At 44.2% G+C, this 72,089-nt stretch overlaps 4 protein-coding genes across 5 annotated transcripts in view; 2 read left to right on the plus strand and 2 right to left on the minus strand.

Annotated features, from left to right (window-relative positions):
* Positions 1 to 10,805: 10,805 nt before the first annotated feature.
* On the plus strand, positions 10,806 to 12,499 carry aanat2 (arylalkylamine N-acetyltransferase 2; the record flags this gene model as incomplete). Its single annotated transcript, XM_083649541.1, has 3 exons — positions 10,806 to 10,971; positions 11,842 to 11,996; positions 12,194 to 12,499. 3 exons carry the CDS (start codon positions 10,806 to 10,808, stop codon positions 12,497 to 12,499), a joined length of 627 nt encoding a protein of 208 aa, XP_083505667.1.
* Positions 12,500 to 13,948: 1,449 nt separating this feature from the next.
* rhbdf1a (rhomboid 5 homolog 1a) lies at positions 13,949 to 53,306 on the minus strand. 2 transcript variants are annotated; one of them, XM_083649509.1, is made up of 18 exons: positions 52,922 to 53,306; positions 29,214 to 29,358; positions 28,317 to 28,456; positions 24,952 to 25,165; positions 23,709 to 23,915; positions 22,022 to 22,144; positions 21,757 to 21,920; positions 21,285 to 21,536; positions 21,089 to 21,200; positions 20,907 to 20,981; positions 20,581 to 20,742; positions 19,988 to 20,088; positions 19,827 to 19,890; positions 19,337 to 19,431; positions 16,924 to 16,999; positions 16,181 to 16,281; positions 14,655 to 14,808; positions 13,949 to 14,497 (listed from the first exon to the last, which is right to left on the minus strand). In XM_083649509.1, exons 2-18 carry the CDS (start codon positions 29,328 to 29,330, stop codon positions 14,078 to 14,080), a joined length of 2,577 nt encoding a protein of 858 aa, XP_083505635.1. In that variant the 5' UTR covers positions 29,331 to 29,358; positions 52,922 to 53,306; the 3' UTR covers positions 13,949 to 14,077. The 2 variants fall into 2 exon arrangements, with proteins under 2 accessions (XP_083505635.1, XP_083505636.1); XM_083649510.1 differs by lacking the exon at positions 52,922 to 53,306 and adding an exon at positions 43,775 to 43,792.
* A 15,798-nt stretch (positions 53,307 to 69,104) lies between these two features.
* mpg (N-methylpurine DNA glycosylase) lies at positions 69,105 to 71,234 on the plus strand. Its single transcript, XM_083649540.1, has 3 exons — positions 69,105 to 69,648; positions 69,752 to 69,956; positions 70,299 to 71,234. The coding sequence occupies exons 1-3, from the start codon at positions 69,427 to 69,429 to the stop codon at positions 70,745 to 70,747; spliced, it is 876 nt and encodes a 291-aa protein (XP_083505666.1). The 5' UTR covers positions 69,105 to 69,426; the 3' UTR covers positions 70,748 to 71,234.
* Positions 71,235 to 71,593: 359 nt separating this feature from the next.
* Positions 71,594 to 72,089, minus strand: part of nprl3 (NPR3-like, GATOR1 complex subunit) — a 24,241-nt gene continuing 23,745 nt past the window's right edge. The window contains exon 13 of the mRNA XM_083649514.1: positions 71,594 to 71,957. Within this exon, the coding sequence (XP_083505640.1) occupies positions 71,792 to 71,957 (166 nt within the window). The 3' untranslated portion in view covers positions 71,594 to 71,791. The remainder of the gene's footprint in view (positions 71,958 to 72,089) is intronic.

Here is a 72,089-nt window from a genome sequence, read left to right on the forward strand (position 1 = left end):
GAAAATATGAGTGATTTTGATAGCGAGGACTATATGCCATTCACCTTGGTGACAAGAGGATACAATTATGAACCAGAGAGAGTAATATACAGAAGAGGAACTTTTGCAGAGAGAGAGTGAACAGGCAGAAAGAAAGATACGAGGAACTGCCTAAATGCCGGTGTCCTGTCCTGCAGACCTTTTCACCATTCCCAAGATAAATTGGGGAAAACGTCCCAGACCAGAGAGGCCAGGTGACTTGTTGTCTCTAAAGTAAGTCAGTGTTTTGTCTCTCTTCTAAGCCTTCCTGTTTTGTAAACCGCGGCTCTGTGCTCTGTGCAGGCTTTTAGCGGAGGAATACGGTAGTTGTACGGTTGGGAGAAAAAGCAGTGCCGAATGCGACGGCTGTTTGGCGGAAAAGTAAAGCGCTGAAAATTGTCAAAATAGAGCGTGCATGTACACAGATATCGTTTTGTTTAGGTGGGCGTTGTTTTAGGTGGCTAAATTACGTTTTAGTTCTTGACCCCGTGTAGTAGAGAGACAGAGCTGTGGAGGCTGTTGCTTGGAGTGCTGGATCTCGATAAACGGTGCGCTCAGCGCCCAGATCACTGTACCTATTTCAGTTAGTGTATGCAACTAGCTGATAGGACCCCACTTCAAACAAACCGAACTATCCCTTTAAACTAAATGCAACAGAAATTATTTTTGTTGTATTCAGGTCATGAAACCTTCCAATTTAACATACTAAGTAAGTCCTGGAAAATCCAAGTAGTGGAACATTGTCAAAGTTGGCATTATTACCTCCACCAAGGAGGTTATGTTCGGTGCCGTTTGTCCGTTTGTCTGTTATTACGGCAAAACTACTGGGCCGATTTCATGAAACTTGGTGGAAGGGTGTAGCATGGGCCAAGGAAGAAACCCATTACATTTTAGAGCGGACCCGGGTCGGGTCAATGGAGGGGGCGGGGCTAAGGAATAGGCATTGTGACATCATCAGAGAGTCCCACTGATGATGTCACTACGCTGATTGGCTGGAGGGTTTGTCTGTCAAAGCAAGTACTCCCGCCACTGAAATGACTGTGGACTGCTTGGAGACCTGATATGTAGAGCAAAACAGAATGTAAGATGAATCAGGATGGTTTTACCCAGACTAATAGCATTGGACATCAGTGAACAACTTCAGTTTTCCCTTCCCCATGTTAAAGAGGACACGAAACTTTTGATCATATGACTCTAGTTAATTTGCATTTCACCTCAGACAAGACAGGACACTGCTTTCAAGTCTGAAATGTACCTATTTGCTAGAAAGATGAACAACATTTCAGCTTTTTGCCAACTAGGCGCTGCTATGATGTCACTAGGTTGACTGTACAAATGAACTCGAGTCATATGATCAAATGTCTCATGTCCCCTTTAGGCGGTAGTGGTAGTAAGAGAAGTGAAACCTTAAGAAACCCTCCCACATTCCCTGCTCTGCTATCCCCAACAACAGATCTTACACTGAAGAATGGAAGCTTTGAACAACCCCACCACCTTAGAGTACAACTACTACAACACCACAACGTATGACTATGACTACGACCTTGACTACAACAAAGGCATAGCAGCCGCTCGAAGTGTGACGACATGGATCGTCACCGCCATCGGCCTTCCTTTGACCTTGCTGGCCTTCTGTGCTCTGTATTCCCTGGTGTGTGTTATGATTGATATATTTGTCTTTGTGAGCTCTATCGATATCAAGGTGATACAATTTCTGTATTTGTATCATTTTTATTCTGTCAAGTTCTGCCTAATGTTTCATCCAAGCCTTGATTCATGTATTTCATTTACCAGTGGAACACCTGTCCCTGTGTTAGTTTTATTTGATACAATTTTAAAACAACGGCTGAACATAATTTCAGTCCCCATATAAGATATTCAAAATTGCAGATTTAAAAACACAAGAAAGCCTGATGGCTTATTTTGATTGTGATCCTCTTTCACAGTGCAAGATGCAGATAGAATATACCAGTGTCAACAAGAATGAGATTTTGAGAACAAAAATGTGACTGACCATTTAGTCAGGCCTCACTCACAGAGTTAGCATGCAGCCTCTCCTCTCACTCCCCAGAGGGTTTTCATAGTGCACTTCCCTGGCTGATTGCAACTCGGCCCAGATGTGAGGTGGGCCGACTCAGCTGAGCTCAGGTGAGCTCCAGCAGTAGCTAATGAATGGAGCTCTCCGTGGTGCTGAACCTGTGTTGACTCATTTGGGCCACTAATTAGCAATTTTCGCCTATTTAGTTGGCCCTTAGTTGGCATTGCACTTAAAATGGCATAGCTGTGGCCGAACACAATTCTGCTCACTCATTCACTCACAGACAGACAGACAGACTCATAGACAGATTATGACATGATGGGCCCCTGGGTCTGGACACATAAAAGCACCCTCCCCCTGAACTTGAACAGTAAAAACACAGGGATCTTGTGCTTCAACTTGTCATTTTATTGCTGTTATTGTAAGAGAAGAAACACAACATCTTATATTTTACTCACTGATAATTCATTCTTTTAATTCATTTATTCAAATACATTTATTTTTGCTTTTTCTGGCTATTTTTTTAATATACCAATGTTTCTGTAGGTGCGAGGTGGTCAAGCTGCTCCGATCTACGTCATCAACCTACTCATCTCTGATCTCATCCAGATGTGCTGCATGGTCATCCTGGAGACAACAGACTTCAACATCTTGCACATCTACTACTTTGGGTTGATGGCCAGTGTTGGCTTCATGGTGTGTGTAGCCCTGGAAAGGTAAACCATTTGTGTGTGCCACTTAAAGAAAAAACACATGAGGTTCACATGTGTCCACATGTTTCACCATGTGTCCACATGTGGACACATATTAAATTTCACATGTGAAAACGTGGAACACCATGGAAACCCATGGGAAGCATGTGGTTTTGGAACATTTTCACATGTGGAAAACATGTTATCACATGTTCTAACATGTGATAACATGTTTTGTCAAATGTTGTATAGCAACATGTTTTCCACATGTGGAAAACAACATTTACATAGGTTTCACATGTAATCACATAGGTTTCACATGTAATCACATGGGAATTTACATGGGTTTCACACATTTCACATATGAAAACGTTCCAAAATCACACGCTTCCCATGGGCAAAGCACGTTTCACATGTGTTCCACATGTTTTCACATGTGAAATTTAACATGTTTTCACATGTGAGCACATGAAGTTCATGTGTTTTTTCTCTATGGGTGTGTAGGTGTGTGTTTGTGTTTTTGGTTCTGATGCATCTATGTATCTATGTACAGTATCTATGTATCTATCTTTATTGCAGGTATTTGGTCATCACCTATCCACTGTGGTACCGCTTCAGACGAAACATCAAGGTCCCTCTGGTGGTCTCCTTCATGGTCTGGGTCTTCTCTATAGGCCACTTAATACTCATGTATTTTATTGACACCTCGTTCCCATTAACCCTCTTCGCCATCTCCCTCCTCCTCCCCTTCCCCTTGCTCATCTTCTTCCTGGTTGGGACCCTCAAAGCTCTGTGTGTTTGCATGTCTGTCCCACCTGAGGAAAAACGGCGGGTCGTGGGAGCCTTGGTTCTGGTGCTGCTAAACTACACGCTGCTGTTCCTGCCCACCATCATTACATTCCTGGTGGAAGAAAGTTCGACTGAGCTGGCTCTCTTATTTGTCCAGTTCAGTCCTCTGGTGGACTTGGTTCTGTATGTTTTCATGAGGAGAGGAGCTGTAGACAAGCTACTGGCCCGCCTGTGACAGGATGACCAGCGATCAAGAGAAGGGACAGAGCAACACAGACAATGACACCAGGGTCAGCTCCATGTAGGAGGAGAGGAAGAGAGAGAAGGGGGAGCGGTGGAATAGAGGGAAAAGATGAGGTGAAGAGAAGAGAGAGAGCCTTCTACCATCTATTCTACAGTCATGTATAGCTGAGAATAGAGTTAAAGGGAACAATTTTCATCACACATAATATCCACAGATTGGCTCAAAGACGTGCCAATATCCTAAAGCTAGGCCCACTCTTCTGCATTTACTAATTGTTAATTATTGCTCAATTGTTTTATATATATATATATATATCAATGTAAACCACATTTAATTGGTTGTAATTCTGTGTCTATAAATAAAGTGCATTGTCATAATGTCAATAGTCATATTATTATTATGTTATGTTTATTTGGGTCCAGATACATTTATTCTTGTTCACAGGAATGGTTGCATGTGGTTTTTTATCATCTGAAAACGGTTAAACACGTTGAGAAGCATGTACTGTAGGTGTTTGGCTTGGTTCTTTTTTTAGCACATGGTGGTTTCGTGGTACATTTGCAGAGTTGCAATATAGCACAGAAGTGACAGTTCACTTCTTCTGCCCCTGGTTCAAAAGTTTTAAAATGTGTATGGTATCTGGCAATATAAAACATCGGATCAGCTTGAAATGTTCCTTGGCATTGATTAAAACTATGAACACAACAGGGCTAAAGAGTCTAGAAGCCTTTGAAGCATGAAAGTCTGAGACCCCCTCTAGAATGTGCATAATGTCAGAGGGGGCTGGATCCTCTGTGAAGAAGAGGTGAAAGCTGTTCCAGAAGCAAAGGACAATTCCCCCAAACAAAAAATTATTTGTCTCTCGCCATTGACTACTTTTCCGAAGTAGGGTCCCATGTGGGTCCACTGGAAGGGCAGGGACTTAGGCTAGATAGACATTTATAAATATAGCCTACTTGTACCCTATTCTACTTACCACCACCATCTTGTTTTATGTTATTTACAGACTAATGGCTGTATTGTATTATGGACTACTATTACAGTACTATCTATTTATTTTAATTTTAACATCTGACTCTTTTGGGTGTTTTCTGGTCATTTAAAAGATTGACTACAAGTAAGTATAACATGATTTATACCATCTGAAAGTACACATGTATAAACATTTACTGTATGATATTGTCTGAGCACACAGAAAGAAATTAATTCAAGAACACAATGGAAATACAGTTATGTTTGGTGTTGAAGGCTCCGCTCTTTACAGAAGATGCTCCTCCCTGAACTGACCCAGCAGCATGCTACACCGAGCAGGGAGGGCCGCAAAAATCCTACATGGGGATACAAGATTCCAGGTAAATTTAAGCCATAGTGAGTAACAGAGCAAGACATGGAAACATGTTCACTTTTTGAGCCATGCAGACTCTAGAGCAGTGTTTCTCAAACAGGCAGCATAGGTGGAGCAGATTGAGTGAGAGAGGAGGCCATATTTAAACGGCCCGCGTTGTTGTGAGAATGGCAGTGATTGGCGAATGGTTATGGTTAAACGATGATCCAATCGGCGGTGGTCAGCTGGTTACAGCTGGGGGTAGCCCATGACTTCCATGTCTTGAATGAACTAACACAGGCTTCATTTATACACACCAAAGCCTCCTAGTGGTAGAATTTTGGAATTTCCATCATGATCAGAAAGGGAATTTAATGGCAATTCAGTTACATTTTACCTTCGAGCTTGCCTGTAAAAACATAATACACTGTGTCCGTGCACGCGTGTGCATGTGTGTGTGTGTGTGTGTGTGTGTGTGTGTGTGTTAGTGAGAGTATGTATGTGTGTGTGTGTGTGTGTGTTTGTGCCGTAAATGAGATTAGTGTCTATGGCACTTTGAGAGAGTAAGGTCAGTGGGTGAGCTTATAGCTACATAAAGCCAGACAGTTTAATCTACTATACAGCTCTGCAGTGGCTTTCCATCCACAAAGGCTCACAATTCCTGTCTGACCGTCAGCCATGATGATGGCTAAATTCTGTTATTCTCTTATAGACTGTTTGCATACTGAACTCCCCCTGCATCAGCTGAAACACTAGGCCACAAAGCCTCTGCGCCTGCCTTGTCATTTGTCTCTGTCAGGATACCATCGCCTGGACCGATGAGGGGAGGTGCAGGTTACAAAAGGTCATTTGTGAACAGCCATGTTTGAGTGGGGATGTTGTCTTATTCATAATTGGCCAGCTGTGCAGATGATGTAGCTATTAGGCTCCAAATAAAGGAGATTTCTCATCTGTCACTCTAGTGAAGTCTGAAGGGACGCAACAGGCTGAAACAATAATCCTTAAATAAAACAATTGTATTTGGGTTTGATCTCTGCGGGCTGAACGATATTAAGGTTAAGTCTCAAGCTGGACAACTGCAGTGTCAAGCCTGCCTGGCTGCTGCAGAGACATGAAAGATTTATAAAAGATGTGAAAAGAGAAAAGACATGAACAATTCAGAAAAGATGCATTAAAGGATTGGTTTGATATCAAGGAATTGATTGACTTTCATTACAAGTTTCATTTTCAAGTTGACACTTGAAAAGGAAACTGAAGCATTGAAGTATGCTCTTAGTGCTTACCTAGCGCTTGGCTAGGTTTTTCATATTTTGGTGTGGTAGCCTATACTAGTCTTAACACATTAGCTATATAAAGTGCAGTAATTACACGAAAAATACAGTTTTTAATATTCTGAAATGTTTTGCCTCAGCACAGACCAAGTGCAACTGGAATTTTCACAGCTGACTATAAGAAAGTTAAACTTAATAGGGACTTGTACAGTCTTATACTATAAAAAAAAAAGTGTTTCCTTTTGGGTGAAAAACGATATACATCAATGGAGATATAAACTAGCCTATTTAGAATGAAATAAAATCACTGAATTCTAGTCTGTTGATTGTGGAGAAATTCAGCATCAACAGGTTTACCTTTACCTCAGGCCATTCAAAGCAAGTGCTTTCCCATTTAATTAGTGTGTGCTAAACCTCTTTGAGGCATGAATTCATCCCCACAACAATCCACACAAATCTCCCCCTCCCTCAGTAGAGTTAGCCCACATGCGCTTGGTCTCCCGAAACACGCCTAGCCTATCTCCACATGCAGTCAGTCACACCACCCCTCACTCACCCCACACATCCTGACAGCACAGGGCATGTGCCGATATGCATACATGTGCTGTGTGGAAATCCTCCCTCATCACGTTTGTTGCATCACAACATCACGTTTGTTGCATCACAACAGCACGTTTCTCTGTGGTAGATAAGACAGTGACGGTAATGAATCAGCCTGGATTATTCTCATCAAATCTGGCATGAATCCTCGTCATCACAGACATGTTTACCACACAATGAATACCTGAAAATACCTGGGAAACATTTGATAAGACTTATAGAGGAGGTAGCCTACATATAGCCTACAGAACTGCAAACAAATCCCATCTTGAAGTCATTTAGTTTATTATTGAGTCCTAAAATCCTAATTTCAGTGAGATGAGTCCACTTGTTTGCAATGCAGTTTCACTTGTTTCAGGAATTTTCGAGAAATGAGTGTCAATATCTTAAAATAAGTCAGAATAAGGCATCACTGCACTACTATCAAGAAAATGATACAACTCTTTAAACAAGTTGATTTGCAAGCGAATAAATGATTTCCCTCATCAATTTCTCCCCTCCCTCCCCTCAGCATTTGTCTCAGTGTCTGGAGAGTGTCCACTCACCCTGGACGAGGTGCTGAACTTCCTGGGCCAGTGTCCTGAGTTGTCCCTGGGTTGGTTTGAGGAGGGACAGCTGGTAGCCTTCATCATCGGCTCCGGCTGGGGCAAGGAGAGGCTCGCACAGGTGAGAAAACCCACTCTCCTTCTAGGAAAACATGCATTTATTGATCTGACAGAATATGCAAATCTTATTCCAGACAGATCTTATACATTTTGACAAACTCCTATAGTAAGCATGTGAATCTCATCTAATCTTTGGTGACGGTATGGTACGTATCATACAGACATCACTAATGATTCTTTTTTAACGCTCCCATCCAGGAGGCCATAACTCAGCACGTCCCAGACAGCCACGCGGTGCACATCCCACACCTCAGTCACCCCACACATCCTGACAGCACAGGGCATGTGCCGATATGCATACATGTGCTGTGTGGAAATCCTCCCTCATCACGTTTGAACAACAGCACGTTTCTCTGTGGTAGATAAGACAGTGACAGTAATGAATCAGCCTGGATTATTCTCATCAAATCTGGCATGAATCCTCGTCATCACAGACATGTTTACCACACAATGAATACACCTGTAAATGTACCTGAAAATACCTGGGAAACATTTGATAAGACTTATAGAGGAGGTAGCCTACATATAGCCTACAGAACTGCAAACAAATCCCATCTTGAAGTCATTTAGTTTATTATTGAGTCCTAAAATCCTAATTTCAGTGAGATGAGTCCACTTGTTTGCAATGCAGTTTCACTTGTTTCAGGAATTTTCGAGAAATGAGTGTCAATATCTTAAGGCTGGCTTTACACGGTGAAACTTGCACGCAACTTTAGTTGCATGAAACTTAGGTGAAACCAAGTTGCAAATGAATTGCATGGTATAAATCCTTCTGCAACTCACTTGAAACTTCTGTGAAACTCAGCCGCAACAGTTGCAAAGCGCTCAACTTTGTGGAACTAGTTTCATGCAACAGCCAATCAAAATGCTGAGAACCAGTCAGCTGATCACATAGGCTCTGGCTGTCTGAATCAGTGCGCAGTCTCAGAAGACATCTATATGTCAATATCCATTTATAGTCATAGCGCCCCCTACTGGCAACACAGAAAGTGGTTTGTAACTTGGCCGTACATGCTCACACGTGCACCAAACTTCACATGTTTGATGAGCATCCCAGCCTGAAGACATCTAGATGACCATTTAGAGTTATAGGCAGAGCGCCCCCTACTGGCAACACAGAAAGTGGTTTGTAACTTGGCCCTACATGCTCACACGTGCACCAAACTTCACATGTTTGATGAGCATCCCAGCCTGAAGACATCTAGATGACCAATTGGAGTTATAGGCAGAGCGCCCCCTACTGGCCACACAGGAAGTTGGAGTAACTTTATTGTAGATTGTCCAATCTGCTCCAAACGTGGCATGCATAAGTGTCCATGCCTGTAGACATCTATATGTCAATATCCATTTATAGTCATAGCGCCCCCTACTGGCAACACAGAAAGTGGTTTGTAACTCGCCCCTACATGCTCACACGCGCACCAAACTTCACATGTTTGATGACCATCCCAGCCGGAACACATCTACATGACAATTTGGAGTGATAGGCAGATCGCCCCCTACTGGCCAGACAGAAAGCGGTTTGTAACTCGGCCGTACATGGTCACACCCGCAACGAACTTCAGATGTTTGATGAGCATCCCAGAGCATTGAATGTATTCTGATCCATGCGGAGCCAGGATCTACATGGGTTAAAAATAATAATATTAACATGTTGTGAAGTATAGTGATCACATAACTGTTCAATGCTATGCTATATATGTTTTAATGATAATCAGTTATCTATATATGAAGCTACAATTTCATACTGTTGTCACAAGGTGGCAACAACGAGCTATTTATTTATTTATTTTCCTTGAATCAATCAATAAATTTGAGAAAAATAATAACAATGCACTCACCGGAGGCTCATTGGATCAAGCTCCTTGAAAAGAGTGTGAAACGATCCACTGGTATGTCTTTTAAGTAGCCAGTCCTTCACCCACATACGTTTAACTTTTTTTTCATGTTGTGTTTTTTCCTCCTCCTCCTCCAACATATCCATGAGTATTAATGCACTAATAGCTCTCTTCCTATTCTCGGGGCCCGGGACAGCCATATTTTATCTAACAAAGTAGCTAGCTAGCTAGCCAACCAGCCAGCCAGTGCCAGAAGAAAAACCGATACAACACCTCCGAGTCCGAATTGATATTTTCCAGCGAGAAAACGATATGAAATACGATACAAAGATGCAGAATGACAATTCTCACTTGAAAAAAGAAGAAAACCATACAATAGATGAAAAATGACCAATCTAGCTAGCTAGTTTTGCTGGAAGAAACTGCCAAGTTGCACGAGACTTGATTATTTTTTAATTGCTTTGTGTAACTGTGAAGTTGCATGGAAATTGGGTTGCATGCAACTTGCAACCTGCAACTAGTTGCGTGCAAGTTTCACCGTGTAAAGCCAGCCTTAAAATAAGTCAGAATAAGGCATCACTGCACTACTATCAAGAAAATGATACAACTCTTTAAACAAGTTGATTTGCATCAGAAACATGTGAAATAATTTAACCCTAGAAGCAGATTTCTTCTCTTATTTTAAGAAATGTAGGATTTCTAGGACTCAATATTAGACTGACTTGTTAAAATGGAGATTTTGCGCCATTGTGAACCGAAGATACAGAAGAACAATCGAAAGTAGAGTGTCTAATTCAACTATGATGAAATATTGCGACTATTGAGCTGACTATGCCTCTGAATTGGGCCCTTTAACAAACATGCAACATAGACAACACATGAGAAAGACACTGGAAACAAGAGTTGTGGTCATTCGATGGCAGGGGATTTGGAGAATTTGGAGACGTGCGCAGACAGCAATCCTACTTTGGGATGACCACTTTATGAGATCAGAGGGAGGGAGAGAGAGGAGAGGAAGGGTAAGAGCCTGTATGAGCCGAGGAGGAGGAGAGGAGCAGATAAGACACGAGGGTCAGCATCTCGACCACGGACGTCAGTTAGAGTGCGGGAGCAGCAGAGAACACGGCAACCTCAGTTTTGAAGTAGCCTACAGGCTTTGTATTGGCAGCCTCAACTCAAGACTGTAAACTGCATCACTGAGAGCATCGATATAAAATTTAGATTGCCGACAGGCTGGACAGGAAGAAGACAGGTTGATAAAAAGGGAGGACTGGTTAGATACGGTAGAAAGAGCCTCATCATCTAGTCATCCAGTATTCAGGCACCATGACGCACCAGGTCAGCAGCTCCCCGTTCCTCAAGCCCTTCTTCCTGAAGACGCCGGTCAGAGTGGTCAGCCCGCGGCAGCAGAGGCGACACACGCTCCCCGCCAGCGAGTTCAGAAACCTCACCCCGCAGGACGCCATCAGCGTGTTCGAGATCGAGAGGGAAGGTATGGAAACGTTCTGCTGTTCACAAATAGAGTAGGCCTATGTCTTAGACACGTTGCATTTTTTCTAACTTCAAATACAACTTGTAACAAGGGCGATATTTTCGAATACCTTGATATCGATAATGTGGCGATATTTTGGGAGTGAGCATTCATGTGTGCATAAGATATATGACAATTTTTTAAATTAGGAATGATCATTAGTAATCAGGAATGTGTAATCATTAATACGTAATGTGGATATGATGAGCAGGTGAAGCCAACCATCAGTCAGAACAGGCTAATTAGTTCAGAAAATTTTACATGTATTACTTTACTGTAACACAGCCTTTAAGACCAGGAAGAAGTAACATTTAAGTTATTTCACAATATTACAATAACCAAACCCCAGACAATATCTTGTGTCATTATCAATATTATATGGTATACCTTTTGCTCATGATACATGTGTTTAAATTATGATCAGGATTCAACATGTATTAGAAAGAGCAATATTCCATTGAGAATGGGGGGGTCATCACATTTCAAACACTGAAACATTAGGATACTCAATACCATCGTCTAAGTGCTGGTGTTAGCAGCCTTTTGACAAACTAGCAGAGCACACTTAAGATGATTAAGGGGCCCTATCTAATGCCTGGTGCGTTGGTAGTTTCTCCCTTTTTTTATTTTATTTACCACTGGGTCGTTGAAACATGTACTTTGATGTACTGACCCAGTGATAATTAAAAGAGAAAAAATTATATTTTGAGTGCTAGAAACTAGCAATGACCTTGGCCTTGCACCAGGCGTAAGATAGGGCCCCAAGTGTCTGCAACGAGAACAAGCGAATAAATGATTTCCCTCATCAATTTCTTCCCTCCCTCCCCTCAGCATTTGTCTCAGTGTCTGGAGAGTGTCCACTCACCCTGGACGAGGTGCTGAACTTCCTGGGCCAGTGTCCTGAGTTGTCCCTGGGTTGGTTTGAGGAGGGACAGCTGGTAGCCTTCATCATCGGCTCCGGCTGGGGCAAGGAGAGGCTCGCACAGGTGAGAAAACCCACTCTCCTTCTAGGAAAACATGCATTTATTGATCTGACAGAATATGCAAATCTTATTCCAGACAGATCTTATACATTTTGACAAACCCCTATAGTAAGCATGTGAATCTCATCTAATCTTTGGTGAGGGTATGGTACGTATCATACAGACATCACTAATGATTCTTTTTTAACGCTCCCATCCAGGAGGCCATGACTCAGCACGTCCCAGACAGCCACGCGGTGCACATCCACGTGCTCTCTGTGCACCGCCACTGTCGGCAGCAGGGCAAGGGCTCCATCCTGCTGTGGCGCTACCTCCAGTACCTGCGCTGCGTGCCGGGCCTCCGCCGCGCTCTGCTCATCTGCGAGGAGTTCCTGGTGTCCTTCTACCGCAAGGCCGGCTTCAAGGCCAAAGGCCCGTCGGCCATCTCCGTGTCCAACATGTGCTTCCAGGAGATGGAGTACACGATCGGCGGACAGGCGTACGCACGGCGGAACAGCAACTGCTAGTAGTGGCTAAGCTCTAAAGCCCCGCCCTCCTCCCACTTTACTCACATCTATGTAACGCAGACTCAGGGCACAAATGGTGACCAGACCACAGCTGACAGATGGAAATGCAGAGAGGCTTCGGCAGCAGCTGTAGTCAGGTCTTACTGGACTTCCTCATGTTAGTACCTCACAGCATCCCTTGACCCACTGCAGCAAGGAATGCGGTACAGTATGTACAGTAGGGGAGCAAGAAAAGCAACTGTTTTGAGATGGTAAGCAGGTAGTAAAGCAGGTGTAATCAATAGCATTAACAATGGTTCCATTCCATTTAGGTGTTCCAGTGCTAGGGGCCGTCGTGAATGTTTTTGATTCCACCTGCTCTGCTTCCTGCGTTACCACCTCAAAACGGTTGCAGTGAAATCAGCCTATGGCTTCCCATTGCAGTTGACAGTCTGACATGTATCAGCCATTGAATCAATATTCCTGAATCAATAGGCTTAGTGAGTTGAGTATTGTTAATTCCATTTATTTGTCTAAAATCAACCATGTTGTTTGATTATTTATATTATTAATGCATTAAAACTACAGTTGTGATGTAAATACTATTCTATTTTTGTAAAGCGATACATCCAGAGGTGTGATGAATTCATAGGCTTTGGCTCATTATTTTGTATGTGATTTGTAAATTTGTATCATTATCATGAAATTGAGTCATTAAAGAACCTGCTGATCATGTAGCCACTAACTGTTTGAATTGTCAATGCAATTGAAAATGTGTCTACAGCAGTAAGTGACAGGGAGAAGTATTTGATGTAAAGTGGATCAATTTTCTATGGGCCAAAGTCAAGTAAAATAGCTTAAGTTGAATAAACTTTATAAAATATTTTCATTCTACAGGCATTTTATGGTAATTTAGAGAAATTCAGACAAATTTCCATACTAATTTGTAGATTTGTTTTACTGTTGTATTCAGTTACATGTGAGTAGACAGGTAGCTAAAACACTACCGTGTTCAAAACAATAATCACTTCTTGAGAAGCAATTAACAAATAAAAGAAAACATTCGAGTGCTCAGCATAATGTAACAAAAATATGGCAGTAGTTGGTACATTTATCAACAAGGCACCAAAGGTATCAATATTTGATTTTTGTCCCTGGTTCTTTACAAGGTTGCCTGAATAATAATAAAACCTACTTCTGAACTGTGAATGTAAAAAAGAAAAAAGAAAAGAAATATTCCTTCTCTCTGTACCAGTGCTGGCTTCTCTAATCACTGCCCCACACACACGGGCAGCTGGGAGCTTTGTTGAGGTTTACAAGTGCCATATCCTTGTTTCACTGGCCAGTGAAGGAGTGTGACTGCCGGTGAAAAGGAAGGTGATTACAGGAAGTCCTTATGATCAGTGGCATATCTACTTATACTGACAGAGTAAAAAACACAAGCATGTCGTCAGAGTTCACAGAGAAGGGAGCGACACTCCCCTAGCCACACAGGGGGCAGAGTGGAGACGCAGACTGGCTGACATCATCTGCCAAATTGCCAATCCACATCTCTTGACCTGACGCCCTCCTGCTCGGCCGCGCTCAGACTCCGCGCTCTCAGTGGAGGTGAGCGTTGAGGTCGTACTTCTCGCAGAATTTGTCCGTGAAGGGGATGCACGTGAGCAGCTCGCACCATTCGCACTTGATGGGGTAGACGTAGAAGAGCACCGCCAGGCCCGCGAAGAGCCCCACAAACACCAGCAGGAAGACGATGATCTGGCAGCGTTTGCGGTACATGTCCATGCGGCCGAAGCTGATGTAGGGTAAGAAGGCGAAGGACAGGAAGAATCCGGAGATGAAGCCGCAGATGTGGGCGAAGTTGTCGATCCAGGGCAGCAGGCCGAAGGCGAAGAGGAACAGCACCACGCACAGCAGCTTGATGAAGGCCCTCCAGGGCTGAGCCAGGATCTGCCAGCTCTGGAACAGCTCCACAAACAGGCAGGCCAGGATGCCGAACTGAGAGCCAGCCGGACCCACCTGAGGCATGTGCGGAGAGAGAAACCAGTAAACCAGAGCAAACGCATGACATGTTCACAAATTACATCATCATGCAGGTGAATCTCGCACGCTGCTTCTACAGTATCTAATATGTAAGAGGCGATGTGACATCTCAGAGTGTTCGACTCGTGATCACCTCCGCTCTGTAGGGCAGGAAGATGGCTGAAGCGAGGTTGCCGGTGATGCCACTGATGATGTAAATGATTGAGATGCGCAGCCAGCCTGCCAGCTTCTCCAGGTCCCTCAGGATGGTCATCTGGAAAGCCACCGACACCAGGCAGTGAAGGATTCTGGGATGAAAGACACAAGACAAAATGCTGATATGCGTGCAATCTGCTATGAATGATAAAGGACAGCTGTGTGAGTGAGTGTGTGTGTGTGTGTGTGTGTGTATGTGTGTGTGTGTGCACGCGTGCGCACACACGCGTGTGTGCACGTGTGTGTATGTGTGTGTGTGCGTGTGCATATGTGTGTGAATGATCACGTGTCGGGAAGATAATCCACCTGTCTAGAAGAGGGAAACACCTCAACACCAAAGCTTGTCTCTATCTCCTTGAAGGCTAATGAGCGTGTGCAGCGAGGCACTTTCTTTAATTACCCAGGAGATAGATAAGAGACTGCATGAAGGTGAAGCACTGCTCGTCTTAACAGTGAGCTTAGCTCTTTGTGCTTAGAGACTGACAGGTCTGAACTACACCGAAGACGGCTTCTGATACACAGAACACCACTGTGAGCGAGGAGCCACTTCATCAGCAACTGTGTCAAATATATTGTGACATGAAACACTGCAGCCACTGCTACTATATCCACTATAGTAGCACTAGTAGTATAGTAATATCAACTATCTTATTCAGCCCATCTTATATTAGATGGTTTTGGAAATGCTTTGGCAACATAATATAACCAATTACCTTTGATAGCAAATCATACAGGATAATCTGGGAACACCAATGTATCTTTTAATCACCCTGCAGTCTACCGCTGGGTTCTGACCCAGTCTCTGAAAAACAGTCGATTCAAGATTCAAGATATTTATTGTCACTCTGTTGTACAATTACGCACATGTGACATTCTTATGCTAGGGGGCTCCATTACAGGACATAGTGCCAGTACAGGCAAACTGTTGTAATGGTTGAGACACATTAGACAACCTCTCCTTGTTTTCCTCCAGTAGGGTGATCTGTTTTACATTTTATTCTGCTTCATGGTACCCTGTTTTTTACTTATATGTGTATACTATTGGGTGGTAAATATTTTTCACATAGTTTAATTTTTTTTCTTTTTTCACCTTACACACATTTGCCAGCTGAAAAAAAACACTATGTAGAATAAAGTGTCCATAAAATTTCAATCAAATGCAACCTAGTACAATGAACTGCGTTTCATCTCCTACAAATCCCTGAGTTCTGTCTATTTGTTTCTGTTGCTGGGCACACGTCCGAATAAACAATGCTACTTTTCAAGCTCTTTTTTGCAGAGCATCAGTCTAACAATGAAGAGACCGACTATGTGAGGTCAGACACCCACGACTAATCCAGCATGCAGGAAGAGTGAGAGCCAGAGTCTGTAAAACTGATCTGAGGTCAGCCGCGACTCACCCAGCATGCGGGAAGAGTGGGAGCCAGAGTCTGTAAAACTGATCTGAGGTCAGCCGCGACTCACCCAGCATGCAGGAAGAGTGAGAGCCAGAGTCTGTAAAACTGATCTGGGATCTCCGGGTTGAGGAAAGGCAGCAGGCCACACACGTCATCCATGCAGTGCACCTGGCAGGAGACAGGACACAGCAGATTATATCATCCTGAAAATTACATTAATTACCACTAAGATACACACAGGAAAGCAAAATGTGAATACTGCGCTTACTACAGATGTACAGTAGCCATCATAAAACATAAACAGCATGCAGAAGATGACAGATACTAGTACACTGCTGATCCACATACTACTATAACACAAATGTTCTCCTTCAATCTTTTTTCGAGACGAAATTAGCTTTATTGCAGGAAAAAAAGGACAATAGATGTGTGACAGATGACAATGATGAGACTAATACAACTACCACTACTGTATATGCATGTAATAGGCCTACTGAGAAAATAAACATGACTAGTGAATACAGAACACATTCAATTGGCTAGGTGGGCTTGGTTAGCTATCTTATACTTTCTGTTTGAGAGAAATTGTGTGTGTATTTGTGCATGTATTATTGTGCTGCTTGCTAACTTAGACAAATTATCTTTCAGGCTAATAAAGGTCTGTTTTCTATTCTATTCTATTGAATGAGTGTGATCTGCTGAGCTGATTAGACGTATCGGTTACCGCAGACTTCTGTCATAATGATGTGCTGAACCTCTTCTAATGGCTTGATAAAGATGAAACGCATCAATGAGGAGAGAGTTGCTTACTTGAGAGCAGAGAGTCGCCTCCTCGTGAAAGTAGCCGTTCATGAAGTCACAATATTCCCGGGATGTGATCTCACACCTTGAAGAATGGGGCAACCACAGTAAATTAAGAGTCCTTCATCATGTGTGTGACGAGTATACATGTTCCTAGTAGGTTCATAAGATCTCCTCATTAAGAGTCCTTCATCATGTGTGTGACGAGTATACATGTTCCTAGTAGGTTCATAAGATCTCCTCATTAAGAGGCCTTCATCATGTGTGTGACAAGTATACATGTTCCTAGTAGGTTCATAAGATCTCCTCATTAAGAGTCCTTCATCATGTGTGTGATGAGTATACATGTTCCTAGTAGGTTCATAAGATCTCCTCATTAAGAGGCCTTCATCATGTGTGTGATGAGTATACATGTTCCTAGTAGGTTCATAAGATCTCCTCATTAAGAGTCCTTCATCATGTGTGTGATGAGTATACATGTTTCTAGTAGGTTCATAAGATCTCCTCATTAAGAGGCCTTCATCATGTGTGTGACAAGTATACATGTTCCTAGTAGGTTCATAAGATCTCCTCATTAAGAGTCCTTCATCATGTGTGTGACGAGTATACATGTTCCTAGTAGGTTCATAAGATCTCCTCATTAAGAGTCCTTCATCATGTGTGTGATGAGTATACATGTTCCTAGTAGGTTCATAATATCTCCTCATTAAGAGTCCTTCATCATGTGTGTGATGAGTATACATGTTCCTAGTAGGTTCATAAGATCTCCTCATTAAGAGTCCTTCATCATGTGTGTGATGAGTATACATGTTCCTAGTAGGTTCATAATATCTCCTCATTAAGAGTCCTTCATCATGTGTGTGACGAGTATACATGTTCCTAGTAGGTTCATAATATCTCCTCATTAAGAGGCCTTCATCATGTGTGTGACAAGTATACATGTTCCTAGTAGGTTCATAAGATCTCCTCATTAAGAGTCCTTCATCATGTGTGTGATGAGTATACATGTTCCTAGTAGGTTCATAATATCTCCTCATTAAGAGTCCTTCATCATGTGTGTGATGAGTATACATGTTCCTAGTAGGTTCATAAGATCTCCTCATTAAGAGTCCTTCATCATGTGTGTGATGAGTATACATGTTCCTAGTAGGTTCATAATATCTCCTCATTAAGAGTCCTTCATCATGTGTGTGATGAGTATACATGTTTCTAGTAGGTTCATAAGATCTCCTCATTAAGAGGCCTTCATCATGTGTGTGACTAGTATACATGTTCCTAGTAGGTTCATAAGATCTCCTCATTAAGAGTCCTTCATCATGTGTGTGATGAGTATACATGTTCCTAGTAGGTTCCTAAGATCTCCTCATTAAGAGTCCTTCATCATGTGTGTGATGAGTATACATGTTCCTAGTAGGTTCCTAAGATCTCCTCATTAAGAGTCCTTCATCATGTGTGTGACAAGTATACATGTTCCTATAGGTTCATAAGATCTCCTCATTAAGAGGCCTTCATCATGTGTGTGACAACTATACATGTTCCTAGTAGGTTCATAAGATCTCCTCATTAAGAGTCCTTCATCATGTGTGTGACTAGTATACATGTTCCTAGTAGGTTCATAAGATATCCTCATTAAGAGTCCTTCATCATGTGTGTGACAACTATACACGTTCCTAGTAGGTTCATAAGATCTCCTCATTAAGAGTCCTTCATCATGTGTGTGACGAGTATACATGTTCCTAGTAGGTTCATAAGATCTCCTCATTAAGAGTCCTTCATCATGTGTGTGATGAGTATACATGTTCCTAGTAGGTTCATAAGATCTCCTCATTAAGAGTCCTTCATCATGTGTGTGACTAGTATACATGTTCCTAGTAGGTTCATAAGATCTCCTCATTAAGAGTCCTTCATCATGTGTGTGATGAGTATACATGTTCCTAGTAGGTTCATAAGATCTCCTCATTAAGAGTCCTTCATCATGTGTGTGACGAGTATACATGTTCCTAGTAGGTTCATAATATCTCCTCATTAAGAGTCCTTCATCATGTGTGTGACGAGTATACATGTTCCTAGTAGGTTCATAAGATCTCCTCATTAAGAGTCCTTCATCATGTGTGTGACGAGTATACATGTTCCTAGTAGGTTCATAAGATCTCCTCATTAAGAGTCCTTCATCATGTGTGTGACAAGTATACATGTTCCTAGTAGGTTCATAATATCTCCTCATTAAGAGTCCTTCATCATGTGTGTGACGAGTATACATGTTCCTAGTAGGTTCATAAGATCTCCTCATTAAGAGTCCTTCATCATGTGTGTGACTAGTATACATGTTCCTAGTAGGTTCATAAGATCTCCTCATTAAGAGTCCTTCATCATGTGTGTGATGAGTATACATGTTCCTAGTAGGTTCATAAGATCTCCTCACCTCCCTTTGGTTCCAATGCAGCAGGGCCGGCCTGTGATGGTGCAGTCTATGTGAGGCAGGTTGGTATGGTTCCCTGTGTTGTACCTGGTGCAAATCTACAAGCCAGAGCAGAGGAACCACAGTCAGGAAGTGGACATGTGACATCTCCCTGCTGCGAGTGATGCAGGCGCCACTTGAACCAGTCAGCAACAAGATGGATCATCCCTCCAAGTTTCATCAAAATCGGATCAATGTTGTCTGAGGTATTGCATTCAAGTTTTTCAAGAATGCTGAACTTGAATTATAAGGCCCCCCATCAGTATCTAAAAAAATCTGTATATTTTTTTCAAACTGTGGAACATGTTGCAAAGAGGCATCGTCCCTCCAAAATGTCAAAATCACCTAGGATTTCATCATGTTTTTGTATACAGTCAATGTGTTTGACGGACAGAAGGACAGACACAGCCCCAGTAGCTGCTGAGCCTCTGATGTCAAAAATAGCAAAACTCACCGGCCACTTGGTGATGTCATCGGGCCATTCATGAGGCGATACCGAGGCAGGCTCTAGACATATCCTTTAGTGAGAGAAACCAAACAATAAATATACGTTGACTCATACTTCAGTGAGGCTGTGAATGGAGTTTTGATTGTGTGTTTAACAGTGTAGCTCACCTCGGGTCCTGATGGCACACAGAGCCATAGTTTCTGTTTTTACCTCCCAGCTGAGGAGCACTCGGATGCTCCGGCCATTTTACCCACACAGCTAGCGTACTCTAGGATACAAAGTGGAGAGTGGATGGGTGTGAGTGTGGATAAAACTCCCCATTTTAAGTTGCTAATCTTATGTTGCTTTCCTTGATGTTATTAATGTATTACATTAACACACTAATGTATATTTACTACATATCTTGTATACTGTACAGAACAGATGTATATTTGTTTTATGTTTTATATTTTGTGTAACCTAACAGCTGTATTCTATAGTCTCTATTCTGTACCCTGTTTTTATATTTGCCTTATAACATCTAGGGACAAACATTGCAAACTAGCTTAGGCTATAAATGTCAGGATATATAACAAAGACAGTTTCCTGTGAATGCTCTATGTTTATGTATCTGTCCCTATAGAAATAAACTTTTCAATCAATCAATCAATCAATCAAATCCACAGAGAAGGAATTTGAATTGCCCACTGTTTAGACGGGTGGCTGGATTAATCATGACAAATGGAGGAAGACAGGTAGAGAGCGAGGTTCGATTACAAACCGAGCACTCCTCCGAGGAGGTTTGGAGACAGCCGGAGCGATCGTTGCGCACACAGCAGGCAGAGTTGCGTTCGATAGCTCTCTTGTCCCTGATCAGATCATGCACCTGCTTATCCTGCCGCATGCAGGGAGAGAATTTGGCCCCCAAGTGGATCAGAGCCTCCTAACAATGGAAAGAGTTTGCACACAGTGAGGACAGAGGTTCAAATCTAAAAGGCTGTATGTATTAATACACTGGTATATACGATTCTTTCTCTTATTCATATTATCTGTGGAACACAATCACAATCACGTGAAGAAAAGTACAATACTGGGGACCATGCTTACCGAACTAGGGCCGATCCAAAAGTTCTCCTGCTGTACAAACTTGACATTTTCATACACACCTTTGTTTCTTAAAACCTAAGACAAGAGACGCCCACATGACAAAGATGAAAGTGATTTAGTGAAATAAAATCCTTCTGAAAGTGGGAAATAGAAGAATCTCCTCAACAGGAGTGGGGACTCACAGAATCAACCGTCTCATGCTGGGAGAAGCCCACTGGTGCGATACCATAGATGCACACGGCCAAGATAGTGATCAGCAAATGGACAACAGTGATCCAGTATGTAAAAAAAGGCCTGGAGGAGACAGAACACCAATATTAACCAAACGGGAAAAAAAATCCATCAATATGAGAGAAGAGGGAAGGAGCGGCGTGGTACCTATGGTCGTCCATGTCCTCTATCTGCCTCTTGACGTAGCTGTCAATGCGCTTGCGGTAGGTGCGGTTTGTGAGCTTCCCGACCATGCCCAACCCGTAGGGCCTCTTCTCCCGGGCAAACAGCTTCTTGACGGGCACAACGATGCGCTGCCCCCGCCGCTGGCCGTTAATGCTCACCACCTCCTGCCGCAGGGGCACCTTGGGCGGCGCGGGGGTTCCCTCTTTGGCCTTACGCCACCCTCGCTCCAGAGGCCTGGAGAGGAAATGCACATCAGTCTTTTAATTAACAACAACCATGAAATAAACTCAAAACCCTGTTTCCTGCATCCCTGCACCAGATGCCTGTGACTTAATTGCCTTCACTCAGTGTAGACAAGTGCTAAATAAATCATTGTTTTATAAAGCCCTATTGGCTAACACTGCATCTTGTAGACAAGCACTGGCTCCTCCTCAGACAGCAGGATGTGACTCACAGCATGAGGTGGCTTCTCTCCAGCTCTGTTTTATCCAGAGCGCTGCCCGTCAGCTCCGTCTCATCCAGATTGCTGCTGGGCTCCGCGTCTTTCATGGCGGCCTCAGACGGCGTCTCAAACACCTCGTCTGCAAACGTGGACAACTCCTCATGCATCAGGATGTCCTGTAGGTGGAGGGAGGAGAAGCAACACATCATGTTGTTGTTGTTTTCATAATAACAAACACAGTGATGGAGTAACAGCATTATTGTATTCCCTCCCTTACTCTGGCAAAGAAGGAGGTGTCCAGCTCATCAGGAAAGTCCATTACATCTTCCTCCATGAAGCTGGCAGGGGTGAAGCTGCGCCTTTGGGCCCGTCTCAGAGTGTTGTCCCGCAATGAGCGCCCCTGACACATGCACACGCATGCACGCACACAAACACACACACACACACACACACACACACACACACACACACACACACACACACACACACACACACAAATTAGTTATAATTGATTACGGTACATTTACATGTATGCAGCACTTTTCTAATCATAATCATAATAATAATAATTAATCTGTGATCTGTGATTCTCTGTTGTCGGCACAACCTTTTTCTCCCAACCGTACAACTACCGTATTCCTCTGCTAAACGCCTGCACAGAGCCGCGGCGCTGGATTACTCCGCAGATCAGCTGTTATTTTGGGTTATTTCTCCCGGTTTGTTAGTGAAGACACAACAAATAGAATACATGAACGAAAATATGAGTGATTTTGATAGCGACAAGAGGATACAATTATGAACCAGAGAGAGTAATATACAGAAGAGGAACTTTTGCAGAGAGAGAGTGAACAGGCAGAAAGAGAGATACGAGGAACTGCCATAATATGCTGCCTAAATGCCGGTGTCCTGCAGACCTTTTTCACCATTCCCAGGATAAATTGGGGAAAACGTCCCAGACCAGAGAGGCCAGGTGACTTGTTGTCTCTAAAGTAAGTCAGTGTTTTGTCTCTCTTCTAAGCCTTCCTTCTGTGCTCTGTGCAGGCGTTTAGCCGAGGAATACGGTAGTTCTACGGTTGGGAGGAAATGTAGTGCCGAATGAGAGGGCTGTTTGACGGTAAAGTAAAACGCTGAAAAAGGGACGGCTTTAGCTCAGGAGGTTGAGCGGGTCGGCCAATGACGCAAGGGTTGGCGGTTCGATCCCCGCTCCCTCCCAGCTGCTGTCGTTGTGTCCTTGGGCAAGACACTTAACCCCAAATTGCTCCCGATGGTGTGTAGGCACCCTGCGTGGCAGCCTGCCGCCATTGGTGTATGAATGGGTGAATGTAGACTATCTACTCATTGTAAAGCGCTTTGGATAAAAGCGCTATATAAATGCAGACCATTTACCATTTACCATGAAAATTGTCAAAATAGAGCATGTACACTGATATTGATTTGTTTAGGTGCCTAGGTGGGCGTTGTTTTAGGTAGCTAAATTACGTTTTAGGTCTTGGCCCCCTGTAGCCTACTAGAGAGACAGAGCTGTGGAGCCTGTTGCTTCAGAGTGCTGGGTCTCGATAGACGGTGCGCTCAGCGTCCAGAACACTGTACCTATTTCAGTTAGTGTATAGAACTAGCTGATAGGACCCCACTTCAAACAAACCAAACTATCCCTTTAAGGCTGTGCTGATGTTTATTGACGACAGAGTCAGGACCTCGGTTTAAGACTGTGCTGACTCACAGGGGCATTGGAGATATTATTCATACTGGAGGGACCAGATCCCTCAGCCCAGAGGGAAGAGCACCTCCTACTGGTCCTCCAACACCACTTTGAGCACCAGGTAGTCTCTCATCCAATGACTAATCACAGCCAAATTTCTATGGCTCTTACACAGTACACAGTAAAAATGAAAATATATGGATAATTTGAGGTTGCATAATGCTTTAGATTTTAAATCCAGTGGATCTGGTTCCTTGCGGCTCACCTTGACCAGCGCTGCTGCAGCCCTGAAGCTCATCTTGGCCACAGACTCCCTCTTGCGGCGACGGGGCAGCCGGTTGAGACCTGAGCGGGAGCTGGTGAAGGAGCAGAGTGAGGCGGCTCCAGGGGTGATGGGTGTCTGAGGCACGCTGTAGCCGTCCACCTCCTCCACCATGCGGAAGGCTCGCCCTCGAGCCAGCGGGTCCACGATCTGGGGACGGACAGGAAGAACGAGCAGTTAGAAGGGAATGAAAGAGGGATAGATTTCACCTACAGTACGATTCTCTGTCTCAGGACATGAATAAGACAAATAAAAAATGTTTGGGTTCTAATACACTTTTATGCTGAAATGAGTTCCTAACTGACAAATATCAATGTTATTCTCCTTACATGTGGCAGGGTCACAGGGACTGGTGTTTTGGGTAACAAGGTAATTTTTTTCAGTTTTTTACAGATTATGAAAGTGCAGATTGTAAGCTTTCAAATGATGTGTCAATTGAAATCTGAAAATGCTTATTTGAATGTCCGTACCCCTAAATGCAACATTCAGAGAAAATCGCCCTGAAAGTTGGTGAACAAGCTTGATTTTCCATAGTCTCTCAAGCCAGTCTATCTCTCCCACAATCTTCGAATACTCCAGAGACAGTCTTGTACTTTAGCCCGTTAAAAATTGGCCAGAGGAAGTTGTCATCTTCCAAAGAAAAAACACTTCAGACCGGAGGAAGTTTGATGGTATTCGACCAATCACGACACATGTAAATAAAACCGATGCAGGTGATTGGAGAAATTTGCGGATGTGCCCGCCTTCAGCAGATGTCCCGCCTTATTTCCGTTTTTACAAACTTTCTCCTCTATCATCAAGTACAGATGGGTAGGCGGAAGGAAGCATTTGCAAATTGCGGGAGCCAATCTGTTTCAAGAGGTTTTCCCTGAAAAAGTTTACTTTGCCAATATGATTTTAATGATCCCAATGTTTGTTACATTGAGTGCGGTAGTTAGTTAAGTTAAAACCTCTTTCTTTCTTAAAAAAATTAACATTTTATCTTGATTTGTGCAATGTCATGGTTGCCTACTTGTTTTCACCAGACTGTCACATATTTCATCTAAAAATGTCTACTTTTTAGAGCACATGCAGTACTGTACCTTGACTGAAATTGGAGAAAGATCAACAACAGCCACAGCCAGATGACAACTGGCTAGTCAAATAAGAACATGCATTCACCAAAGACACATGTGCTTTACTGTACCTTTTGCATGCCATGCTGAGAGGTGGGGACATAGAGAGGAGGCGGGGTCTCTGTACTGGTTAGAGAGATGTTGTCCTGGCTGGGCAGATCCATCTCTCGTATCACCTGCGGCTTCAGCTTCCCGTAGCGCAGGCTGCAGTGGCGCAGGCTCTTCCTCTGCCATTTCTGCGTGGCATCGCCGTCCTTACTGACCCCAAACCAGTCCGCTGTGCCCCTGACACCACAAACACACACACATGCTCGTTCTGCAGCTCGTCCCTCACAGACAGATTAAACCCTAGCTATCTGGCACACTAACACTGGCCAAAGAGGTATAGATATAGATATAGATATATATAGATATAGATTAAACCCGAGCTATCTAGCACACTAAAACTGGCCAAAGAGATATAGAGCTACTGATTGATGTCCCTCCTAAGAGTCCCTAGTGGGTTGGCAAACATGCAAGGCACTGATAAGGCCCGATTTCCCAGGATAGAAAAAAAAACCTGCCCTCAGTCAGAGGGAATAAGCCCAGACATGTTTGGGTCCAGACACAGAGAAAGACAGGCACACACGCACGCACACGCACACGCACACGCACACGGACACACACGGACACACACTGCACAGCAGGCTCAAATATTCTCCCAAAGTCTACATGTTCAAAGAGAGAGAGAGAGAGAGAGATAGATGACTGGGTTCTGAGTACTGGCCGGGTACTGAGTTCTAATACTGCAAAAAAAAAAAAAAAAAAAGTTCTGACTTAGTGGATCCTTCCAAGACCAAGGACCACGATGGAAACAAGTCTTTGACTTTATTGTGTCTGTTTCATGTGTTCTTTTTGACCAAACATCAAATAAAATCAATCAATCAATCATAAAAGTATATCAACAAATGCATAGAATAAAGCATTCTTTGGAGATTTTATTTGTGCCCTGGATTCTCCTCTTGATCCCCTTCCAACCAAACTCTGATGAATATAACCACAACACGTTGTAGTTAATAAGTACCAGAGCAAACAATGTCCCCACACCCCGAGGCCAGGAAGTGGAAGTGGAAACATTTTACACAGGAAGTTCAGGCAAGCTATAGCTATTTGTAAACTGGCTAATTACCAGTTGCAGAGTATGCATGTGAACGCTTGATGCCCTCAAGTCCTGCATGAGCACAGCTAACCAAACCTACTGAATAAATGATACGGAAATAATGGCCCAGTTAGGTTAGCGTCTATATCTCGCTAGCTCCGCTCAGCCTTCCTTGTATTACATAATTCTATTCAAATCAAAACTGGTTGTCTGGTCTTGTTTACAATGCCTTCCAAATATGTGTCAGTGACATGACTGAATCGCTAGAATACCAGCAGCTGTGTGCCCATCCCTTTGCCTTAAGGCGCTGCTGTAACGCAGGCCATGCCCTCGCTGACCTCGCCTGCTATAAATAGAGCGCAGCGCAGTTGAACACCTGGATGCCGAGGCATGGACCAATCAGATTTAATCTGCGTCCAATAAAGACCCCGTCAGGCAAACCAAACCCAGCCACAGCCTTCTCCAGCCCAACCTCTGGCCCACTAATGAGACCCGCTCTAAAGCACTAACAGTCCCTCAGTGATGAACGCTGTTTGACAGATGTGCAGGGAAATGTGTGGCCCCGCCCACTTCCAGGCTCGCTCGTTACTGTAGCTCTGAACGGAGAGGAATTTACAACAGGAAAATGGCAGCTATGGGTTTTGGCCCCTGTTGTTGTGACTAATCAATGACATGACTCACAGCTATGCCAGTAACAGCCAGCGAGAGCGAGGGAAAACAACAATTCTTGTGAATCTCATTTAACACTGGTAACACTCACTGACAGTCAGTATGGGTGGAGACCAACAAGATATTTGAGCTATCTTGTCAGTATCCCTATGAGAAAGTAAATGACCAATGCTGCAGGTGTAGATTCATTTAGCACAAGTGTAAACAAAGCAATGTCAGAATTAACTTTGCGGGCAAACCATAACCGATACAAATACTCTTTTACTTATCTACATTTGTGATACTTTTCATCACTAAATAAACCCGACTGTCAGTACCTGATGTGATCACTGGCCAATCTGATTGCGCATGTGCACTGTCGCTGCAAGCTGTAGATGTGTCACGGTTTACGGCACAGACCTACATTTAGCTATTAGCCGTTAGCTCACTACTACAGATTACTGTGTATCTTCAATTGGAAAGACAAATGTCATTGTCTCACACTTGAATAGCATTAAGGTTGATGCAGACTCATTACCCAGCTATAGCTTTTATGTTGCCATGGCCATTTTAACTGATGTAGCAAACAAACCCATCATGTTTCACATCACATCAGTCAAAGTGGTGATAAAGTAATGATAAAAAGTGGTGATAAATATAATTCCATGACTGGATACTATATAGTTTCCAATATGTTCACCAAAGCTAGCTAGGAGCTAACATGTCGTAAAATGGGACTCAGATTGGGTCCGGGCAGCGACACTGCGCACGCGCGACTCACATTGGGCAGCGACTCAGATCGGGTAGTGACACCGTCTGACCTGCATCCTGACCCTAACGCGTCCGCCTGGTGAGGGACTCCTGCCTGGCCTGCGGTACCTGAGCAGGGTTCTGGAGAGAGAGTGGTGCTTCCTGGTGCTGCGGCGAGCAGCTCGCTGGCCCTTAATGGGCACCGTGTTAATCCGCTCAAAGTGCACCCTCCTGCTGCTGTGGATGGCCAGAGCCATGGAGGGACAGAGCCATGGAGGGAGCCATGGAGGGACAGAGCCATGGACGGACAGAGCCATGGACGGACAGAGAGGGAAGGAAGGAGGAAAGAGAGAAGAGACAAGAAACAGGCAGTGAGAAGGAAGAGTGCAGCTGGACGGCGCTACAGCCGCCGTGCGGAGAGAGCAAAAGCAGACCGTTAGGTAAAGACTTTAATTTACTTTTACGATATTTATAAAAGTTATATCAACAGGCAGATGACATGAAGGAGGTGAAGTAAATGAGAGACAGACATGCAATTTGGAAAAGGGTAAGGCGAGCAGAAACGCTGCAGTCATATGGAGAGAATGTTTTTTACATGCCACAGGCTGCCAGTGTCCTCACTTGAACTTCATGTAAGCACGTAGGTTTAAGCAAATGATATGCAGTAAAGCTAGCAGTGCTAATTTAAGTCTCAAACTCAAATGTGTAAAGCCTTGGGTTGCTTACATTGCTTCATTACTCAAACCTGAGATACATACCTGTAGCCTAACCAGATCTAAAACAACGCACATCGCATGCTGTCCAGCACAAGATCTATCTCGATGGATGACACGTCATGTGAGTTCATGCTGCAGCCCAAATAAACCAAGATGTCCAAATATGAATCCAAGCCATCTTTACCTCTTGATGGTCTGAGTGATGGATGACTGGCGCTGCAGGACGGGCCGGCGGGAGTCGAAGAAGTCGCGGGGCGGGGACTGGAGGTGAGTGGTCTCCACTGGCATGCTGATACTGCGCAGGAAGCCTTGCCTCTTCACCGGCTGCACCAGGAGCAACATATGTACACAGAGAAGTCAAAACATGATAGGTACAGTATGGCCATATGAAACCCCCCCCCATATATATATATATATATACAGGCAGATTATATATATATATATATATATAATATATATATATATATATATACATTTTCTTTATATATATATATATATATATATATATATATATATATATATATATATATATATATATATATATATATATATATATATATATATATAATCTGCCTGTATATATATATATATATGGGGGGGGTTTCATATGGCCATAGTTATCTATAGTATATATATATATATATATATATATATATATATATATCTCAGAGTAAAAACCAAGTTGTGAGGTGACGTAAGGTTCCCACGTAAGACCAACCCCTCTCTCAAAACACCCCAAACAAAAGCTGAATTATTTACACCTATTTTACCATTATGAAATCATTTAGGTGACTACAATAATTACGGTATGTTTACTTTTGATTTTGATAATGAGACCTAATTCTATCAATTTCAGCCAAATAATGATAAATTCTGCAATATTCAAGGTTTTACTGTTGATTCCATTTGTATTACCAAATCACATGGCCCTACATGAGACACTCGATGGAGTGTGAGAGAATGAAGGGAACTAAGATAGAGGAGGATCCCGGGGAGAGGGGGAGACGGCGGGACGGGGTACCAGAGAGGGGAAGACGGTGGTACGGGGTACCAGAGAGGGATAGACGGTGGTACGGGGTACCTGAATAAAAGTGGGAGGCTCGTCCAGTGACATCTGAGCGGCGGGAATGTCCAGTTTGAGCCATGGAGGTTTCTTCCTCTGCAGGCTGCTGGTGCTCTCCCGCCGGGGTTCAGCCATGCTCTCTGTCCCACCCCAGGCCTGCCAGCTGGGAACAGAGGAAGGGAGGACATGATTTGTATTTAGTGCAAACAGTTAACAGTACAAACAAACACATACAAAGCAGATACAAAAACAACAATCCCATGGACATTGCCCCATGAAAAGACAATGGATTGGGGGGTATATGTAAATATGGTGGCAGACAGTCCATGAACTGGAGAGGTGATCAGATTAGTTTCTGATTACAAAATGGAGACATTATTTTCTACTGCCATCAACATGTACATGTGCTATTTGCAGCGGACAACCGGATCACAACTCAGTGGTTTGTGCTACAAAAATGTTCCACAAGAGGGCGCTAAGGGCCCTTATGTAATCCACATTCCTCCGTCAGTTAGTGGGGGGGAAACCCAAAGGGGGAAACCACAGGAAAGGGCAGTCTACAGCTGTTTACCCTTACCCCCCCCCCCCCACACACACACACACACACACACACAGCAATTTAACAAACCAGTAAATATTTGTGCTGAAGGAGTGAGGATGTTTATAGTCTTAAAGCTAATCCCTAGATTCCATAGTTTAAATCAAACCTAATCCCACCTTGTAGTTAAATGTTGTTCTGCTTCCAACAGACATCTATCAAGGTCTAATGACTATGTAGTATACATTCCCATGACGAGGCCTGCGGACCACAGGTGGTGCACAGTAAACCTCCCCATCAGGCAACTTCCCCATAGCGATCCCCATAGTCTTGTCATCACCAGCCCTTCACTTCGCTGTCCCACCATCAAACCTCACTCCTCTGGGCCCTGGTGGCTCATTTCCTGTCATTTTCTTAATTGTAGCTTATATGGAAAAGTGAACTGTTTTACCCCTGCACACGACACAGCCATCAATTTGCCCTTCAAATGATGCGGCAGCATCCCACAAAAGTCTGTGCAGGCATTGTTATCCTCATTAGCCATTAAAGCAACCTTCACTCTGCAGGCGCGAGGAATGTGCAAATTAATGAGTTGAGTTTCCACACCGGGCCAATCTGTAAAGTTGTGAAAGAGGGCGTCTCCTCTGTGGAGCTTTTATAGAAGCGAGCGAATGTGAAAAATCCCTTCCCGCCCTCTCGGCCCGTTCCTCTTTCACAGTCTCATTTTGCTGAAATACGTCACAAGATCCTCACATGCTCCAGAGCTTCTCATCAGAGTCACACCAGGTCACGTCTTTACTTCTCTAGTTACAACTTGAAAATGTCCACGGCTACTACCGGCCACATCTGCTTCGCATTGGCATTTTTAATGCACCGCAGGCTTCTGTTTTAGCCCAAGTGATGAAGTAAAACCTCAGGCCGTGGATAAAGCAGTGCTGGTGACAGGGGTCATCAACATTGTGTTAACATTTAACCACAAGTCTAGCTCTCATTGACAGCATCAGATCACAGCAGGACACTGATATTAGGGATACACTGTAACACCAATATAAAAAATTTGGCTGATACCGATAAGCGATATTAACATTGCTGTTATGGCCGATAAACGATATTTACCGATGACGATATGATCTGTATAAAATCAAGTTTCTAGGAGAATAAAACTTGTACATACTGAAAAGCACATTAGGAAGAGCCCATCACTCACAGATTTGCCACATTGTTTCCTCTCAGCATGAAAATGTTTGGCTGATACCAATAACCAATTTTAACATTGCTGTTATTTTTGCTCATAGGACCAATACCGATATATAAAAAAATGACTAACATTGGCTCATACCGATATGATTTCCGATATATCGTGCATCACTAACTGATCTAGTTATTCTAGCGTTACCCTGACACCTGCAATGTGACAGAGTTGCTGAGAGCAGTGGGTGTAGAAAGCAGAAGTAGGCAGGGTGTCTATAAGACGACAGCCAGCCTGGCAGCTTCTTCCTATAGAGTGAGGCCTAAAGCAGATGCAGCAGAGCAGCACCGTTACATCATCCGTTCCAGCTGCCACGCGGAGAGCTTTTGGCCTGGTGCACCTAGGAGGCTCTGCTATGGAATGCAGTTTGACCTCTGCTGACTCTCTGTCTGTCTGTCTGTCTGTCTGTCTGGACTGTCTGTAATGACTGGCCCAGATTAGCAGGGCACACAGGAACAAAGCCGGCTGGCAGAAAGCGGAATGAGAGGGTACTGAGTGGGCGGGTAGGGGGGAGATAGAGGGGGAGATAGAGAGGGAGAAAGAGAGAGAGAGAGAGAGAGAGAGAGAGAGAGAGAGGGGGGTGCTGGAGGGATGGGGAGTGGTAAGTTGTACAATTGAGACATTTTGATACATGATATGGGGTTCGCGATTTGATACAACCGCAACATGAAGTTCAATGGCAACAAAGTTTGTTTATTTCTGAGCCACTAATCTTTCTATCGATGTCTTTGTTTGACTAGAATGTAAACAGCAATTTAACAATCCATTACAAAGTGCAGATAATAATTTTGATGGAGAGCTTGTGAAAGGCTGTCTCAGTTGTGATTACTGCAGCAGAATCAAATTGAGCTCATACTGCGATTAATTTTTCTGCCCCACATTTTTGTATCGCGATATATTATTGAATTTGAATACATCGTCGCATCCCTATAAATAAAGTTGCAAAATGACACATTTCTTATCACATTGACTCCACTCCAAGCCAGTGTGCCATCACCCACATTTACATGTACTATTAAACTAGGCTCTCTGTAGCGCCACAGAGAGGACTCATCACTGACTCCATCTCTCTCATAGACCAGCTAGTAGCACCAGCAGAAGGGAAATGCAAATCTGTTCTGAGCATGTGCACCACTCACTGCACCACCGTTATAACAACGGCACACTCCTACAGTAGCTGGCCCAGGCCCCAGCACAACATTTAATGACTTCTGCCATTAGCTCAAACAGCAGGGTTCCTGATAGCGGCCCAGGTATGCAGATGGTATCGAGCGATGGAAAGGACTGGGATTGGATTGGAAGCAGGGAGCCGGGGAAGCTAATTGTTTTCAGTGCTAAACGCCGTTTGCTGCTCCTCCTCCTCCAGCCTCTGTTTGCCCTGAATGCTGAGTCCATGTTCCTCTGCCTCCGGGGTGTGGAGCTAACTCTAATTGTTCCTGTGACGAGGTTCTCCTCCATGCTCAAGTTCCCCCCCCCCCCCCCTGCCTCCTGCCGCCTACTCCTTTGCTTTCACCCTCACTTGCATTGTTGCGAACGCCATTTACAGGCAATTATAGCTTCATGGCCCATTCAGCTTGCCGTAGGCCTGCTAATCAGATTGTGCCCACGCAGATAGAGAGACTTCAAAAATATTGAAAGCTACTGTATGGAAATCAAGCAGGAGGGTAGTTGAGATGCCTGACTGATTCAAATGATATCGAGGCCAGAGCAATCACAGAGCAATTTCCTCATGTTTTTCTTTTTCTTTATTATATTACTATTACCTTGAATACTGCTTGAGGCAAGTAATATTTGGCATGCATTGGAGATGTTGTAATGTTTCTATGTAAGATATAGCAAATACAAGTATTCTGATCATCCTTGTTTTGTCATAAATCAATACAAAACTGAATTTGATGCGGCAGCATGAGCACAGACACGCATCTATTGTCATGGTTTTGCTGTTTTCCATGAGCCTGCAGATCAGTAGGTTGTTGGAACAATTGGTCGCAGCCCAAGGTAAACCTCCAAGGTTGGACCCACAGCCAAGCCAAGCGCCTTGGAGGCCTGTCTCTTCCTCTCTCTCATCTTCCTCCAAAGTCAACATGGCAGCTGAACTGGCACGCGCTTGGGACTCGTGTGTCAGGAGGGAGTTGTTGGAAAAGCCTGCATGATCTGTGCCACGAACACAAGCATGGCGAAGAAGACGGCAACCTGACTATTTCACCAGGAGGGAGTATTCAATGATGTCAGTCGTCACTCCTTCGCTGTAGTAATTAAAGCACCACACAGAGAAGACTCAAGGCCGGTCCCTGTTTGAGATAGACAGGCCTGCATAGGCAGGAAGTCCTTCAGCGCTGCAGATATCCTTGGAGGAAAGGAGACTTGATTGGATTCTGTATTTGGCAATTACCCAGGCCAGAGGATTATCCCTCCATTGACAGCGCGCATTATCTGTTCATGGTCAAGCTCCACAGTAAAAGAAAATCAGTCTTAAAATGGCACCGTGTGACCAAGACTGGAAATGACTGAACCTGCCCAAACACTTACCTGTGTTATCTGAAGGTCAAGGCCATCACACATTTTCTGGTTCAGTCAAATGCTGTGGTATGAAATGTTGTATGTAATGTAATGGTTCTCCACAATGCTTACATTCCCACATACTGATTTGGGACCCGCATTCTTCCAACCACCATGATTTAATCTGGCTTCTTGAAAAGATTTTGTTTTGACTTCGACACATCTGAAGAGAGGGAAGACGCCCACTCCCATCTCTCTGCACCGCGCTTTGCAAGATTAGCTTCCTGCCCGTGTGAGAAATGAACACTTCCTACTCAATCACAAGACGTATGACAGGCCTGCCTGGACTGTTGTTAATGCTGGGGCTGGCATTGCCTCACAAGGCGACTTGTCTCCTAAATTAGCCGGGGGGAGACGGACAGGCAGACAAAACATGGAGGACAGGCCGAGGTCTCTCCAGGTGCAGAGATGTCCAGCAGGCATTTCATGTCTGAGGCTGACAGGATAACTAGCGTTTCTCTCTCTGGGGAGCTGCAATCTATTGTATTTCACACTGCATTGCAAACTCTCTCCCGATGCACTTTTCCGTCCATCATTCCACATAATGACTTGCTGAATGCTCTCCAGTCATGCAGAGAAAGCCACTGGCTTATGACAATAGGAGCGCAGCTGTCCCAGGCGAGGCTGCAAGGCAAAAAGCAGAGAGGCACAAGTGCCACCTTGAACAGACTCAGGTGCCGGAGTGAAAAGGACACACACAGCAGAGCACCAGCAGAGCACAGCATTGCCCTCCTGTTTCTCATTCATCATAAATAAAATATAAGCTTGCTTTGGCCTCTTTCTGCTGGATCCCTCACCGTTTCTTTTGGATGCCTTGTTTAAAATGTATAGTCCCTATAGTCACACCTGTACATGACATGCACTCATGCAGTGATGTACAGAGAGCGCCTGTTAGTAAAACACATTTCATCTACATAAACTTCACGCCACTGAAGTTAAATTGCCATAGTCCCGTCAGCTGTAGGCACATCAGCTGTTTGTGAAAAAGAAGACGACGTATGAATTAAACATTTCTGAAATGGTCTTGTGAAATATTTGCGCATTCCAAAAAGTGCTCCATCCAGAGACATAACCTACATTTCTAATCTCGCAGCAATGCAACACATTCCGCGAGATCAACGGGCGAAACCGAAACGAGCTGAAATGGCAGAGCAGGAAACCACATGAAGGCTAACCCACAGACAGAAGCCGGCTGGTTTCCAGGTGCTGTGTGCTGATCTACAGGAGGCGGGGAGCACACAGGGAAGCTGACGGCGCCGTGCGACCGTGCCACTGCAGGCTGACACACAGAGGAGGCGGGGAGCACACAGGGCAGCTGACGGCGCCGTGCGACCGTGCCACTGCCGGCTGACACACAGAGGAGGCAGGGGGGCTGCAGCCGCACACAGGGCAGCTGATGCCGCCGTGCGACCGTGCCACTGCAGGCTGACACACAGAGGAGGCAGGGGGGCTGCAGGCACACAGCTGACGGCGCCGTGCGACCGTGCCACTGCAGGCTGACAGTCTCAGGTGGCTGGCCAAGTGGGGCCCTCGCTCCACACAGCCAGGGCGGGTACGGGCAGGCGCCATGATGGATGACCTCATTAATGTGGGTAGTGAGAAGTCCGGATGCCTCATTCCTAAGAGCTGCAGCACTTCCTGGCCCCGGGTCTTTGTTCCTCCTTTCTCTCGTTCGTCCTCTTTCTCTTCCCTCTGCAGGCTTTTAAACGGCTGCTCTTTCATTCGTCCGCCCTGGGTCAACTCTTTCACCGCTTTGGCTCAAATTAGTCTTGTAGTAGTTTCCTGTAAACTTTTTGCTATGTATTAGCAGTATTTCATGACTGAGCTCCAATTTCCTGTCAGTGGGTTCTGCACTGATTTATAGATTATTTCTAGCAAGGACTGCAAAGTTGATGGCGTTTAATGTTGAGCTTTCACCATACAGTACATGCCCCAACAGTTAGTCATCCACCATAACTGCTCCTACGATCCATTGTTACTCAGGTCTCCCTCCATGCTGGAAGCTAAGCTTGACACTGGAGACAATGGAGGGAAACTAAGCTATTCAGACGCTGCCTCTCTCTAAACACTGATCTCTCCCTTAGCATTCTCTCTCTCTCTCTCTCTCTCTCTCTCTCTCTCTCTAATAGGAACTACGGTAGATGTAGAGTCTCGTCTGAATATGAGCGGAAATCAGATATATTTAATGTCATCATTACAAAATCGGTACTTCCCTAAACCAGGATTTCATAATAAGCAGCCAGAACAAGGCCACATGATCAAGTGAGCATGGTGGAGGAATGTGCAAAACAATGTGAAGAAGCCACCGATCTGTCAACTGACCCACACAGAAGATCTAAACATACAGTCAATGGGCTGCACTGTAACACTGCAGCCATGTGTTTTGTTGTGTATGAAGCCATCTGAGGCCCATCTGTGCATTAATTACAGAATCATGCTTTTGATCTTTATATAGCACATCCTGCTTCCAACCAGGACCAATTAAGAAGCTGACACAACCTGCAAAGCTACCGATATTTAGTTTGGGTGAGAACAGAAAAAGATAAACTAAAAATAAACGTGTTATATTGCAGTGTAGACATAAATAGGTGACTGTAACTGTGGGCGCTGATTTGGATGAAGAGTTATCTCGGTGACAGAGCCACGGGTGGAGTCGTCTATTTCTCTCATGATCTGCTATGTGTCTCTTCGTCTCTGGTCTGCTCTCTCTGGTGACTAACAGAACAGTGTGACTCCAACACATGGCGTCCAGTCACCGCACACATCGCTCTCCAACAAAAATGAGATTTCGGCTCAGGTTCAGTCGAAGAGAAAAGTATGTTCCCCTCTTACAGGAGAGGAAATACTGGAGAAAATGTAGCTGCGGGCAAGAGAGGGATTTGTTAGCGAGCAGCAGTAAAGCTGTAGCCATGTGAGTTGACCCTCGTGTCATGTGACAGGCTGTCACACCAAACTGTCCCTTATGACATTAAAAAACAGAGAGAGAGAGATAGCAGAAATATCCACCACAGCTGACCCCGGGATCAAGTGTCACGGCTGGCTGAGGGGCAGGGCTGCAGTGACTGGCAAGGTGGGTGGTGCAGGGTGGGCATGGCTGACGGCAAGGTGGGTGGTACAGGGTGGGCACGGCTGACGGCAAGGTGGGTGTTGCAGGGTGCGCACGGCTGATGGCAAGGTGGGTGGTGCAGGGTTGGGCACGGCTGACACTAAGGTGGGTGGTGCAGGGTGGGCATGGCTGACAGCAAGGTGGGTGTTGCAGGGTGGGCATGGCTGACAGCAAGGTGGGTGGTGCAGGGTGGGCACGGCTGACAGCAAGGTGGGTGTTGCAGGGTGGGCACGGCTGACAGCAAGGTGGGTGTTGCAGGGTGGGCATGGCTGACAGCAAGGTGGGTGTTGCAGGGTGGGCATGGCTGACAGCAAGGTGGGTGGTGCAGGGTGGGCACGGCTGACAGCAAGGTGGGTGTTGCAGGGTGGGCACGGCTGACAGCAAGGTGGGTGTTGCGGGGTGGGCATGGCTGACAGCAAGGTGGGTGTTGCAGGGTGGGCATGGCTGACAGCAAGGTGGGTGGTGCAGGGTGGGCATGGCTGACAGCAAGGTGGGTGTTGCAGGGTGGGCACGGCTGACAGCAAGGTGGGTGTTGCAGGGTGGGCACGGCTGACAGCAAGGTGGGTGTTGCAGGGTGGGCACGGCTGACAGCAAGGTGGGTGGTGCAGGGTGGGCATGGCTGATGCCAAGGTGGGTGGTGCAGGGTGGGCACGGCTGACAGCAAGGTGGGTGGTGCAGGGTGGGCACGGCTGACGGCAAGGTGGGTGGTGCAGGGTGGGCACGGCTGACAGCAAGGTGGGTGGTGCAGGGTGGTGCATAGGAGGGAGGGGAAGCTTCCTTTCCCATGTTTTTTTCCACGGGACCTTCAGCTCAGTCTGTCAGCACGGTGTGGTTTTACAACGCAGAGTTAACCTTTTAGTCAGGTGGTTTCAGTTTGGAGCGAGGGTGACAGATTTGTATCAGGTCCATTGCCAAGCTCTCCTACTGTCATAACAGTGTTTACTAAGTGACAGGCTCGAGTGCCAGATATATGAATAGTGCGACGGAAGTATAAATGGCTTTCCGACAGAGAGCTGTGTGCATGCAGTGTATTTATAGAACTCAATTGCAAATGTACTGCTGGATGAAGCTGCAGAACGATATGAAAAACATCCTGCTCCAGATCTCAAGGCGGTGGGCTTCGTCCGTGACTACATCTGTCAAAGGCTTTTACAGATCAAACTAGTTTTTATACGCCTGCTGTCCGCTTATCTCCCTGCAAGAAATGAACAACACCTGAAGTCATATCTGTATTTGCCATCTCCCCATCTCTCTCCACAAAGCCCTGCGTATTTCCAAGCTAATGCAGGCTCGAGAAATTGTGGTTATCAGCAAAAAAGAAGACGGCCTCTCTCACTGTGCAGCAATATCCTCCTCAAGGAATCAATATGAAGGAGAGGTGAGGTTGACTCAACAATACTCTGATATCAGAATACATAACTACTTTAATATCTACATGTGTATGAACAGAATGGTGTTAGCCAACCACTTCTGCTCCACTGAGCTGAAAGATTATTCTTCCTTCTCTATATTGGAGAAGCATTATTACATGCGTGGCTAATTCAACACTTGAATTATTTAGTCTTTGTGCTCAGGTGAATTATTTACTGTATTTTCCACTGGAGCTCCATATGAGTCCGCTGCCTATATGGTGTCTCTTTTCTTAGTAGTGTAAACGGGTGCAGGCCTCAACACTAGAAATAGACGGTGCAGGGGCCTGTTTTCACTTTGATGGAAAAACACAGCTCACTCAGGACATCTGTATCTTGTCTGAGTCCAGGCCGGTGTTTGGGTCTGTAATCTCGAGGAAGCAGCCGACTGTAAAACTCCCTCGGCGTGGGCTGCATATACACCTCGCACTAGGGCTGGTCAATTAACCGAAAATGTATTGAAAACTACATTCAGAACCTCTAACCGATTGAATCATGCTCGTGTCAATTAATTCATTAATTAAATTAATGAATGTTAATTTTGTTAATACTTTTGCCAATGTGTGCATTCTAGGGCTGTACCGAATAGTTTGGACATTCGAATATTTGTTCATAATGCTGACATTCGAATAAACATTCAAATATTGGTTTAAGCAGCTTTCAAAAGTAATTTACTATGCTCGTCGTTGCAGACAGCCCGTTAAAGTGAGTCCAAGTGCAAGACTGTTTACTACGTCTGGTCTACTCCAGTGCCAGGTTCAGTGCAGTTTGCAGTATCCTTCTGTTAGTGTGTGGCTTGTGTGATTGTGTTTATCCTGAATGGTTCCCATGGCCTGCATATTGTGAATGGTGATGATTGAATAAACAAACTACTACTGGTTGATTGAGAAAACCTGAGATTGTCCTAGTACAAGATTTGTACTGTGTAGTTTTCACTGCAGTTATAAGCAAGTGGATTTAACAAAAAGACTAGCTCATCCGATAAATCACTTTATTGAAATTGAGATTTCTTTCACAACAGACTTTTAAAAAACTAGGGCGCCCTAGTGCGTTCATGAACTGTCCCCTTAACAAAATACTGTCGTGTTCAGTCACGTGGCTCCACCCGTCCAACTAACGTTAGTCCGCGTTCAGATGTTCACTCAAAGCAAAGCTGTCGGCATCGAGGACACAACACGAGCAAAAACACAGAGCCAACAAACAGTATACTTAACTGTACAGTTCAGTCAGGGGACTATGAGGGCAGTGTAAAAAAAACATATCAAATAAATAATCGTTCATTCATCGTAATCGAGGTAAAAGTTTGAAATAATTGATTTGAAGTCATATCGCCCTACCTCACACTTTAAGACAACTGATATAGTGTTAAACACAATAACAAGCGACTTGTGTGTACACTTTGTGGCCACGTGAGTTAGATCAGCTAACACCCTGTGGGCTCGACACACAGTGAAAGGGCCTTCACACCGCTCTGGGATAAAGCAGTTGATAAGCAGTTAGTTTGAGGCTGGGACTCCAGCTGTCAGACTGGCGAGACCGCACACCTGAAAGCTATTTGTTTCCCACAGAAACTTATCTCAGTATCTCCAGCAGCAGAGGCTCACCACGTAGCATGGAGTAGGAAGGCCGACAGCCCCTGATAGCTGCTGAACGCCTACACGCCGGGGCATGGAGAGCATGTGCATGCCATGCAGGATGTATGGATGAGATGGTCGAGGCCACTGAGTGCTGAGTGGAGTTAATGAAATTCAGCATGGCTGTGATACTCACAAGGACCTGACCTCCTCTCAGAGGGCAACTCTGTTAGATGTTCAAAACCGACGGCAACGGTGCTCATATGGAACCAAATAATTATAGGAAAAATATGGCCGTAGTTACATGTCTACCTTTGTAATGACTTGGTACGTCTATGGCAGTAAATATGATAGAACGTTATGTTAGCAGCCACTTATTTATGCTGCATATCCTGCTAACAGCGATGAGAAACAACCAGAATTCTTAAGTGGAATTGGGAAATACATGCAATATGATTCCAAATGTCTTTCAAAAACCCAAAGGCTTGTCTCATAATTTATAGTTTCACAGTAGAAGACATTATCTGTCGATGTCAGATAAATCTGAAAGCTTTGCTCAATCGAGCACGGAAATAGTTTTCTTTCCACAATGAATTTCCAAACTGGACCTGCGCTGTCACACCGGCCTAACCTGATGATCGATGATCGATGTAAAGGTGGAAGATCTCTATCTGCACCACTTGCCATTATCAGGAGCTCAATAACATTAGCATTTGACTTTCTGACAAGGTTGTGGTGTGCGTTTGACCCCTTGACCTCCCCTCGCTGGACGCACGTATCTTAGATTTATGGCTTAGCAAGAGGCGCTGCTTTAGACGACAATGGGAAGCAAGCCATCTTTCCTTCCAGTCCCAGTATTCCCAGATGCATCCCGAAACTACAAACAAGCACCTTATTGTCTGTGGGAAGTCAGACCTCCTGTTAAGTGAGTAAGAGGAGACTCTCAGCAACAGCGTGCCCTAACAACATGTGATCCCCATCTAAATAGTTTCCAGCATGATATCAGCCTGAATCAAGCCTACAAAAGGCTGCATTGTCCGCCCTGCGTCGGGCTGATGTGCACGGGGCTGAAGGAGGGTCATTGTGCAGAAACCGATCATCGTCAAAAAGGCAAGAGCAAGCTGAGGGTTTCATTCCTTCATCAATTGAAATGGTGGACTAAGCAAATTCTCCATTGAGATAATTAGTCATGGCGAGGCACAAGACCAGTTAACCCCGGTTAACGGTGTAGCGGGGGAGACAGAGACGTTGTATTGGAGATGCCTCGTGTATGAGCTATAATACTCAAGACCTAAAAACAGAGACCCGAAAACGCCACAGGCTGCCGGCATCGCATTACTCTCCAAACTGTTTAAAGTCGATCCTTGTGATCTAATCAATCAACAGGATTAAAAATACTAAACAAAGGAAAGCCATCAGCTCTGTCATCCCACATCCTGTCTGGGAGACCACCAGCACGGACAGGTCAGATTACTGCTTGTTTTACAGAGGAGGGCTGGGGGGGGGGAAAGGAAGCGGCGAGCAGACGTACGAACCAAGGCAGGAAACACACACTGCCGTCCGGGAGTGTCCTCCACGTCCGGTCCACACGGGCACGCAAACAAAACGCCCTCGCTCGCATGTGCACGGATGCGTCCACACCGCACATGTAAACAGACACGTCCCATCGCCGGCCACGAGCACGCAAGTCAAGATACTACGCGGAAAACCACAGGCCTACTTTGATTCAGGCCTGCCGCACATTCTGGTGCAGCGAAGAGACGGGCCAGAGAGTGAGCTGTAGTGTGACATCAAAGCTGACGTTTCTATTGAAGACAAGAGGCGAAGTGTGGCCTGTACTGTAGCTCTGGGACGAAGGGAATTAGGCATATTATCATGGAGTCAGGCAGAGGAGAGAATGGAAGATGTCCAAATCAATCTGTCCATAACGCAGAGCCAAGATGTAAAAATCCAAAATCGTTGGCATTCAAACTAGGAGTTTCAGGATGATTAGATATTGTGATGGTTCTATTCTGATGAAATTCAATTATCTGACGAGTATCATTATACCTTATTAAAATACATTATTAACACACACCATGAGAATGCTTCTTTCTTACAGTTCTAAATAATTTATAGCCAATTGCCTTCTTTTGCATGGGGCCCAGCCATGTTAGCTTTCAGATAGTCTCACTGGCCAGCCTCCTCCGCAACAGGCAACAGGGATAAACCCTCCCCTGCTCTACAGCTGCTCTCCCATTGGAGCGACTGTTTCGGTGGCAGCCGGATGTCCGCTCCCGGCTTATTACAAACTCTGTCATTGGCTCCGACCATGTCAATCAGAGCAGCTTCCGCTCCCTCCTCCCTGTGTGTCGCTGTAAATAGTGCCCTGCCGCCTCAGTGAAAACAACAACGCTAACTAGCAAGCTAACGGCAGAAACCTACACGCTAGCTCGTTGCTACATGCTGAAAATGTATTCATTTATTTATTTATTTATTTATTAGTTTATTTCTCAGGGACAATGCACACCAATCAACAGTAAGATTGTAAGTGAGCCAGAGTTAGCCTGGACGGCTAGTTTCCATCTGCTGTCCCTGGCCAGATGTTGAAAAGGCAGCCTAAAATTCAAATCAATTAAAATGCATGTGTTACAAAAATAAGAAGACAATATGGCAAGTTGGATTGTTGAAAACTATTTTCCAAGGGCACTGCCGCTAAGCGCCACCCATCGCAATCCCACTATGGAGACCTGCGGCTGGCCAGCGAGACTAGCTTTCAGATATCTTAAAAACAACAACGCTAAATCTAGCTCATCTTGGAGGAAAAGATAATGAGGTCAATCTGTATCAAGCAGACAGGAGGCGCTCTCACCCACAACCAAGGATGTGTAACAAAAACACACACAGAAAATCATGTTAAACCATTCTCAGCTATGGAAAGATTCATTAAACAACATTCACAAGTCATGAATATCATATCCCACATTAACCAATTTAATGTTCAAACATATTTTAAAAATTTAATTAGTTCAGACTTCCTCCTGGGCTGCAGGGAATGAGCGTCTATGTGTAATTTGATTGAAAGTCTGTGTAATCTTTCGCACAGATTGAGTCAACCTGCATAGTACATGTAAGTTCTCGGCTAATTAAGTTTTCTATCCTTTCCATCTTTCATGCGTTTTAGCGAGGCCCAGACGCAGCTCCAAGGCAGCACTCGCTGAAAATACTAAGAAGCCTGCGATGCTGTAACCTCTGCGTGCTATTGCAGAGAATGGGCAAAATGTCTCCTTGAAAGACTCGTAGACACATGACAGCAGAGTACACTGCATTGATTTTCACCAGTGGAGGCTGTGAACAAATGTGTGTGTGCACGTGTTTGTGGATGGGTGGGTAATTGTATGTGTGTCTATTTGTAGTATTGTGTGTGTCTAAGTGTGTGTGTGTGTGTGTATGTATGTACATAATTTGAGTAACAGTCAAGCGAAGACAGCAGAATATCAGCTAAGACCCCACCAGTCATAGACGAGCTAATTTCCGCGCCTGAGATGACGGTAGGACAGCACAGGTAGAAGGATTTTAATTTGCAGTGGCTTCAGCCTCAGAAACCTATTTACTTCCCTGCATTCCCCTGTGGATTTGAGGGAAGGAAAACTGTTTTTGCTCTGCAACTAGGTCATTTTAATGACGCCCGCATATTTGAATCTCTTTCATGTGTTACACGGGGAAATATGCAGATGAAAGAGGAAGAGTTGAGGCAGGGAGCCATCATTAAATTGAGTGTTAAAGGCACAAAGAGGCAGAGTTTGCCGTGCGGCGGGTGACTTATGGTAGGTGTAGTGCTGCAGTCTCTGGCTTGACAGACAGGCGAGGGCTTACTCACACCTACAGTATGCACTCTGCTTCCCACAACCTCTCACACTGTGTGCACATTCCCACATAGATCAGCTACGACATAGCCTCTGCCCAAACCGCTGGCTGCGTACAAATGAATGCACAACTACTCAAACCGAGCACTGCAGTGCTGATGTGATCTCTATAACCCATAGGATAAATCTAATCTAGTCTAGAGCGGGGTTCCTCTGCCACTGGGTCGGGACACTAAAGTGGGTCACAACACAAGACATTCTGGCAGGGTTTTTAATGCCTGAGATAGTAGACTACTGACCCAAATTATATTGCAGGTCAGATTTGGGGTCCCGATGAAAAAACAATTGAAAATCGCTCGGCGAGGCGGTACCTTGCCCTGACGGGTGTTCAAAGACAGCTCTTAGCACAACCTTTGGGGAAATAAAGAAGATGATCAGATCCATGTGTAACTCTGTGTGTGCAAAAGTGGCTTGAAAAATACTATCTGCACAAGATGCATATTCTCATATACTCTATATATTGCAAGAATGCATTAATAACAATTAATTTAATGTCATATTCATTCTTTAAATAAACAACAAACAAGTGAAATTCACACAATGGGATGAAATTCTTCAATAGTCAATAGTCCATTGTTTTTTTCACTTATTTCAGGAATTCCTTTGAAACAAAAGCTTTGCACCTATACCCAACCCTTTTTTGAGTTTTCGTGCCAAACTGCTATCATCAGAGGATACGATAGACATTCCATATTGTGTTAACCTTTGTATTACAGATCATCCAGGATGTCATTTTGACACAAAAAGACCACAGAGAGCTCTGGTTTAAAAACAAAAGGGGGTCGCCGGTGTTCACTGATCAAAGTAAGTGGAGTTTTTAATTAGCCTGCGTTGCTGAGAGACGCCCACACCCATGTTTCATTCAACAGAACTGTCTAAGACATGTTCATCACCTGTATTTACTGGCTAATAATCCATACAGTCTGTTGCCATAAAGGTCACACTGAGGAAGTGAGTGTGACCCAGGGGGAGCAGTCAGAGGAGAGAGAGAGGGGGGAGAGAGAGAGAGAGAGAGAGAGAGAGAGAGAGAGAGAGAGAGAGGAAGAGTGAAGCCAGCTGGGCTCACAGATCTATGGAAAACTCCCGACAAAGGCACAGGAAGTTTGGGGAAACTAGGAAGGCGGGAGCAGGGCCCTCGGGACATCTGTGGGGGAGGCCTCTTCACTCTCCTGATTTAACTAAAGAAAACACTGCATCTATGGAAATGAACTCAATGTTTTTCCCCCAGGTCACAGTGCGCAGATATAGGGACATAGGGACACTTCCTCTCCCTGTACATGCTTTGACAAATGAAATAAATAATATCTTGCTAAGCATCAACTATGTATGATAGGGAAATATAATGGTGGTGAAGAGTTGGTATGTCTAATTCAGAGCAGAATAAGATGTGTCTGCAGATGAGTGGCAGTACAAGCCCTGACAGCCTCAAGGAATGAATTGCTTTTGATTTTGATGCTTTTGATTACTGTTTGTGTTCACGTCACTGTGTGCGAATGAATGTGCTTCACCAGATATTACGCTTCCAGCTGCATGATGGCTTCAGTATTGCTGGGCGTGATCGACATAAATGAGAGACTTGACATCATTTTCCCTGGCACAGGTCATTACAAGCTCTGACAACAGGACTGGAGAATGGAAGGGAAAGTTGGCATGGTGTGAAGAGAAGCAGTTGACTCTGAAGAAGAGAATTACAGGATCAGGCACTGGTTCAAATGTGCCAAAGGCACCTGGCTCGAAGCCGCTTCAGTCGTTGTGACTGACAAACATGACACACTGAGCCAACAGATGAACTGAAATCTATCTGGAAGACTACATGTGAAAATATCAAGTCAAGAGGCATCGACGCCGACGGCACACTTCACGTTGGTTCGGTCTCAGTGTGCGATTGTAAAGTCACGTTGACGAGCGCGCCTTCTTAGATCCACCTCTTCTGAAAAATCCAGTAAAGGACAAGCCACAGAGGAGTCCAAAGCACACCCTCATTTCTGGGAAAAGCTGTTTGAGTGAGTTTGGCCCATGGTATGTGATGTTGGTGGGACTGTTGAGGCTGTCCAGATATAACTGTGTGTATGTGGGTGTGTGCGTGCGTGCGCGTGTGGGTGTGTGCGTGCGCGTGTGCGTGTGTGTGTGTGCATGCGTGCGTGCGTGTGTGTGTGTGTGTGTGTGTGTGTGTGTGTGTGTGTGTGTGTGTGTGCATGCATGCGTGTGTGCGTGCGTGTGTGTGCAGTTCCATTCGGGGCACAGTCAACTTGAGTTTAGCCGTCTGGTACACAATAAATGAGGATCCACAGTCCCTGCGTATGACGGCTGACTGTGCCAAAGATAGCGGGGGGAGGCGGAGTGGGGGGAGGCTAGCCTATTTAAAACTGCACTCTCATCCCCACTGTAACAGTGCTGCGATACTGTGTCAGTCTGTGTGTCACTACATCCCCACTGTAACAGTGCTGCGATACTGTGTCAGTCTGTGTGTCACTACATCCCCACTGTAACAGTGCTGCGATACTGTGTCAGTCTGTGTGTCACTACATCCCCACTGTAACAGTGCTGCGATACTGTATCAGTCTGTGTGTCACTACATCCCCACTGTAACAGTGCTGCGATACTGTGTCAGTCTGGGTGTCACTACATCCCCACTGTAACAGTGCTGCGATACTGTATCAGTCTGTGTGTCGCTACATCCCCACTGTAACAGCGCTGCGATACTGTGTCAGTCTGGGTGTCGCTACATCCCCACTGTAACAGTGCTGCGATACTGTGTCAGTCTGTGTGTCACTACATCCCCACTGTAACAGTGCTGCGATACTGTGTCAGTCTGTGTGTCGCTACATCCCCACTGTAACAGTGCTGCGATACTGTATCAGTCTGTGTGTCGCTACATCCCCACTGTAACAGCGCTGCGATACTGTATCAGTCTGTGTGTCGCTACATCCACACACTGTAACAGTGGTGCTGCGATACTGTATCAGTCTGTGTGTCACTAGTCGCTACATCCACACACTGTAACAGTGGTGCTGCGATACTGTATGTCGCTACACTCGGTGTCTGGACACTGATCTGAGAAAGTGTAAACAGACACTGCACCATCCGTGCATTTGTAGTGGCAGAAGCCTGTGCTGAATGTATTAAACAACAGCCTATATGGGCTAAAGAGTCTGATAACAATCTGTAATTTACATGAAAATTTGCACATGCAAAAGAACACATATTTAGTTCTGGTATGTCAAATCCTTTGGCAAATCACAGCAAGTACAGACAAAAAAGGATGATGATAAAAAATCCTTTTTGTAAGTACATTTTTGACAAGGTGACTGCATTGATTTTTTTTCGAGGTGGCAATCCATCAAGACATCTTTTTCTGAGGCATGATATGATGCGGATGGCGGACATGACATTCGGAGGCATTGTCTTAGCTTAGAACACAAACTCTTTGTTGTGAGACTTTACTGAGGCATGAGTCTGCAGCAGTGCACGCAAAAAGAAGAAGAACAACAACAACAACATTATTCTGCCCCACGGCAGCGTTTGGAGAGAAGGATCTTTATTGGGTTATCTGTGGACCCGCCCTGCGAGAGCCGTGCACTCTCAGAGAGGAAGATCAAAGTTCAAGGAGCCCTCGCTGCTTCTCTGAGCACCTGCCTTCTGGGAAAACACACAGCATTCCCACAGCGCTGAACATTAGCTTTGCCCCCGAGGTTAACCAGCCTCAGACACTGAGAGAGCACCACGTCTGGGACCGTGAAACACCCTGTAACGACCAGCCGTAAAGTCGACGTCTTCATGCTCTGCTGCAGCCTAAGATCAGCTTAGAAAAATGCTAAGACAATCCAAGCTGATCACACCTACTGTACAACCCACCCGAGTCATATCAAGGAGCTTGCGCGTCAAAGTTTCTAGTAAATTCCTGTGAGCGTGAGTTCACTCGCCGCCGTCTGGCTCTTGACAGATGAGGTGCTGACTGACTGAGAGAGGGGCAGAGTGGCGAGCTGGCAGACCAAGGCCTTGGAGACCAGAGGTAGACCTGAAATAGCCCTGCTGCTGCAGTAGAGCATTACATCACAACTGACTTTGCTGCCATGGCTGCCTCTCTGCACCACACCACCGCCAACATGTCACTGGGACAGGAACAATCGACGGGAGCGCGACTGTGAGTCACACAAACAGAGGAAGTGCACTCAGATCGTGCGTTACGCGATGTATTTTCAGACAGACAAACAGGCAGCCGCTGGGAGGCGATTCGGACCGGCAACAAACACCATTTATCATTAAAATCGGATTGTGTTTTTGTTTTGTTCGGGCGACCTGGCAGAATGAGTCATTACGCATGCATTGCAGACACTTAGTGGAGACACAACGTGATTTTAATTTATCTGCAAATACAAAAATTAAATGTGTGTCATAAAAAAGACCACCGTCCTTGAATGACAACTTAGTCACAAACCCTGAGACTGAAGGCACAGTGAAGTTGTCTGATAGCTAAGCGAGTATCAATGGGGCCTACAGATCAAACAGGGCCTGTGGGCGCGCTCGCCATCAATCCTCTGTAAAACCATACCTGACGTGCTTTAAAGCGGCGTCTGTTTGACTTCCACTGTGGGAACAGTTGTAACCGATCCACTTGGCAGGAAGAGTGTGCTTATTGTCTCTAAAGTAGCAGAACAAGTCGGTTGACATGTTTTACCCCAGCAGATACTGTGGACTTGCCCCACATTCACAAATCCACACATCCAGCCTGCGATCTTATCTGTAGTGGATTTTCGCACAAATCTGTTAATGGCGGTGGTGACTGATGTGTGGGAGTTTCAGGAGAGATGGGAGTATATAATTTAGCGTTATAACACCTGAAGCCATTACAAACATTGGTGAATGTTTGAATACTTGAAATGCTTCAAGTAACTGGATGCAAGTACTGTACGATTATCAATCATATAAATGTCAAAATATTATGTAATCAACATATTATGTTAGGGATGCTCCGATCACGTTTTTTGGTGTGCCACCAGCAGCTGGTAGGCTATATGCTGTTTCCCCCCATTAGCAGCTGTTATAACAGTTTCCATTTTAAATACATGTCATCTATCAAAGTCCTGGTTAAAACGTATCCACATTTTCTTTTTTTCTACCTCAATATTTACATCAATATGTAAACAAAGCCATGTGCATGGGTGCTACATAGCAGAAACCTCAGACTCAGTGTTGCCAGATTGTTTCCATGTTTTTTTGTTTTTTTTGTAACACTTTATAATAATGTTCAGCCGTAAGTCATTTATAAGCCTTTATTTAATGATGAACTAATCACTTACAAAACATGAATATACATGTGTAGATGATTAATAAATGCTATGTTTACATATCACAAATGCGTTGTAAGTCATCTATAACGTTTTAGTAAATGAAGTGTTCCTCACCTGTTATAAATTATGTGTTTGGAATTCTTTGAATATTACACATGCCTAATATTATAGATAAAGACTAAATATAGCAGATACTGTGCCGTACTATTACACTAATCACAGAGCAATATGCCACCTAGACCAATATGAATGGTCAACTTCTGGTTATCCAATAATCAGACTTCTTTTTTACTCATGTGATATAGATGTGTTTGCGGCTAAAAACAGCCTTAGGTGGTTGAGGAGTGTTCTGCACACATGGAACTGTTCAGCCCAGTGACGTTCATGTTGTCTGAACTCAAAGATCTCTGTCCAGAGAGACTGAAGAAAATGACCAGCAATCACAGAGAGAACACCCACGCCCCATCGCCAGCAGATTTCAGATTTCAGCTGATTTTTTTCTGGGAAATGCATAGCTGGCTGCCTTGTGTTTCCAGTGCAGTCTGTGTCATCTCATCAGCAGAGCATCAAGTCTTCAAAGAGCGCGCATTCTGGGTTAGGTAACTGTGTCCTGCATGTGGATACAGCATCTTGAAGTAATTAAGCTACACATGACAAGCATCAACATATCTCATACTGTCCTTGCTGCACTGCCTAGGGCCAAATAAAGGTTTATTCCAAACTGGCAGGTAAAAACAAGTCTCTCACAGGAGTGACGGCGGGTAACATTATCATTTTTTATATATATTTTTTTAATCAAGTTTTTCAGATTTTTCTCCTATTTTGTCCCCAATTGTACTTGGCAGTTGGCATATTCCCTGTCTCGGTCATTGATTCAGATTCAGATTCAGAAAACTGCGCCACCCCCTCTGCCGATCTGGGGAGAGCCGAAGACTAGCAGATGCTTCCTCCGACACGTGCAGTCGCCAGCCGCTTCTTTTCACCTGACAGGATCGCGCTATTCCCCCCAGTTCCCCCATCCCCCTCCACCCCCGAACAGGCGCCCCGACCGACCAGAGGAGGCAGTAGTGCAGCGATGAGGACTCAAGCTTCTGGCATACTCTTCGCGCACGCGCTGGAGGCGGGGCTCCGAGGAGGGCGCACGCACTCTGCGCAGGCCAAAACAGAACATACTCAGTGCTCAGCTCGCTCCTCCAGGCAGTCTGAATGAAGTTGAATGTAACGTTCCCAATTCTATGTATTAAATTCTAAAAAACGACCCTCAACATTTGGGAAGGCTAAGCCACACAACTAGTTCGTTATAATCTAACTTCATGCTTCAAAAGGCGACTTTACGACGGTGAGGACTCAATCACAGCAGATATCCGCTGATAGCCTACCACGGAGCTCTCACAGGCACAGGCAGCAAAACCGACGCGCTGATAGAAAAATCTCCATGGACGCGCCGCGCTGCGCTCAGGCCTCGCCCCCCGACACGCCCCGTGCGATGATGTCATAATCGCCGCGTGCCCTATGCGCTTGGCTGGGCGCGAAGAGTATGCCAGAAGCTTGATACCCCCACCGGCTTCCCACCCGCAGACACGGCCCATCGTGTCTGTAGGAATGTCTGACCAAGCCGGAAGTGCCGCTGCCAGGAATTGAACCCGGGTCTCCGCAGTGGTAGGCGAGTGCCTTTAGGTAACATGAGCAGTGAGCTTAAGATCCTGCTCTGCAGCTCTTTTGAATACATACAGGCCTGTGCACTTGGCCTGGGGAGGGGGGGGGGGGGCGGGAGGGAGTGGATGGGGGCAGCCAGACAGACAGATACTGCACCATGAGTCACGCAGGCATGACTTGAGTGCTGCCCCCTCAGCAGCCCCCTGAAACACTCACATACCAGCCAGTCAACACACGCCGGCCTGGCTGCTCCACCTGCCTCACCACAGCTACTCGCAGCTCCCTCTCAGATGCCCTGGCAGTATCACATACCCACATGCACACACAGACTGCGAATAGTCTCTCTGGGGCCCAGTTGGAGCAGACACAGAGGATGAGCATGGCTGCCACTACCACGCGCCGGACCCCTGCTTTATCGGTGTGATTACATCACCCCCGGCCATGAGTCCCCCCCCTCCTCCGACCATGAGATAAGGTTTCAGGAACACTGGGCCATGTGCTCCTCTGTTCTGTCTGCCAAAATAACTCAGCACTTTCTAATAGAGTATGTCAGCCGTTTCACTTCGGCCTGGCCTGCCCAGGTATCGTAGGACGTCGGAGTGCGCGACCTTTCTGATGTCAACAAGACGCACTTCATGAATATGTGAGCTGTTTTCCGACGGCTGCCAATCTCCGAGGAGTGGGGCTGAAGCAGGTGGCTCACGCAACTACGCTTGTGGAGTTCATGTCCTTTGCATCGCTCTGTCTGTCAGGTTGTCTGTCTGTCATGAGACAGATACATACTAAAGAAAAGATCCCATTAAAAACGCCCCAGGTTCAGAAGGGCAAGAGCAGAAAGGCTGATAGGAGAAGTTGGCTGCTCTCTTCATCCTACTATAGAGTACCGCAGGGGTGACGAATTTTTGTAGGCTTACCCAGAAGTCCCTGCAATTCCTGGTTCTTAGGGGGGAAAGGCAATGGGCTTTTTGTATGGGAATTTCTGTTAAATGCATGAAATAAGGTCTGTGGTTAACAAAAGTTTATGAAACAGCAAAGTTTGTGTTCAGCCAGATAATCTTCCCAAATGAGGACCACTTTTATAACTTTTGAAGTGTTTTCTGAAAATTGCGTTTAAAAAACGGATTTACGCTTCGAAAGTCATAAATATGGTCCTCCTTTGGGAAGATTATGTTGCTGTTTCATAAACTTTTGTTAGCCACAGACAGACCCTATTTCATGCATTTAACCAAAATTGCCATACAAGAGCGTCCAGGCCTTCCAGACTCATTTGTGCAGAATGAGGGAAACTGTTTGTCTGCATCCATTTACCTCCCCAATGGGTTGGCTAAATCAATCTGACCGCGTATGGGTATTGAGCATTGGCATAGGCTGGGACTGACGAAGCAGATTTTTCGATTTTCCCAACTTTATTTTGGTCATGCACGTCTATGTGATGTTGTGGTGCACGCATCGTACTGCCTGTATACGCGTCCATGTGCCATGGACTATTATTCCAGTTTTTTTTATATAAATAAATAAATGAACTTTTAATGTGATTCAATATTGGGGCTATCTATGTTATAGCAAGAGAAATGTAATATGCTGCAATTTGTGTTTATTTATTTATTAAAATTTGGCATTTAATATTACAAAACACATACACAAAAATGAATAAAATTTAACACATGGTCCACATAATTTTGAGAAAAGTTGGCCTGTAGTGACTAGTGAGTTGAGTCAAACCAGCAATGACAGTATGAGAGCACAAGCAGAGACACAGAAATTGCATAACAAGTTTGTCACTGATGAGGAGGAGGATGAGGAGGTGGAGGGAGAGGAGGATGAGGAACAGCTACCGTTAGCTCATGACTGTATGAGTAATGTGTTGTAGACTGTTATGATAACGTCAGGCAAAATTAGGCCAAGCTATCTTTCCTCTGTCTTACAGTAAGTCACTGAGATAATGTGATAGATCTTGGATACCTTTAATTAAAACCATTAAAGAGGCTAAAAAGTTGAATAAAAAATAAATAAATAATCCGTCAGCCTAGAGAACCACTCCACATTCACATTCACTCTATTTGGACACCAGTGTGTGCACTTTTAACACGATTTCCATCCTACTGCCCCGTGGGCCTCGGTGGACCCAGACAGAGTAGGCTACAGGACCACTTTAAAGAGCCTACTTTCAATATGAAAAGTCCACTGTAGCCTACAGGCAGCGCAGGTGGCATAGCACACTGAGGTAACGTTTATAGGCTATAACTGATGCTGTAGTAGGCTACGTCCATTCGTGTGTGAAGCCGCGTGCCTGCCGATGAATTGCAATTGACGAGTAGGCTAATTCAATCGACTAGAAGCCGTAGGTTTTATTTATCCTTCCTGCCTGGTCACGACGGTGAGCGCCTCCTCCCGCAGTAGCGACACATGAGACAGTCATTAAATAATAACACAACTTACCCTTATGATAACCAGGTCAGGTGATTTCCAGCTATGGAAAGAAGGAGCGATATAAATCCGATTTGACAGATTTCCAGGCAGGCGGGCAGGCAGCAGGAGAGTGATTTGTCACATCATCCTGACAGAGCAGCAGGAATATGTGCTTTAATTCCCAGCCAGTCGCAGATGTTTTGGTGGAGAGCCCGGAGCTCTAGTGTTTACTCTGAGCGTCCAGAACGTGACGGCCCAAACGCTGCGGTCCGCTTCTCTTGTTCTTCCCACCTACGGACAGAGCATTCCCACACTCCTCCATGGATCCGCCGGGGCAAGTTTTCCTCTGTGTCTCTGCCGGTTGGAGCCTAGGCAGGCAGGCAGGCAGCTCAGTTTGCCGGAGAGTCTGTCAGCCCCGCCCTGGACCGGAGACGGCCAGGCAGCCAGAGAGCAAGCCCGTCAAACTCAACCAGCCAATCGGTGTACGCAGGGAGGCGCTGCTTCACTCCTAACGGCGGTGACTAAGCGATATCCCCAGCCAGTGGTTCCCAAAGTGGGGTCTGGGGACCTCCAGGGGCCTCTGACTGAGGGAGATCCGGCGGGTCCGAAACAGGCAATAGTAGTAGAAATAGCTTGTTAGCTATCTTTTATTTTCCTCACTGCAAAAAGGCACAGTGGCAGAATCAGAATCTCTAAGCCAGGTTTTGCTGGCCTAAAATGTCACTGTCTCTATACCTATAGAGTTATGCAATTCTACAGTGAATCTGAATAACTACAAAAAATCCTCGATTATCATCTGGGGTGCCTTAATCCTATAAGGTTGTTGTAGCATAAGGGATACCCAGGGTGAGTACTTTACCCAGCTTGTTTCCCCTCATTCCCCTACAGTTGATTTGAAAATAGGTAAGTAAAACTGCCTCATTTCAAAGAGGTGGGTAAACTGAATTTACTTCTTTACCATCCACTATGCCCCAATAGCCCTTTTCACAGCAACTGTTTTGAGGTGGTAAAGTAGGAAGTAGTAAAGCAGGTATTAACCAATAACATTGGCCCTGGCACTGGAGCACCTATTATGGGATGGAACCATCTTTAATAGTATTGGTTACACCTGCTTTACTTCCTGCTTGAGCACCTCAAAACGGTTGCTGTGAAAAGGGGCTATATAGAAGGAAGGATAGAGAGGTGCTAGTTCACCTTATTTGTGGAATAGTGCCACATTCCATTTGCACTGCGAACTGGAATATCCCAGTTGTGTGACGTCACACCCGAGTTGATCACGTTCCAGTAAAACCAGCAGGGTCAGCTCTATTGTTAGCAACAGTTGATAACAATGCATTACATGGTGTTTTGCGCATATACACACCATTGCAACATGTGCACATGTAACCGAGGTGAATCAGCGTGGATTCCTCGTGAGTCCCGAGTGGTAGCGAGTGGATTGGTTAAACTCACTCCCCAGTATAAAGGCATGTTAATCAGCTCCGCCAAGGGAGCTAGCTCTCTTGGTGGAGTGGTTAGTGTCTTTGACTCCCATGCCGAAGGTCGGCGGTTCGTACCCACCCCTGGACAAGCCCTTAACATGGGTTGCTGCAAGTACCACATACAAAACGCCGTTACACACAGATAGAAGTTAGACTGTGTATTGTAGTTAGTGTGTCATTACAAATGGTTATTGAGACACAAATAAGACAGAAGTGCTAATAAAGAGTGTATTTCACTTGTTGAAGCACGGACCTGCGATCTTGGATTTTGAGGTCGGGGCTAGTGAGGCTCCACCGAGATGGTAGGAAATCTGAGGTCAGGTGACGTCACAGGGGCATTCCCGACCTTTGACCTTGTAAATTCCTAGTTGCCAATACAAATGGAATGTGACATAGCATTTGGCCACCTTTTTACACAGACATAGCCCATAGGATGATAGGAGCAATTATAGCCTACTGTTTTTCTGGCAATGACACTGATTTTTGTTTCTGTGAGGTCATAATGATCACCGGAGTCTACCACTACATTGTCACTAGATAGACATCATAACAAATGTTGGATTTGACAATCAAAGATGAATGGTTCCTTACATCACCACTTTATTTTTTTATTATCCACAATTGTAATTAGGCCTAGTCTACCTGTTATCTAGATAGACCCATTTCATTCGGCTATTCAATCAGTGTAAGCCCAACACGTGTTTCATGGCACATTTATGAATGAGCAATCAGCATGTGCCAACTTAGTTACACATTTACAACATGGAGCATGGAAACCGATGTCAAAATAAAGTTACTGAGACAAGCAATAAAATAGGCCTATTCCCTTTTTTGGCATTTCTGGTTCATGAGATTAAGATGAATTACAGAATGGAAATGGCAGATTTACATTTCTCCCCTCCGGAGCATTCAAACACTTCAATATTTAATAACAAGTGGAGATCATTGCTGTTAGTTTATGTTGTTTTTCATGTGCCTATGGATCCCTAATTCAGAAAGCCAATGCACTCGTATCTGCTGGTACAAAAAGCTGTCATGTTACTGTCACCACTAGGGTATACGTAATTAAAAACAAACAATCAACAAGTGAACAATCTGGTCTTAATCCAAGTCCTTCTTTTCCTTCAGTAGTTAAACTGAAGATGAGAACATCAAACTCACCCCTGAAGGCAGTGTTGTTGTCGAGTCCGACTTGACTCAAGTCTGAGTCCTTGACACATTTTCAGGACTCGTGACTCGACTTGGACTTGAGCACTGATGACTCAAGCTTGGATTCGGGCATTCATGCATTCAGGCTCAGAAGTTGTTCTCGGACTCGGACTTGTTAATTGATAAAGACTTTTTTGGTTTTGTTTTGTTCGTTTTTTCTGTAATAGGCCATAATAATTTGGCATAACGATATTGATAGCTATATGACGTTATTCAGTTTTGGCACGTGTGTTTCATCTACATGTGGATTCACGCTCATGTTCAGTAACTCTGGACTCTGACTCAATGGGGACTCAACTCAGACTCGAGACTCTACTTGGACTCGAGATATAGTGACTTGACTACAACAATGCCTGAAGGATCATGTGACATGAATGAGTCAGTCCAGAGAATCTTCAAAACACAGGAGAATACAGCAGGATTCATTGGTTTCAGTGTTTGGTAGCCCATAAGCTAACTTAATTGACAATAAATGGCTGAACTGCACACACACTAGCTTTTTCTATATAGTGTTGTTCACTGGTCTGTTAGCAATATGAAACCAGCCTGAACCACAAAACTGTGATCAGCTATCAATTTAAACTCTGCCAGATTTTTTGTTTGTTTTTTTGTAACAGGAAGCTAAACTGGATTTATGCACAATTTCACAGCCATTATCAACCCCCAGTTTGCAGGTATTTGGCTTCGTCAGAAAAACTTCTAATGACTCATTAGTGCTTACACATACTGTCAATCACCCCAGGTAAACACATCACAGAGCTCTGAAATCTGACCCCATCCTCATTTGCATATTCCCACCAAATGTATTCATTCTGGCCTTGGCGGTGACAGTTAGGAATTTGTCAGAAAAACTTTCCAAGTGGGGGATATTTTTAAACTTACTTTTTCACACCAGCCATAAGTAATGTTAAAGAGGTGTACAAATACCAATAACTTTACAGATTTCTATTTTCAAGAAGTAACAGCCCCAAATCATATTCCACCAGACCTACAAAGCAATCACTATGATTGCTTTTTAGAGAACTAGAATTTTTGAAGGAGGTGTTAAAATTAGTGATGAATAAGGGAGAAGGCCTATTGCCTAACCCCAACCCCCACCCACATATTTTTCTTTTCAATTTTTGCACGGTCACAAGACAAGACACAATGTTGCCACATGACAACCCATCCACATAGAGAAAGGAGCATGACAATTATCACCAGGGCAACAGCTCGAACCAATAAAGGAAACGATTGTCTATTAACAATTATCTAACCTCCATGACCGTTGTCATATGAGCCTTATCTCATGTAACATGGCTGGCAGAGACCTCATCTCTCTTCCGACTGCATCTGCTTCAAATATGCATAATGCTTTATGTATGTATGCTAGATGTCTGTTAATTTTGTCTCCAGCTCTATAGACAACATAAAAAGTAATGCTAAAGCGTGTGATATTTTTTGTCAAGATATCATGCTCATAACACATAATATAACTTTTTTTACTAGGTATAAAATACCTAAGTGTTGGTGATTGATTCAAGTTGAGGATTTAGGTGAAAGATCACATCTTCCCTCTTGGCACACAATTCATACCTGCCTTTGTATAATAATAATAACAATAACAACAACTATAATAATAAGAATAATAATGATTATAATGATACTAATACTAATAATAATACAGAATATAATATTTCATGACTGTAACTACTAGACAAGATATATTAGCTCAAATAAAATGTTGCTATTGTGACTGCTATTATGAGTCAATTTAGCCCCAGATGGTTGAAATGACAAAACAGTTCAGATTTGCATGTGTGGCATTCCATTATTTTCACATCATCGCAGCTGAGATTCCTCCCATAGTTGCCCCATGGGATTTTCCAGCCATATCTTTGTCATTACTCACACACACACACACACACACACACACACACACACAGACGCACACACACGCACGCAGACCTCATGGGCTTTTCCCATTGTGAAGCCATTTGCACAGCAAGTGTGCGCATCTCTACACCAATTATCTGTGAGACTGCATATCTTTACATTTCAATTGTGTAAGAAATGATCTTGGTAAGACTGTCAAGGTTCTGCTGAGAAGTTGTTTAAATTTCCATAAATGTCATGTGAGCTATTTCCATTCTTCAGACACATACAGTAGGCTACAGAGATTACCTAAAACAACCGCCCACAGTTTGCTATTTCGAGAAGACTTTACTCTATACTTAAAAGGGGGGGATTTTTGTTTGAGAGAAATGTCTTGGAGACTGGAGAGTGCTGCTGTAAGGTGACAGGCGATACAAGCTGCTGCTCAATCTAATGAAAAGAGCATTGCAGCAGGCTACATTCCATCCTAGTTTCTGTGAAAGCTCATCTCCACCTGGGAGTATTCAGGAGGAGGGAGATAGATGGGAAGCGAGTGGTTTTTGGAGGTGCTGACAATGGACAAGGGTCTATGCAGTTTCCCTTAGCTGAGGTTGTTGGGCACAGGAGGCCCAGGCTCCAGGACCTCGTCTGGGACTGGGAAAGTCTCCTCCTCGGCTGCTTTGATCCTCAGCTCCATCATGATGCTCCTCCCATCACCACCCAATCTGGCAGCCAGCCAGCGTCTATATACTGTATACTTTCTGCTACACATGAGGGAGACAACTTTAATGTGGCCCCTTCTTTTATGGTGACAGATCTGTTGTTAGTTTACTATCCCACCCCCCACCATAAAACAAGTGGCCGAGTAGTTTTATTTTCTTTAGCATTATCCCTCAGGTTGTCTGCGCTGACAGCACTTTGCGTGTATCTATTTCGTGGTTGTTGTGTTTTTCCACTTTCTGTTCTTTGGGGGGGGGGGGGGTTTTGTCCCTGCTGTAAAAAGCGGATCTGATACCAGCAGAGTAATGGAAAAAGCAGTTTAACACAGTTTTTCAGTTGATGGCGGATTTCTTGTATTCTTGCAGCAATCCATTCAGGTTCACCATCTTAAGAGGTTTGTTTGCCTAGTTTGTCCAAACACACGCAGGTCAGGTGAATTTGGACTCTTAAGGCATGAGTGTGTTTGTGTGCAGTATATGGTACAGGTATGTAGGACTATATGACCTCTAGTACATGGCACATGATGTATACTAGTATGATGTAGTAAACAATGTATGAGTAGCCTATGCAAATGACCTAGTATGGGATGTGTATGTACACTGGTATGTAAGATGTATATGATTTGTAAAAGCCCTTTGAGACTTGAATGTGCTGACTATATAAACAAACAAAACAAGTCAAGACTAGATTAGACTAGGTTTGTACAGGGGGTGTGTAAAAGTTAATTGCAGGTACAATATCCCTTAAGTCAACATACTTTCATGACTAGGAACAGGTTCATGATTACGGGACAGATGACGAGTGTGTAAAGCATGGCTTTAGAGTAACACCGCCTCAGTAGCAAGAGGACTGAACACCACCGGTCTGGTCTCTCTCCTCCCACAGCAGAGACCTGTAGTGAGAAGCATGACATTCCCTTTTACTTTTACTTATCAATCTCTCAATGAAGAATGAATTCAATCGATTTAAATGTGAGGATGTTCTTAGTTTATCCCACTCTTGGACAACAAAATTATACTACAAACAGCAGACAGGTCTCACAGCTGTTCGTGCTCATATAAGCACACTATGTATTAGCAATGTCATCCCTGGGAAAGGCTAACGTATCGCTTCCAGTCAGGTCTCCATGCACCCGTGCGCTGTGTCCCTGCCAGCGTGAAAGATGGCCACACCACATATTGAGCTGATTCAGAGACATGCTCCTAAATTAGGCAAAAGATAGTATTTCTACCCGAGGAATGCGTTTATTGGACTTGGTCAACTCCGCTACATTGTGTACAGCCATGAAACGCATGTAAGGGCCGTTCAGGGGCCTAGAGGGAGCCTGTGATTGATATAGCATGAAGTCGCCGTAATTAATGGTGAACTCTCAGTGGGAGCAGGAGGGGTGAGGCTCGGGCAAAGACGGCAATTAGGAAGCAACGCCAGACCTGTAGGAGCACTCAGGGTCCCCTGAAGCCCCATCAATCACACAGATAAAAGGGTTTAGTGCACGGGTAATGTTTAACCAAAAGAACCATGTCAGACGGCCCATAAACGGCTTCCTCTTTCGTCAGCCAACCAGAGAAGTGGAGGAGAGACCATCACTTCTGGGCTAAGAGCGGAGAGATTGCTGCTCAGACGTGGGCGACATGTGGTTTACCCCACCAGAGGAATCCTCAAAAGAGCCTTTCATTGAGCCGTGTGTCTGCTTTCTATCAATTGTGCTGTTGCTGGAAATGTCAGTCTGTCCCGTCAGCACTGATGGCATCTCAGAGCCCGTTCTTCTACCCCATCTGAGTAAACCACACTTCAACCCAAGATCTTGTGCATTTAAGGTTGGTTTGCTATTACTATTGATAACAAAATGGTTGAAGTTAAAGTCACCCAGATGTAAAATACACTTAATAAAGGCGTAAAAAAAACTACAGGTTTTCTTTCGATCAAAGACCACCAACATGTTACTGGCAAAAGGCAAACCTCAGCAAGACAGCAGAGCAAGGCTGAAGAATTCAAAGAAAGGGCGACAGCTTTGGCTGGACCCACAGTGTGCTTGTTGTCGTTCAATAGACCTTGTTTCTGTGGGAAGACCAGAGCTACAGGTGTGAGTTGAGACAAGAAAACTGTTATCAGAGAAGGCCAAGAAAGGTCAGAGGGGGGTTGGATATCCCACTGCTGGCTCAGTCAATAAAGCAAACAGCTAAAAAACACAAGCTTTGGACTTTGCATGATCTATGAAAAGAGCATGCACTCTCATTGATGCTTCTGTGTGTTTGACTTAGTCACTTGGTTAGACATTTAAAAACCACATTCTGCATTGAAACTGAATAGACTGAACAGCTGTTTCTCCTCAAGCATGGCTCTGTTGAATAGGTGGAGACAGCATGCGCTCTCTGAACTCCACCCCAAATACAATAGCATCAACTGTCACCATATTCTCACACACACACACACACACACACACACACACACACACACACACACACACACACACACACACACACACACACACACACACACACACACACACACACACACACACACACACACGCACACACACAGACAAACACACACAAACACACACATAGGGGACACAACTTTTGTCCCCAATTGGACAAGCCGTCCCCAATTAAGCAGTGATTGTTAGAATAAAAGCTGTTCCCCCTCCAGTGTGCCTCTGCTGTGCAGGTGGAGCCAGCCCTGTGGGTGGACGGAATGCCATTTGGATGTGCAGTAATCCTGCTTCCCCCCTCTCAGTGAGAAGCTGGCCACCTGCATGCATACGCGCACACACACACACACATGCACACACACACACACACACACACACACACACACACACACACACACACACACACACACACACACACACTTTGCAGCAAACAAGTCACATGAAACATTCATGTTCGGCAATTAATCCCATCAAACACGAAGATGCAGATGACGACCGGCTCTGCAAGCAGGAAGCCTCTGTAGTCAGATTTGTGTGCGATAAAAGGCGATAAAGGTCTCGTTTATAATGGGGGATGGATATGGGGGTTTGAATGCTGATAACAGATTTTTGTGTGTGCTGATATATTCAGTATCTTTAAATTTGCATGACATTTAAAATAAAAACATAAATAAAAAAAGACCTGAAACAGCATTTTTAGACCATCATGTGGCAGCAAAACATTGAACCGTTATTCATTCTAAAATCTTCTCGATAACAATGACTGGGGTTCGGATGGCACATGATGATCAAATTTGAGGAAAGAAACAAACAAACAGTAGGCTATTATACACATAACACATTCACAACAGCAGCCCATCATCACAAGAAAAAAAATGTTTTAAGTGACTTTACCACACCAAAAAAATCACTGATCTCCTCTCTTTAATCATGACTGTCATGTGAAAGAGATATAATATACAAGTCTCTCAGTGTTCTTTGGCTTTATTCTTTGCGATGACTGGCTGTTTTGTGGTCTAGATGATTGAGGGTTTAGTCGCCAGTGAAAAATAGCACTGCGGTTTGTGATCAAGAAAAAAGAGAAGGAAAGACATTTGGCACACATCCCCATCACAGTCATCAGTGTTCTGCTTTGTAGTATGTCAGAGGGGATCCAGCCTAGCTAGCTGCAGTACAACGCCTCCTGTTGAACCACTACCACCCCATCACTATCAGACTGAAGATATTCACTCCACACTGACATTTAGCTCTGACAGGATCAGATAAGTGTTAAATATCTGTGGAGGCTGTAAAATGCTTGTCACACAACATTTGTAAAGACTGACATAAAACATAAAGCCAAGCAACAAGTCAAACTTAAACAAAATACCACATTGTCAAATACATTACTGATGATATCTTTACACTTTCTACTACACATGGTGAGACTGTCAGGCTCAGAAATGACCAAATATGCCATTTTACTTATTGGAAAATATATACAACAGGGGGAAAAATGATATTTTGGTCGATCTGTTTTAGTCATGTGTTTGAGGTCGTATTTTGATAGGCTAGGCCAGAGGTTCTGAAATGTTTTTCAGCCAAGGACCCCTTACAAGATAGAAAATATACCAGGGACCCCCTCATTCTGATTTGTGATTTTGGGCTAAGCTTAATTGTTTCCACGGTAACGTGCTTGACTTTTAAATTTATAGGTTTGTTAGATTATAATGTAATCCATGAACCATTTTATATTTAAAGCATAAAATATTCTCGTTGAACTATGAAGCTTTTGCACACAAAAAAGTTTGTATTTTTATTTTCCTGAAAACCATTCGCGGACCCCCTTGCAAAGTGCCATGGACCCCCATTTGACAACCACTGGGCTAGGCTACACCCAGAAGTAAACTAAACACAATGCAGTGGCTATGAGGAAATAAGTAAAGACACCTGGAATGTTAGAGCAAAGTGAAATATTAATCTAACATGTACAGTAGGTAAATCAATCATGTAAATCATTACTTTTAATGTGACAGACTCGTGTGTAACACATCACCAAAGATCAATATCAGCCTCAAGACACTTTCCTTCCTGAAGATTACCTAGTGTGAGAAGAGTGCTTACCATCCTGCAGCAGATCAAACACTGTTCTTCATAGGTAGGTGGGAACCGAAACTCGAGAACCGAATCCAAAATGCAGAGTGAGGTTGAATTTAGGTTCTGCTTATACTTATAGGTTCCTAAACAAATTTCACTCACAAAAGTTTCAGTAACACTTACAGATCCTGTGATACTGCCCATTGTTCCCTAAATTACCTTCCTTCGACAGCAAATACTGTCAGTGTCTCTTGAGGCTTTTAATCCACACCCTGCATGAGTATGACTTCTAAACCACTGTTCCTTCAGAGGTTGTAGTTGTCATAGACTGTGTTGCATAGTTGATTACTCTATTCCCGTACAAAAATGTGTTAATATAAGTCGCTTTGGATAAAAGCGTCTGCCAAATGACGTAATGTAATGTAAAGGTTTTTCAAAATAAAAGTGTTTTCTGTGAAATAATAAGCATGTGACCTTGTTGACCCCACCCCTCAAAGAGTCTGAATCGAGAATCGTTTAAAACCGGAATGATAAGGAGAATCGGAATTGTTAAAACGGTACTCAACACTATTCATAGGACTGTATGAGTCACGGTGTTAAAGGGTATTTACAGTCCTTGTGCTGCGGATGCATTCTGCTCATCCATCTGCACACCACAGATTTGTTTGTCATGCCGGCTCAGCTGTGGTGCTTTGCCCGAGTTGAAAGTAATCTAGGATCCGTCGGTAGAGCCAAGCTGTGGCCACTGGAAGATTATCAGCGGCAGCGACAATGAAAGCGCTCTGCCTGGCCCAGACAGTGGAAACACAGTCAAAGCAAACAATACCCTTCGCCTTCGCCAGTCCACCAGACCTGACAGAGTCAATACACCTCACCAGGCCAGTCCACCAGGCCTGACAGAGTCAATACACCTCACCAGACCAGTCCACCAGGCCTGACAGAGCCAATACACCACACCAGGCCAGTCCACCAGACCTGACAGAGTCAACACACCACACCAGGCCAGTCCACCAGACCTGACAGAGCCAATACACCACACCAGACCTGACAGAGTCAACACACCACACCAGGCCAGTCCACCAGACCTGACAGAGTCAACACACCACACCAGACCTGACAGAGTCAACACACCACACCAGACCTGACAGAGTCAACACACCACACCAGACCTGACAGAGTCAACACACCACACCAGACCTGACAGAGTCAACACACCACACCAGGCCAGTCCACCAGACCTGACAGAGTCAACACACCACACCAGGCCTGACAGAGTCAACACATCACACCAGGTCCTGACCTGGTGACCTCCACTACCAGACTCCTGGCTCCTATCCTGACTCAATAAAGTCTGCCCCGTTGTCCATAATTACTGGGGCGTCTGATGTTTTGTTGGGGTCCATTTCCATCGTAAACACAGTTGTTCTAATATTAGTGTGACGTTACCTAACCTAATACTTGTGAATAAGCGAAATTGTTCCTATCATTTCTACCCTATGGGAATAAATACTAATTCTGTTTTACCACTGGAAACCAAAAAAGATACTACAAGTAATCACAGATTTAAAACAGAATTATTCAGAAATATCAGATAACCTCACTCTGGATAGTTACATGTATGTAATTTGATAAACGATACAGCTGCCTTGGCATCCTGAAAATGAGCCATGCAAATATTTGAACTAGGAATTTTTAGGCCACTTTTTTATATATGTTACTGCAGTATATCAGTTTAACTTCCAGCCAATGACATGTGTGCCCTTCACCTATTTCTGCAATGCCACACACATAAGACTGCCACTTCACAAGCATGCTCTCTCTGGCACTGATCCAGAGATCTGCCTGACCGAGGGAGAGAGGCCGCCGTGGGGGCAGAAATGAGAAATTTATAGTAAGACTGCTATCACTGCAGTGTTCCCTGCTTTACTTCCTTAGACGACAGATAGAACTACAGTTATATATATATATATATATATATATATATATATATATATATGTGTGTGTGTGTGTGTGTGTGTGTGTGTGTGTGTGTGTGTGTGTGTGTGTGTGTGTGTGTGTGTGTGTGTGTATATGTGAGCCCTGCACTAGTCTTAGCACTATACATTACAGATATGTTTTATGGCAGAAATATGAAGCAAGCAAAATGGCTGTAGGGAAAATTAACCTAAGGGGGATTCATTCATAGCATTCTGTTACTTCATCCACACGGCCATCTTTGTAGGAAAATAACAGGTGATTGTAATACGTTAACAGGTGATTATGATCAAATGACAGCCAATGAGCTGTGTGAAATGCATGTGACATCATGGGACTTCTAAGAATAAAGGAAACAGTTGTGTTCCCTTGCATTTATTAAGTGACATTTCTATCATTAGTGTACTGCAGATATTTAATATAGTCACAGGAAAGTGAATGTCCATGACATTTCTTTCAGCCATCTGAGGCAAGGCCAATCCATGATGTCATTACACTACTTTTCCGTTGATCTTGACTCAAAGCATATAAAATAACTGAAAAAATCCTGGAAAGTATTGGGGAAACGTCTACTTTTCTCAAATAATCTAAAAGTCAATTTCAATGGAACACTTGTTTCATTTAGTTGACTAATGGCCTGAAACTTGGTACAGTTTACTGTACCCTTCCTCTAGGGCCTAGTTCCTCATTGCGCGGCTCGCGAGACGCTGGCGGCTCTCAAAGCTTTAGTTGGCGGCTCTAAGAAATTGCAAAAAAAAAAAAAAAAAAAAAAGATCCCCCCCCCCCCCTGCTCTCCCCAAAATTTCAATAAACCTTTATGGCATATTATTACAATACAAGAATACTGGTGTTGACAGTAATAGAAGGTGCCAAATCATTCAAAACAATAAGCATTTTGCTTTTAGGAGTATTGTGCCAGCGTGCAGCCCTGTTCCAAAACGTGTCAATGTGTGTCGTTGCCTGGGAAACGCACATCCCATAATACAACTGTTCGCATCGCATCCCATAATAGTATGATGATACTTGGGATGCCATTGCGAACATAGATGTGAACAGGTTAGCTAAAACTTCAGCGTCGCCAGCGACGGCCCCCACCGTTGCGGTCGGGGTACGTTTCGAAATTGGTATGGAAACTGGTATATATGTGTGTGTGTGTGTGTGTGTGTGTGTGTGTGTGTGTGTGTGTGTGTGTGTGTGTGTGTGTGTGTGTGTGTGTGTGTAAAACAATAAAACAAAAAAAATGGTAGGCAGATGTGCTTGGTTGGGGTGGCTTTTGGTGTTTTGCGGTAAAAGTGGCTCTCCTATTGACTTTGTCCTGCCAGTGCGGCTCTCATCGAAGAAATAGTGAGGATCACTGCTCTAGGGTAAAGCTATAAAAAAGGAATTGCAGTGGTTTGCCTTTTGATTATCATGATTTTGATGTCCCTCACACATCTCAATACAACAAACATCTCCAGGTAAGCTGATAGCAAACATCAAGGATTGACAGACAATTGCATCAGCTGTACTCTTGCCAAGCCAAATCAGCCCACAGCTTTCAATTATTCAATTTAACTCAACTCACTTGTAAAGTTATTAAAGTTGACTACAGCTAAAACTGAGACTAAGTAAGCAAGAGAAAACATGAATCTGAAATCAAATAAAACAGTGTACACTACAGTATTGGAAAAAACTGACACTAAACTAAACCTATGAAAACTGAAACTAAAATGTCAAATGACACTCCAGCCAAACAAAAACTAACAGAGTAATATACTGTAGGAGAGAACTACAGTATAGAAAAGAGAGGGGCACATCTACTAACATCACATTGATAAAACTAAGGTAATTATCTAGCTTTCTGTACCCATTAGCCTCACCCATGACAGTAAAAATACTAAAATCTAAACAGAAAATCAATCAAATCTAAAGTAAGCTAAACACTTATACACTCATAGTGTTAAACTGAAACAAAAAAAACAGCTGTCTGAAAATGAATCAAATCAAAGTAACTTATATCTTGTGAAAATCTCCAAAATAACCCTGTACTCTAGTATAACCCTGTAATCGACTAGTGTAGTCCAGGACTGGACTCAACTTGACCGGTGGGCGTGCCATATAATGGAACTTGGGATGTGACTTTGTAAGAGTGCAACCCCATCTCAAGTCTCTTAGTTCCCTTGAATGTAAAATGATTTCCTGCAGAGAGAAGTCTGCAGGGGACGGGGCTCCAGCACTTTTTCTGTGCTTGTGTAGAGTTATGTCTGTCTGCTGCTGATGACAGCACCAAAAAGCACAGAGAGTCAGCAGGGGCCCATCTGGAAACAAGATCTGTCAACAGAGCCACTCATCCAAAGGGACAGTTCTACTTTCAATTTAGTTCTACTTTCAATTTGGAGCTAAAACTCATACTGCTATGTTTTAGGATCAGAATGACTACACAATTGAACGGCACAAAACACACTTGTACTTTCCTCATGCAGTCTATCTATGGCCCGACTGTGTCACATAGTGTTTGGTCCTCCAGAGTGGCACATGGGCCAACATTTCCTTGGGCCAAGCTGGCGCCATCCACTTCCTGGGCACATGCAGGCATGAGAACACTAGCTCTATTTATAACCTCTTATTAGACGGGACTGTTGTTTCAAACCAGGCTGAAAAGATAAGACACGGGGAAGAAAAGTAGCCTGGGTAAGAAGAAAAGGCCACAGCTTTGGGAGGGTCATACTTTATCCCTATCAGCAGATTAGTTTGCTGTAATGTGTATAAGAAAAGCCTAATGTACAGTGGAGCACATTAAATGCATTTTTATAGGAAAATCGTTCACAAGTGGAAAGAAGTACCAAACTTGGCAAAAATGCCCCTTGGGGATTGTTCTTTTGATAAAAACCCATTAGCCAGGGGAGAAAAAAATTACCCGAACACCCCCGCCCCCACCCACCACCCCTCTACACAAAGTTGCCCCCAAAATAGCATTTCATTCCAGCTGGCAATGGGGCCATCTTGGAAAAATCTTTATTTTTATTTATTTATTTAGCGTGGCTAATGGTTTTTATCAAAATAACATTCCCCAAGGAGTATTTGTGCCAATTTTGATGCTTCTATCCAGATGTGAATGGTTTTTCTTTAGTGTTCTTGTGAAATAAATAAATGAATGGAGGATGAAGGAATAAATGAAATCAGATCCCAACAGGAAATGCACATGATCATACTAAAACGCATAATCTTATTATACTGAATAAAAATGTAAAGATTAAGATTTTGCTAGCATTTTTCACGAGTTGAAATAAAAGTTGATCTAATTATTTTTCTATGGACACAAAGCACTTTTTCTGTGCTTGTGTAGAGTTATGTCTGTCTGCTGCTGATGACAAAAAGCACAGAGAGTCAGCAGGGGCCCATCTGGAAACAAGATCTGTCAACAGAGCCACTCATCCAAAGGGACAGTTCTACTTTCAATTTAGTTCTACTTTCAATTTGGAGCTAAAACTCATACTGCTATGTTTTAGGATCAGAATGACTACACAATTGAACGGCACAAAACACACTTGTACTTTCCTCATGCAGTCATACTAAAATGCTAGCCTGGGTAAACCCATCCCCCACGTGACCTGCTCTCAGACCTGAACTGAGAGAGCAGGTCACGTGGTGGCTGGGTTTACCTAGGCTACTAAAATGCATAATCTTATTATACTGAATAAAAATGTAAAGATTAAGATTTTGCTAGCATTTTTCACGAGTTGAAATAAAAGTTGATCTAATTATTTTTCTATGGACACAAAGGGCTTATTTATTTCAAATTGTGTTCACAAATTTGTTTAAATCTGTTGGTCAGCACTTCTACTTTGCGAGGATAATCCATCCACCTGGCAGGATTGGCATATCATGCACACGTGTGCCTGGGGCTGGTCACAATAAAAGTTCCATTTGAAGGCAGCATAACACAATGGAGACATATGCCTATGGTAGTGAAATGATTGAACATTTAATTCACTGGCAACAGCTCTGGGCATTCCTGCACTCAGCATGCTCCTTCAAAACGTGTGATATCTGTGGGATTGTGTTGTGTGATAAAGTGTTGTTGGGAGTAATAGTTATAGGCTACTGTAATTTAACAACTTTTTTGCAGTAACTTGTAATCAAATTACTTTTTTCAAACTAGTAACAATTACAATTTCCGGAATGTTAATGGAGTATACTAAGTTACTTAAATGTAACACAAAAGTTAATTTCCCTGGTAACTAATAACTTGTGCAGTAAGTTTAAATTAATCCAATTACTTTTGAGATAAGTAACTAGTAACTGTAATTAATTGCTAATTTCCAGTAACTTGTCCAGCACTGGAAAACTGGATATTTCAGAGTGGAAAACAGTCTATAAATTTACAACAAAACAAAATAAAACACTTGAAACAAACCATGAAACACGTGAATGGGTACGCGGCTCCTTTAAGACCAACAAAATATATTTACTTCCTGTTAGCACTACCTCGGCTCATACAAATCACGCTAAACAAAATGCCGAATGAATCAAATAAATACAAAAAATATATAGAATAAAGGAAAACGAGTGAGAAAATACGTTAGCTTACATCGGAGCTATTGGAGTCCGTTATATATCTTCTAGCTAGCCTGGCCTCTCTAACGTTAGCTTCACGCTACCTTTGATTAGGTTGGGCTTCACGTCTTATGTTGCATGTATGGTTGGGTTGAGCTAGCTTTAACATGATGAAAAATGTCGCTAAAGTAGCGTTAGGAAAAAGAGTGCTTTTGGCTGTTTTCGTGAAGGTGTAGTTCTGGCTTTGTTGTGATATGGCAGGGAGGAAAAGGAAGAAGGTGGACGACCATGAAAAGCAGCGGGTGAAGGTTTTACCTGCCAAGCTGAAGTCCCCTCACTGTGGCGATGGTCCTGATGCTGAGGTCCGAGCCGACACGGAGCAGAGCCCTTATTTTAAACAGGATCAGCAACACAGACTGGGAGAGGGATTTTTCAACCAAACTTGCATTAACTTGGCTAAAGCATTGCTAGGCAAGGTAACTGTCATCCCGATGTGCCCCCATATTATTTTCTCAGTGGTCAATATTGAATGATTTCTGATTAAACATGTCTTGTTGCTTGTGCCTGTACCTGTACCAGGTGCTGGTCCGCAGGTATACAGATGGGACCGAGCTGCGAGGGAAAATAGTGGAAACTGAAGCCTACCTTGGAGGGGAGGACAAAGCCTCTCACTCAGCGGGGGGCAAACGTACGGAGAGGAACACAGCAATGTTCATGAAGCCAGGCACAATCTATGTGTATCCAATCTATGGGATCTACCTCTGTATGAATGTGTCCAGCCAAGGTAAAAAGAAATAGAAGGGAAAAAAGTAACTGAGCAGATCTTTCCACTGAAATCAAATAAAGTCACCAGAGTTTTCTATCAAGTGGTCTATCAAGTCTGCAAAATCACTTAAGCAGAAATACCTGCACCATGTGCTGTATGAGATAGCCACCTTTAACCACATGTTGATGTAACGCTTGTACCCATGTTACATTTAAAAGGCCTTTTTGGTTTGAGCTTTCCTCTCCCAAGTCTTTGCCATTAATACTAGATTAAACCTTTCAGGCTTTGTCTTCAGGGTGAAAGGAAGGTGACAGAGTGGAGCCTTGCTGACTGATGCATATTGTGTGCTGTGTTGCGTAGGGGAGGGTGCTGCGGTGCTGCTGCGCTCCCTGGAGCCCCTGCAGGGTCAGCCCCTCATGAGGCAACTGCGGGCGGCCAGACGCAGAGACGGAGCGCGCCAACTGAAGGACAAAGAGCTCTGCAATGGCCCTTCCAAGCTGTGCCAGGCTCTGAATGTACTCCGCTGCTTCGACCGTCGCGATCTGGCGTCGGACCCGGAGGTGTGGCTGGAGCGGGACCCCCAGGCCCCTCCGCCAGAATCCCTTGATGTGGTGTCAGCATCCCGAATCGGGATCGAGTCCCATGGAGAATGGGCTACCAAACCCTTGCGTTTCTATCTTCGTGGGCACCCCTGTGTTAGTGTGGTGAATAAAGAGGCAGAAAGACAGACCCCGTCTGGAACTGTAATGCACGATTTGGGGGCTTCAGATGTGCAGTCTGACATGGGACAGCAAGATGTCATAACATAAGGACATGCAGGAACATTCCTGAAAACATTCTGCCATCTGTTCCCTTCAAGAAAGTCCTTTTCACTTTGCCAGAACACTTTGTGTAGATTCCTACACAAGTAGTCTCAAATAAATGAAACCATTTTGTACCTCCCATAAAGTAAAAGGGTGAATAACCTCCGTGACTTTTTTGTGTGATTGTAAGAGACAACCAATTTGCATAAATCACATGGATTACATTTGTATTATTCATTTTGTCAGCTGTGCCCTGTCCTTGGACATTACACCATATGAAATCAAGTCAAACAATACATTACACTTTTAACTTAATTGTGCACACTTATGGCAACTCAGCCTCAATATATCAATGCCAATTTTCACACTGGAATTTTCTAGACGTGTAAATATTGAGGTGCTACTCTGTGAAATAGAAGTTTAATGATAGGTGAAGTAAGACTTGAATTGCACGACTTCCAAAAAGCTTTTACCACTCTAAATCTGCGTTAAGTTTTCCACCTGTGTTTTTTAATAAACATTCATGCTTGGGAAATTCTCTCCTGGTTGACTCATTGATTTCACAGATGTTTGGAACGCTTTGCTTCGCTCGGAGCAAAAACAGCCCGTGTGATGTTTTTGAGTCTTCCCTGTCTTGCCGTCTTTCCCTCCCCACCTCTGGGATTCCTGAGGAGAAGTAGCTTACAGTCTGGAATGATCATTACAGAATGTGCCCCTCTGCGGTCGGCGAGGAAGATCTAACACATCTGGGACAGGGGAACATCAAGACAGACATCTTCAGTGTTCAGAGAGTGACTGGTGTCTCGTATGTACAAAATAATTTATTGGGGTAAACAAACAAAACATCTGGCTCATAAAGGAATAAAATGTGGCAAGTTAAAAAACAACAACTATGCACATTAAGTGAGTCATTCACAGCCATATCAGTTGATTTCAAAGCAGCAGATTGTTGAGCAGTAGCACTTAGTTGTGAGCAGAGAGTTTCACCACCCTCAAACTGAAATCTCTTCCTGTAGGGGCACCGTAACAGCTGACAGTCTCTTTGTGCCCTTACTCCATAGGTGACTGGAAGATTGAGATAATGGGGTCCTCATGATTAGTCACCACAAGGACACTGCGGAACTTGTCAAACAGAGTCTTTAGCTGCGAGCGCCGCATGTTTTCATTAAACATGATCTCTTCCAGGTGGTGGTGTCCTCTGAAGTAGTGCAGCAGCCTGGGAGCATTCGACAGAACAGGCAGAGAAATGGGGTTAGAGCGGGGAGGTTTCACTGAATCATTAACTGCGTAAATCTACCATGAGACAGGTCTTTTAAAACTATGTGATCACATTATTAAGTACTGTGCA

Source organism: Poromitra crassiceps (genome assembly GCF_964638095.1).
Source record: "Poromitra crassiceps genome assembly, chromosome: 13".
Classification (NCBI taxonomy): domain Eukaryota; kingdom Metazoa; phylum Chordata; class Actinopteri; order Beryciformes; family Melamphaidae; genus Poromitra; species Poromitra crassiceps.

Excerpts from the sequence above, each read along its gene's own strand:
- mpg (XM_083649540.1), top strand. The coding sequence starts at position 69,427 with ATGGCAGGGAGGAAAAGGAAGAAGGTGGACGACCATGAAAAGCAGCGG. Across the intron at positions 69,649-69,751 it reads CTAAAGCATTGCTAGGCAAG|GTGCTGGTCCGCAGGTATAC; the intron begins GTAACTGTCATC and ends TACCTGTACCAG. Across the intron at positions 69,957-70,298 it reads TATGAATGTGTCCAGCCAAG|GGGAGGGTGCTGCGGTGCTG; the intron begins GTAAAAAGAAAT and ends TGTGTTGCGTAG.
- rhbdf1a (XM_083649509.1), bottom strand. The coding sequence starts at position 29,330 with ATGGCTGAACCCCGGCGGGAGAGCACCAGCAGCCTGCAGAGGAAGAAA. Across the intron at positions 25,166-28,316 it reads ATCACTCAGACCATCAAGAG|GGGCACAGCGGACTGGTTTG; the intron begins GTAAAGATGGCT and ends TTGTGGTGTCAG. Across the intron at positions 19,432-19,826 it reads ATGACATCACCAAGTGGCCG|ATTTGCACCAGGTACAACAC; the intron begins GTGAGTTTTGCT and ends TCTGGCTTGTAG.